The sequence below is a fragment of the Chiloscyllium plagiosum genome, chromosome 43, assembly GCF_004010195.1.
Source record: "Chiloscyllium plagiosum isolate BGI_BamShark_2017 chromosome 43, ASM401019v2, whole genome shotgun sequence".
NCBI classification, from domain to species: domain Eukaryota; kingdom Metazoa; phylum Chordata; class Chondrichthyes; order Orectolobiformes; family Hemiscylliidae; genus Chiloscyllium; species Chiloscyllium plagiosum.
The window spans coordinates 1,218,402-1,290,490 of record NC_057752.1 but is presented as its reverse complement, the minus strand read 5'-3'; the positions used below and the strand labels follow the sequence as shown (position 1 = coordinate 1,290,490).

The 72,089-nt window shown below is 44.9% G+C and overlaps 1 protein-coding gene across 2 annotated transcripts; it reads right to left on the bottom strand.

Annotated features, from left to right (window-relative positions):
• Positions 1-20,747: 20,747 nt before the first annotated feature.
• Positions 20,748-67,563, bottom strand: cd63 (CD63 molecule). Of its 2 annotated transcripts, XM_043681786.1 has the most exons (8): positions 67,249-67,563; positions 66,917-67,012; positions 32,392-32,580; positions 29,520-29,594; positions 28,102-28,194; positions 27,308-27,439; positions 24,937-25,020; positions 20,748-22,863 (listed from the first exon to the last, which is right to left on the bottom strand). In XM_043681786.1, the coding sequence occupies exons 2-8, from the start codon at positions 66,980-66,982 to the stop codon at positions 22,798-22,800; spliced, it is 705 nt and encodes a 234-aa protein (XP_043537721.1). In that variant the 5' UTR covers positions 66,983-67,012; positions 67,249-67,563; the 3' UTR covers positions 20,748-22,797. The 2 variants fall into 2 exon arrangements, with proteins under 2 accessions (XP_043537721.1, XP_043537722.1); XM_043681787.1 differs by lacking the exons at positions 66,917-67,012; positions 67,249-67,563 and adding an exon at positions 48,162-48,267.
• Positions 67,564-72,089: the final 4,526 nt, after the last annotated feature.

Here is a 72,089-nt window from a genome sequence, read left to right as displayed (position 1 = left end):
TCACGGGACTATTAATCCAGAGACCCAGTTACTACTCCCAGGATCCCAGTTCAAATCATGCCATGCCAGGTGGTGGAGTTTGAATTCATTAAAACTTCAATCATTTTGGGGAAAACCCCATCTGGTTCACTAATGCCCTTCAGGGAAGGAAACTACCATCCTTACCTGGTCTGGCCTACATGTGACTCCAGACCCACAGCAATGACTCCCATCTGCCCTCTGGGTGATTAGGGATGGGCCATAAATGCTGGGCTGGCCAGTGACACCCATGTCCTATGAATGAATTTTAAAAACATGGCTGGGCTTATATTGAGGACAAGGGGGAGATACTAGGGGTCAGGTGGACATGTGGAGGTTATATCCCAGTGGGGGAAGGGAATTACTGACATCTCTTCAGCTCTGATAACGAGTCATCTAGACTTGAAACATTAGCTCGCTCTCTTTCCATGGATGCTATCTGATCCACTGTGATCTCCAGCATTTGTTGGCTTCAGTACAGATTCCAGCATTTGCAGTAATTATTGAGTATGTTCAAGACCGAGATTTCTCGATATTAATGATATCAAGGGATACGGGATTGATATGGGGATGACACAGGATGATGATGCAGTTAGAAGATCAACAGAGCAGACTTGCGCGGCCGAAAGGCCTAGCCCCGTGCTTCTATTTCCTGCGTAATATGACACAACACCACCGTTGTAGGCTGGGTCTCAAACAACGATAAGACAGAGTACAGGAAAGAGATGGAGTGCTTGGTGGTGTGGTGTAAAGACAACAATCTCTCCCTCAACGTCAGCAAAACCAAGGAGCTGGTCATCAACTTCAGGAAGGGGAGTGGAGGGCACACCCCAGTCTGTATCAGTGGAGCTGAGATGGAGAGGGTCGACAGCATCAAGTCCCTGGGAGTGACGATCACCAACAATCTGTCCTGGTCCACCCATGTTGATGTGACGGTCAATAAAGCACAACAATGTCTCTACTCTCTCAGGAGGCTAAGCAAATTCAGCGTGTCCACAGTGATACTTACCAATTTTTGTAGATGCACCATTGAAAACATTCTATCAGGGCGCATCACAGCTTGCTACAGCAACTGCTCTGCCCAGGACCGTAAGAAACTACAGAGAGTTGTGAACACAACCCAGTCCATCACCCAAACCAACCTTCCATCCATTGGCTCCATCTACACTTCCCACTGCCTCGGGAAGGCAGCCAACATCATCAAAGACCCCTCCCCACCCCAGTTATCATCTCTTCCAACCTCGTCCATTGGGCAGAAGATACAAAAGCTTAAACAGACAGTCCACCAGATTCAAGAACAGCTTCTTCCCTGTTGTAATCAGACTTCTGACTGGACCTCTCAAATTTTACATTTAATATTGACCTCACTCTTTGTGCAGCTTCTCTGCAGCAGTAATATTGTATTCCTCGCTCTGTTCTATAACCCTAATGCACTTTGTATGGTCTGCCTGGACTGCACGCAAAACAAAACTTTTCACTGTACCTAGGTACATGAGACAATAATAAATCAAATTAAAAAACATCCCAGGATGCTTCACGTGAGTGACATGAGGTGATATCATAGGTGATCAACAACTCAGTCAAAGTGATAAGTTTGAAAGGAGGGAGATAGACAGAGTGGCGGATTGCTTTAGAGAGACAATGACAGAGCTTAAGGCTGAGACAAGCAGAAAGGATTACAGTTGGAGACATCTGGCTAGCCAGAGATTGCCTCCTTGAGTGAAGTTGCCTCTTGCTGACTAGATTAATTGAGGGAGATGTTTGTAGGTTAGCCATTTTGGACAAAGGAAGATCAAGGTACTTTCTAGATGGAGTTAAATACAGTGGATGTCCAGACAGACTTGGAAGTTCGGGCACATAGATCTTCAAAATACCTCGAACAGGTGCAGGAAATATTCAAGAAAGCAAAGAGAATGCTTGTCTCTTATATTGAGAGGACCAGAGTATAAGGATGCAGAGGTTATGCTGCAGTTAGACTAAACCCTGGTTAGAGTCAAGAGTATGGTGCTGGAAAAGCACAGCAAATCAGGCAGCATCCGAGGAGCAGGAAAATCGATGTTTCGGGCAAAAGCCCTTTATCAGGAATGCTGAAGCCCTGATGAAGGGCTTTTGCCCGAAACCCCTTCCACAAACCTGAGATAGATACATTTTTGTTCAGCAAAAGCTATTAAGGGATGTGGGTCAAAGGCTGGTATATAGAATTAGGCCACAGATAAGCCATTGAATGGCAGGACAGACTCTATGGCCTCTCCTGTTCCTAGGTTCCTCTGTAGGAGAGTGCCCAGAATGTGGTGAGCCAGTGCAATTCCTGTCACAGGAGAAAGGAGAAAGTGATGGGACTCGCTGAAGATGGAGCTGACAACTTATTTGCACCAGTCACTTCCATCTCAGTGATCTTGCACTGGATTGTCTGATGATAACACAAGGTCCCAGGACGTGGTTGGGTTTTCCCTGAACACACTGATGCCCAGTTGAGCCCAAGAGACCTATTCCTCCTGCAATGCCACGATTGAGCGGGGAACCACAATGGGTACTGCGTCTGTGACATCACTTCCTCAGCACAATCAGCCACAGGAGGGTGCTCCATGACCCAGCTTTTCCTGGATTTCCCTCTGCCTGAAGCCAATCGGAAGGCAGTGTGGAGCAGATCGGGATAGGCACACAGCCAGAGCAGACAGCCTTCCAGCTCTGCGTAGGAGTGGATATCGAGCAAGTCTGGTGGGGATGGGAGAATGGCTCGCAATCCGGAAGCCAGCCCAATGCTCCAGGGACATGGGTTCGAATCCCCACCTCGGCATCTGGTGGACTTCAAATTCAACTAAAGCCAGGCCGATCCTGGGGATGGAGGGACTGTCTTATGAGGAGAGGTTGAGTAGGTTGGGCCTGTACTCATTGAAGCTTAGAAGAATGAGCGGTGACCTGATTATTAGATTATTAGAGGGACTTGACAGGGGAGATATGGAATGGTTGTTTCCCCTTGTGGGAGAGTCTGGGACCAGAGAGTATCATCTCAGAGTAAGTGGTCGCATACTCAAGACCGAGATGAGGAATTTCTTCACCCAGAGGAGAGTGAATGTGTGGAATTCTTTACTACAGAGGGCTATCGAGGCTGGGTCATTCAGTATATTCAAGGCAGAGACAGAGATTTTTAATCAGGGAAGGGAATGAAGGGTGTGTGGGGAAAAGGCAGGAAAGTGGGGTTGAGGATGATCTCATTCAGCAGGCTTGATGGGCTGAATGGCCTATTTTGGCTCCCATTGTCTTTTGGTCTTGCTAAATGCGGAATATAAACTAGTCTCAGCAACAGTGACCATGCCAATTATCATGGATTGTTGCAGAAACCCCATCGGGTTCACCAAAGCCCTTTAGGGAAGGAAACTGCCACCCTTACCCAGGCTGGCCTCCACACGACTGCAGACCCACACAGCAATGGGGTTGAATCGTGACTGGCCCCTGAAATGGCTGAGCAAGCTGCTCAGTTCCTGGGCAGCAAGGAGACGGGCGATGAATGCTGGCAAGAATTTGAATGCGGGTTCCACGTCACCACAAGTACCAAGGTCTGAAAGAGTACTGGCAGCTGGAGAGCAATGCCAACTTGCATTGATGTAGCACCTTTTCTTCCACTGGAACTTGCTGGGACCAAAGCTTGACATCGAAGGTGATAGGAGGACAGGCGAGCAAGTCGGAACACTCGGTCAAACTGAGGCAGGTTGCCAGCAGCAGACAGGGAGCTGTAGGGAAGGAATTGAACAGCTGAGGTCGGCAGCTGAAGGTACATCCGACACACAGTGTGCAGTGAGGCTCCGGGTTATTTGGTTTGGCACTGTCTACTGAGAGGTGCAGTGTATTTGAAGACGTAATTGCCAGGACAGGCTACATGTCGATAGTTCCATTAGTGTGACTGATGGCCCACGCTGCAATGTTGTAACATGGAGCAGATCAGAGCCTGCTCAGAGATACACTCGATTGGAACTCAGTTAAAACACTGCCCTCATGTCGCATCAACTCCTCGATACAAAATGACACTTCACATTGCAGTCCCTCGTATTCTCCGGCACTCTGTTACATTAGCTCATTGCAAGAAAAAGATTCAACTTGCTGTTGGAACTGAAACCATGCTTGGACTGATGGCTCCTTTCAGTCCTAGTTTGAAACAGACAGGAGAAGAATTCCTTTTCACTCAGATGGATTCCTGATGAAGGGCTTATGCCCGAAATGTCGATCCTCCTGCTCCTTGGATGCTGCCTGACCTGCTGCGCTTTTCCAGCAACACAATTTTCAGCTCTGAACTCCAGCATCTGCAGGCCTCACTTTCTCCACTCAGATGGAGGTGAATCTTTGTGGAATTTTCTGCCCTGGAGGGAAGTGGGTGTTCAGTCATCGCCTATAGGAGAGAGCTGATTAGCTGGACAACTGCTTTGCAACGCAGAGTGATGCCAACAACTTGGGTTCATTTGCCACACCAGCTGAGAATATCATGGAGGGCTCTCCTTCTGAATCTCTCCTGAGCTGTGGTGACCCTCAGGTTAAACCCACTAAGAGTCAGCTCCCTCTCATGAGAGAGCGGGACTATGATACCTTACTTTTAAGATGGAGAATTCTAGAGATTAAAGGCAGCAAGTGAGATAGGGATAACTCAGGATGATACCTTGTGGTGGAAGATTAGCCATGATCTAGAATGAATGAGTATCCAGCCACTGCTGCCAGGTTCCAACACGCATGTATTGTACCAGCTTGCGCTGAATGGGTTAACATGCCTGCTGGTGCCATTTGATGTACCAGTTTTAATTTCATTATCCTCCAGCCTTTCCAGTTCATTACTGTCTAATTGAACACTGCTCTGGATAAACAGATTAAAAGCAAATTGTAATTGCTCGCGCACTATCTAATTATCAATTGAGAGCAACACTCCTCTCTGTATAACCACGCAAAGTGGGTCTGATTATATCATTTAAATTGTCATCAACATCTCCTTTCAAGATGAGTGCACATGAAGAGTGGTGTAGGCCTGGATGACCTGCAGCTTGTTGTTTCCATGGCAACGTGGCTCTGCTTGTGAGCGGCAACTAGCTTTGAAGATTGATGGGGCAGGCTACACACCATTTTGCTTCTTTCAGAATCAAAGCTCATTCTGTTACTTCCCGCAGCCACAGCGCGACTTGGGGTTCGAAGTCAAGTGGCCTTCGAGATCTCTGAAGAAATACAGCCATTCCCGGCAGCAGCAGTCGTCTGACCCGAGGACATAGGTTCAACTCATTTTCCATTTGTGATACAGGATGCTCATCGCCGCGCTACATTAAACATTAATCCCCGCTCTTGCAGCTGCTCATTCCTCACTGTTCGATGATAATTTATTGTGCAATTTAATCAAAAGCCCCCGACTGTTTCCTTTTCACATAGGATCTCCTGTTGGCGCGAAATCGCTTGGAAAATGTAGCCTCACATGAGTCAGTAGCGCAAAACTTGCATTCCCCTTCTCCACTGCCTGCCGCACCCCCAGTAACAGGTCTCTGTGCCCCTCCCAACCCACCCCTCCACTTACTCCAGGGCCTTCCAGAGGTTCTCGCTTCAGCCTCGCCCCTGAATCCTCCCTCCTTTCGCACTGTTATTGTGTTGCCCCTCTGAATTGAGAAATGATTTTTGGATAGAATCGAAACATGTTTGGGCGAACCATCGCTCCCTTGACGTTCAATGGCGTTACCATCACTGAACCCCCCCCCCCCCCCAACCGACTAACAACATTCTGGGGGTTACCATTGAGCAGAAACTGAACTGGACTCACCACATGAACACAGTGGCTGCAAGAGCAGGTCAGAGGCTGGGAATTTTCTGCAACAGAAAGAAGTTGAGACCAAAATATTGAATGTTTTCAAGGAGTTAAGGATTTTCTTAGGAAGAAAGGAATCAAAAGATATGGGGAGAAAGCGGGAACAGGGGACTGAGTTGAATGATCAGCCATGATCAGATTGAATGGGCGAGCAGGATTGAAGGGCTGAATGGCCTCTTCCTGCTCCTTATTTTACATTTCAATGCTTGACATACCCTTGTGTGGAACCATATTCTGACAGACAGGCTATTGAGGGCAGCAGTGGGATTCCATCTATGAAACCAGATAGCCCCTTACATCCTCAAGACGCAGACTCTGAAGAACAGTCACTGGACTCGAAACATTAACTTGGCTTTTCTCTCCACAGACCTGCTGAGCTTCTCCAGCACTTTCCATTTTCCTTTCATATCTCCAGCACCTTCAGTACTTGGCTTTTATTGGCGATTTGATCCAGATTGAGCTAACCCTGACTGGTTCAGAAGTGGCATGGCCCAGTTTGAGTTGAATGGGGTCCTGAATCCCCCACTGACTGGACTGATGTTGGGGCTCACTTGTTCCGAGTCTCACTTCACCTCAGCATCACTGTGCAGACTTACTGTTGCATCTTTCTGTCTCGATGGCAACAAGGTTGGCGCCATTGACTCCTTAACTACGTCCCTTCCAAATGTCCTGTCTCAGCTTTAGCTGCACCGTGATGTGAGCTGGGAGACTCAGAGGGAACATAGGTTTCCTTTGAGTTACTGCAACGCTCTGTTCCTCAAAACGACCCTCCGACAAACAGCAATTACAGCCAAGTGGCTCAAAGGCTTTTACACCCAGCCTAAACAGTCCCCAGACTTGGATGGGACACCTGTAGAGTTTTCACAAACAGCTTATCTAAGAATAGTGCACATCGTCGGTTCTGTTTTAAAGTTTGTGGGCGTAGAGTAGAAACATCGCACTTTTGCATTCAGCAAGGTATTATTGTTTCTCACAGTGATGTTTAAACTTCTTCCTCCTCCTAATCTTTTGTTTTGCACCTACATTTGTTTGTTCAATTGCAATATTTACCCATGCAGTCCATCTTTAAACAATCTCTATGCTCAGCACTGCGTCAACTCTGACTTTATATACAGTTCCATGTGCTGTCGAGCTGTTAGCTAGGGTCATAGAGACATGGGTCATGCAGTCATAGAAATGTACAGCACGGAAACAGACCCTTCGGTCCAACTTGTTCATGCCGACCAGATATCCTAAATTAATCTAGTCTTATTTGCAAGCACCTGGCCCATATCCCTCTAAACCCTTCCTATTCATAGACCCATCCAGATGCCTTTTGAATGTTATAATTGTACCAAACTCCACCACTTCCTCTGGCAGTTCATTCCATACATGCAACACCCTCTGCGTGAAAATGTTTCCCCTTAGGTCCCTTTTATATCTTTCCCCTCTCACCTTATGCCCTTTAGTTTTAGACACCCCAACCTAGGGAAAAGACCTTGTCTATTTATCCTATCCATGCCCCTCATGATTTTATGCACCTCTATATGGTCACCCCTCAGCCTCCAACGTTCCAGGGAAAAAAGTCCCAATCAATCCAGCCTCTCTTTATAACCTTACAACATCCTTGTAAATCTTTTCTGTACCTTTCCCAGTTTCACAACATCCTTCCTATAATTTCTCAGGCAGAGGATGGGAGCTCCTGTAATATTGCACAAGAGGAGTTTTGATTTATTTGTTAGATGTGGGCATGTTGGCTAAGCTGGCATCTACTGCCCTCGAGAAGGTCATGGCCAACTGTTGTAATTGCAGACAGACTGAGGGTTATAAAACAAATCTCTCTCCCTCTTCTCATCACCTGTCCATAAGCAGATGATTATTTAGTTCTCAACATGTTAGAAAAACACAGTGGGCCATATTTCCCGCACTCCCTCTACTTGTGGGCTCTGACTTTGCACGGACCACAACGACACAATGGTCAAGTTAAAAAGCAGAGTTGGTTTGTTTCTCTGGGGGACACCCACAAGACAAGCACAGTTCCAAACCCACAAGGAGATGTAGAGACAATTCAATAAGTAAAGACTTAAGTACAAAACAACTGTGGGATACCAGCTTATCAATGTGCTTGCTCTTAAGATGGTGTCCAAAGATGCAGTTAGCATTCCAGAATTCCTTGCTGGAGGACGGGAGGATTGGCTAACAACAAGCAGTTGAAGTGTTTTAGGTTCTCGCTTTCAAAGCATTCTGAGGAAACTTTGCTGCAATGCAACTTCTGCTTCATTGATTTGACAAAAGCAAGTTTGTTTGTGCTTGCAGAGTGCAGGTTTGTGGCTACCTTTTACGGGCCATAGGCTTTTCACTTCTCACCCAGAGTTAGTGCTGTTAATATTGTCAGTAGATGTGGTTTGGAGCAGCACTGACCCCCGAATCTGTCTGCTATTTCAAAACTGTCCAATTGAAAAAAACAGTGGGATTCCACACGCTGGGAGTCAAGTGACCAAGCTTCCTGGGTGACATCGACTTTAGAGAAGGTTCCTGAAGGTTATTGCTCAGTCCCCGTGATGATAGCTGCCATTTTGGTTGGCCTGCTTTACTGTAGCTTTAAAACAGTCACTAGATACATTTTGATATGTATCAGTTGTTTTGTAATCCATTCATGACAGGTCCATGTGGGTTGGCCCACAATGCCCTTACGGAGGGAATTCCAGGAGTTTGACCCAGTGACACTGAAGGAACTACAATATAATTCCAAGTCAGGATGGTGAGTGGCTTGGAGGGGAACTTGCAGGGGGTGGTGTTCCCTTGTATCTGCTGCCCTTGTCCTTCCAGGTGGAAGTGGTTGTGGGTTTGGAAGGTGCTGTCGGAGGATCAGTGGTGAATTTCTGCAGGGGATCTTGGAGGTGGTGCACACTGCTGCTACTGCTGCTAAGTGTTGGTGGTGGAGGGAATGGGGCTTCCGGATGTGGGGCCAGTTTTCAGGGTTTCCTACATCCTGCCCTCTTCGTCCTGGTGCTGGTCTCGGCTGTGGGGCCTAGTTGGTATTTACTTAGCTAGCCTGGTGTAGTCCAGTTATTGCCTATAATTTCAGTCTCATCCTCTGCTTTTCAGTTCAGCCACCACCCCCATTCCATGTGTCCAGAATGTAGGTTTTTAAAATGCTGATTTATTGTACAGGTTACATAAAACTTCACAGACCCGATGGTCAGTTCACACATTTAACAGCATCTTTGCACGCTATGCATGCTCATTGTCTATGAATACATTACATTGCTTCCCTCCTTTTAAATGTTTTTTTGTTTAAATGTAACTATTTTCTGTTTCACTCACTATACAGCATCAACAGGGAAAAGCAAATGTACAACACTTGGTAAATGTGCACAAATGACACTAACCCTGTTCTTTTCTGAACCACATTTACAAAGCAAGTTGGTAACTGACTTACAACGCCTTTTTAACTCCCTGCGTAATTTGGTGTACAGTCAGGTTTTGGCTTCGGTTCACAAAAGGTTTCTCAAAGATGTCAGACACTGAAATCTGACTCGGTCCACATGATGGGTGTGAGCTCATGATCAAAACATAGATTGTGTTCTTGTTTTGGTTCATCCCATGCTGGGTCCACATGATCTCCATGAATGGTTCTCAACTTACCATCAATATTCATCTTGCGTTTCCACAAAGATTGACTACATTTTCCACATGCCTCTTGTATGTCATTTACAAAATATCATGCAAGAACTGTAACAAACACTACATTGGACAAAACAGGCAGAAAACCACCCAGATACATGAACATCAACTAGCCACAAAAAGACATGACCCACTCTCACTAGTATCCTTACATAGGGATGAGGAAGGACACCACTTTGACTGGGACAACACATCCATTCTAGGACAAGCCAAACAGAGACACACACAAGAATTCCTAGAAGAATGATATTCCAACCAAACTCTATCAGCAAACACATTGACTTGGATCCCATTTACCTGAGAAAAAGAACTGGAAATGACATCACCACATGAAATGACACCACCACAGGAAATGACATCACTAACCCAAGGAAATTCAAACATGTAAATAGAAAGCGGACGACACCACCAGTGCTTCATTCGGAGGCTCACTGAAGATGTTACCTAGTAGGGTGATGAAACATCTGAAAATGAACCTTCCAGCTCAGCGAGCAAACCTACATCCATTGTAACTGTGCCCACATTCACCACTTCCTCTGGCAGTTCATTCCATACACAAACCACTGTCTGTGTAAAAAATGCCCCTCATATCCTCTCACGTTAAAAATGTGCCCCCTAGTTTTGAAATCTCTCATCCTATAAGGTAACCCTCGGCTTCCTACACTCCAGGGAAAAAAAAGTCCCAGCCCCTCCTAACTCAAACCCTCCAATCCTTATTCTATAGTTCAGCAGAAAATTAGCCACTGAATCAGAAAATCACTGAACAGAAGGAGGCCATTTAGCCCATTGTGTCTGCGTTGGTTCCATCTGCTCATGCCAATCTCCTGCCTTTTCCTTGCTCACTATTTCTATGCCAATAACCATCCAATGCCCCTCTTGAATGCCTCAATGGAACCTGCCTCCCCTACATTCCCAGGCATTACATTCCAGACCCTAACTACTCGCTGGGGGAGAAAGATTTTCCTCACATCACCCTGGCTTCATCACTTTCAATCTCTGCCCCTCTCCTTTTTACTTTAAGACTTTTAAACTGATATGCAAACACTGAATGTCCAAATGGATCTTGCAGCCTCTCTGTCTCCTGTTGGGTAGGAAGAAGAATGCTGACTCCTTTGGTGAAATGTAGAAATGAGACAAAACAAAATTGAGGTTAGATTAGATTAGATTCCTTACAGTGTGGAAACAGGCCCTTCGGCCCAACAAGTCCACACCGACCCTCCGAAGAGCAACCCACCCAGACCCATTTCCCCTCTGACTAATGCACCTAACATTATGGGCAATTTAGAATGGCCAATCTACCTGACCTGCACATCTTTGGACTGTGAGAGGAAACTAGAGCACCTGGAGGAAACCCACGCAGATAGGAGGAGAATGTGCAAACTCCACACCGACAGTCACCCGAGGCTGGAATCAAACCTAGGTCCCTCACTTCATCCCTTTCAATCTCTGTCCCTCTCGTTCCTGTCCCTTTTCCATGTGAGAACAGCTTGTCCCGATCTACTCTGTCCAGCCCCCTCCCCCCATGATGTTGAAACCCTCTCTCAGATCTCCCTCTCAGCCTCCTTCTCTCCAAGGAGAACAGTCCCAATGTCTTCAATCACTCCTCCTCACTGAAGTTTCTCAACCCTGGAACCATTCTGGTAAATCCCTTCTGCCCTCTCTCTCTCCTCATTTGCCCGAATGGGTGCAGCTCCACCAACAGGAAGCTCAACACCATCCAGGACAAAGCAGCCCACTTTGTTGGCATCCCACCCATCTGGTTAAATATTTCCTTCCTCCATCAACACATAGTGGCAGCTGGATGGATCAGCTATAAGGTGCACTACAACAGCTCAAGATGGCTCCTTCAACAGCACTTTCCAAACTCCTGACCTCCACTCCGTCGATGGACAAGGGCAGCAGATACATGGGAACACCACCCCCTGCAAGTTCCCCTCCAAGCCACTCACCATCCTGACTTGGAAATATATCTCCGTTCCTTCAGTGTCACTGGGTCAAAATCCTGGAATTCCCTCCATAAAGGGCATTGTGGGTCAACATGGACTACAGTGGTTCAAGAAGGCAACTCACCCCCACCTTCTCAAGGGGCAGCTAGAGATGGGCAATAAATGCTGGGCCCAGCCAGCGATCCTCACATCCCATGAAATAAACCTTGATTGGATGACAGCACCTTGGCTTTCTCTACCATGCAGATCAACGGGCACAAACATCAGTGGGAGTTCTGGATGGCACCATTCATTGTTACTATGCCCACCCCCGGCTCTGAGGAAGTGGCACCATCATCGCCATCTTCCGATGCCTATTCTCTTCTGTTCCGGAGCCCCATCTGGCGCAGAGTGCAGCATGCCCTTGTTATATGTGAGCTCCTGGGAGATCCATGTTGGTGGGTGCCTCAAGATCCATTGACACACTGAAATTGCCAGGGTCCTCCACAGCGGCTGTATAGACAATGGTTAGGCCACACAGCAATGGTACTGTGTGCAGTTCTGGGATCCACATTATAGGAGCGATGGGTTAGCACTGGAGAGGAGGCAGAAGAAGATTTACCGGCAAGTTGTCCAGGGGCTGGAGAGTTTCGGTGATGGAGAGAGATTGGAGAGACTGGGGTTGTTTTCCTTGAAGCAGAGGGAATTGAGAGGGGGGACATGATTGAGATAGACAAAACGATGAGGGTATAGACAGGGTAGACAGGAAGAAACCTTTCCCCTTGATGGAGGGACCAATGACCGGCGGACATAGATTTAAGATAATGGACAGGAGGTTTGGAAGAGATGTGAGGAGTTTATTTTTACCCAGAGGGATGATGGGAATCTGGAACTCACCGCCAGTCAGGATGAGAGAGGCAGAAGCCCTCATCACATTGAAAAAGGATTTAGATGTGCCTTTGCAATGCCAAGGCATTAGGGCTATGGGCCAAGTGCTGGAAATGGGGATCAGAATAGTTAGGCAGCTGTTTTTGACCAGCACAGACTTGCTGGGCCAAATAGCCTTTTTCTGTGTTGTAGACCTCCATGATACTAGTCAATGGGACAGGGTGATGTAACTGTATAACATGGAGAGGAGGTAGTCAACCATGTGTCTCACCAGCACGTTCGACAGGGAGACGCAATACAGTCTTCCCACTGCACTCATCAACCCACGTGGACAGAGAGGATGCTGGGAAGAGGGTCATTTGATTGTCCATTCTTAACCAATCACCTAGCCAGCCACCCAGCCATTTTCACATCGCCCTGCAGAAAATGCTACTTTTTCAGTTTGGATTTGAGAACGGAAAACTAAACGAACCAATTGATGCAGAAACAGCTCAGAATTACTATGCTACTTACAGAAACATAAAGATGATCAGCCCAGGCCGGGAGCACTGGCTGTGTGTACTGGAGCGTCTCATGTGTGACCATAAATGACTTGGCATGAAGTCTCACAGCTCATTTAGAAAGCCATCAATCACTCTGGGAGGCATGGCAACATGACTTTGAAGAGTTTAATTGACTGGTTGGTTTGCTTTGGGAGTAATTAGCCTTAGAGCTGTGTACACCAGAGTGGACCAGGAGCTTCCATTTTTTGCTGCTATATTCTAAGTTTGCATCTTACACATGGCAAGACTGCAAGATGCCCACTCATCCTACCCATGATAAACTCATCTCTGTACCCTATTCGTGCCTGCGTTTTAAAGTACAGAAGTTAAAAAGCCTCCTATTACTTGGAATTAAACGTATAGATTTTATGATAGACCCCCTTTAGCTTCTGATATATATTATCATTCTTTCTGCTTTGTACATAGGAGATGGGCCAGCATTTGTTCCCCACCCCTAATTGCCCCTTGAACTGAATTGCTTGTTTGGCTATTCCAAAGGGCAGTTCAGAGTCAGTTATATAACACGGAAACAGACCCTTCAGTCCAAATCGTCCATGCTGACCAGATATTCTAAATTAATCTAGCTCCATTTGCCAGCACTTGGCCCATATCCCTCCAAACCCTTCCTATTCATAGACCCATCCATATGCCTTTTAAATGCTGTAATTGTACCAGCCTCCACCACTTCCTCTGGCAGCTCATTCCGTACACGCACCACCCTCTGTGTGAAAATGTAGCCCCTTAGGTCCCTTTTAAATCTTTCTCCTCTCACCTCAAACCTATGCCCTCTCGTTCTGGACTCCCCTACCTTGGGAATAAAGACCTTGTCTATTTACCTTATCTCTGCCCCTCATGGTTATATAAGCCTCTATAAGGTCACCCCTCAGCCTCCGACGCTCCAGGGAAAACAGCCCCAGCCTGTTCAGCCTCTCCCTATAGCTCAAATCCTCCAACCCTGGCAACATCCTTGTAAATCTTTTCTGAGCCCTTTCAAGTTTCACAACATCCTTCCTATAGAAGGGAGACCAGAATTGCACACAGTATTCCAAAAGTGGTCTGGACAGCTCTCTGCAGGAAAGGACCCCACAGATTCACTCCCCTTAGAGAAGAAATTCCTCCTCATCTCTGTCTTCAATGGGCAACCCCTTATTGAGTGCTGGCATCATCCTCAAACTGAGGGGCAGCCAATGGTGACAGTGACGGTTAAAAAACAGATATTGATGTGTTTGATTTGTCTGTTTTACACATGGGTATAGTTGTGTTTTGGTTGTACTGTTGTATCGGTTGCCCTTTTTCCCTCTTTTTTTGTTGTTATATGTATATAGAATAATGTTTGCTGATGTTATAATTTATTTTCCTTTTCTCTATGGTTTTGTAAAGAAAGAAAAGTTTAATAAAATATCTCTAAAAAGGAGCAGATTTTAAATTGCCCAGCAGCCAAGGGGAGGCTTTGGATTCACATCTACACCCTTCCTCAGAAGGGACGATGCAGAGCCTTTCAATATGCTGAAGGCAGAGGGAGGTAGAGTCTTGGTGATCAACGGGATGAAAGATTATTGGGGGGATATGCAGGAATGTAGAGATGAGGTTAAAATCTGATCAGCCCCGGTGTTATTGAATGGTGGAACAGGCTAGAAGGGCCGAGTGGCCCACTCTTGTGTGGCCCACTAATACAGGCTTTGGAATTGTTGGCCCAGTAACATTACCATGACATGGGGTGGCACAGTGGCTCACTGGTTAGCACTGCTGTCTCACAGCGCCAGGGACCAGGGTTCAATTCCTGCCTCGGGTGACTGTCTGTGTGGAGTTGGCACATTCTCCCTGTGTCTGTGTGGGTTTCCTCCGGGTGCTCTGGTTTCCTCCCACAGTCCATAGATGTGCAGGTCAGGTGAATTGGCCGTGCTAAATTGCCCATGGTGTTAGGTGAATTAGTCAGGGAAAAATATAGAGTAGGGGAATGGGTCTGGATGGGTTACTCTTTGGAGGGTTGGTGTGGACTTGTTGGGCCGAAGGGCCTGTTTCCACACTGTAGGAATTCTAATCTAATCACTTCCCCAAGCCCCTGCTTTAAGCACAGTGACCACACTGCGAAGGTCACGAAAGGTGCTACATAAATGCAGGCTCTCTCAATGTGCATGTGGCTCAAGAACTGGCAAATGCTTGAAGCAAAGGCCAGTGGGTGCTGTGGGCAAACTGCCAATTGACTTTAGATGCTTCTACACATCGTTGCATTGGCAAGTCACCGTGGGAATTGAAGGGATACTGTTTGGAGAAAAACTAAATTTCAGATAGGCCAATGGAAATTCATCCTGGTATTAATCAAGACAAAAGAAAAGCACATCTTTATGAAGAAGTTTCAAATTAAGAGTAATTCGAGGTTATTTTGTCATCACGATATTGAATGCTGATTTTGAGAGCTATCTGACATATTGTAAACAGTTCCCACGCGGCTGGCCAATGTAGAATTCATTGTCATGTGTACTCAAGCACAGGGATGCACGGATACAGTGAAAGGTCGTACAATATCCCCATTTCCGACGCCATTCTAGGCTTCCTTAAGGCTGGGAGTCCGTGCTATCCCTCATCTCAAGACCAGGAGTTCATGCTGGGCCGCACCTCGAGGCCAGGAGTCTCCACCATCAATACCATCTGAGGAATGGAGGGAAGTAGAGAGAAAAAAAGCAAAGAAAAGAAAAAGCAAAAAGAGGAAAAACGAAAATAAACAGATCGAGCAGACGAGCTTCAGTTTAGGAGGCCACTCTGCTGCCATTTTGGAAGGCGTACCAATCTTAATTGCATTATTTGGCCTGAATGCAGAATGGCTTTGTGAAGAGGCAATAATGGAGAACCATTACTCAGTTCAATGGTGTCTGCCACTCACACGGACTTGAATTACCGAGACGAGTGTTCATCTTGTCAGCGCTCTTTAAAGTACGACGATAATGTAAGCAAAGTGTGAGAGAAGCTGATATCTCACTTCTTGGCTGATCAGAAAATGTGACACTGAAACCAATTTAACAAAAGCCAGGCCAAGAGGCCTTCGAGCAAAACAAAAAAAAACCCACACGAGGTTTCAGGAGCAAACTAACTGGCAGGAAGGAGGGGGTAAAAGACGAGTGTTTGTCGAGAACTCTTGGCCAAGAGACATGAGAGAAGCAGACCAGCCTTAAAAAGGTCAGGGTGAAGAAAACCATGTAAGAGGCAAGATTAAAAAAAATCTGCAGATAGCGGATAAGTTTAATTGATGAGACAAAAAGAGAGTGACACACACACACACAACTGTTAAGGAAATTCAGATGATTTGGCAATAACACCAAGATGTGCATTTATATGGCACCACAGAACACTTTTTTTTAAAAGAAAGTGCTTTGTGTTCTCAGAACATGGGCATCAGCGGCTTGGCCAACATTTATTGCCTATCCCTAATTGCCACTCAAAGAGTGTGTCTTGCTCAGCCATTTCAGGGGGAGGTTAAGAGGCAATGACATTGCTGTGGGTCTGGAGTCACATGTAGGCCAGACCAGGCAAGGACAGATCTCCTTCGGTCAGAAGGAATGTCACCATCAGTGGGACTCGAACCCATGTTCCTTGAGTATTTGCCTCGATTACTATCCAGTGACATGACCATTACTCTCCACCACCACACAGCCCCATCTCAAAAATACAACCACTATCAAAAGAGGGACGTGTGGCAAACCTGCACATAGTAAGTTCCCACAGACAGCAAGGAGGTCAATACCAGATTATCAGGGTTTTTTTTTGTTGAGTGATGTTGGAGGGATACAGATGAGCCAAAAGCAATTCTATACCCAGCTGAGGGGGAAGAGATGGCACCTCAATTTAATGCCTCATGCTGAAAGATGGCACCCGAGACAGTGCCCTTAACATGGTACTGGCACAGGCTCAAGTATCTGGGAGTGGGAGTTAAACATAGAATCTTAACTCTGGAGGAGTTAATCTTGAACCCATGGTAGTGCCTCAATTTTGAATTAGGCGATGGTACATCATTTTAGGCTATGTTTCAGGGCAATATCACCACTAAGACCACTGTGTACACATGTACAAAATTCACATTGCTAGGCTACATCACTCCAAGGTCAAATGGCTGTAGCGACCTGAACAGCCAAGATCAGGGGCGGGTTGGGGTAAGGGAGGTTGGCGTGGTGAGTATGTTACTGGAGTCATAGAGATGTACAGCACGGAAACAGACCCTTCGGTCCATCTCATCCATCAACCAGATATCCCAACCCAATCTAGTCCCACCTGCCAGGACCTGGTCCATATCCCTCCAAACCCTTCCTATTCCTATACCCATCCAGATGCCTTTTAAATGTTGTAATTGTACCAGACTCCACCACTTCCTCTGGCAGCTCATTCCATACACGTACCACCCTCTGCGTGAAAAAGTTGCCCCTTAGGTCCCTTTTATATCTTTCCCCTCTCACCCTAAACCTATGCCCTCTAGTTCTGGACACCCCACACACAAAGTCACGTTAACTACCCCTAATCAGTCCTTGCCTTTCCAAATACATGTACATCCTGTCCCTCAGGATTCCCTCCAACAACTTGCCCACCACCGAGGTCAGGCTCACTGGTCCATAGTTCCCTGGCTTGTCTTTACTGCCCTTCTTAAACAGTGGCACCACGTTAGTCACAGGTGAGGTGGAGGATGGCTATTGATGATACAAATATCTCAGCAAGGGGCCCAGCAATCACTGCCCTGGCTTCCCACAGAGTTCTAGGGTACACCTGATCAGGTCCTTGGGATTTATCCAGTTTTGTGTTTCAAGACATCAAGCACCTCCTCCTCTGTAATATAGACATTTTTCAAGATGTCACCATTTATTCCCATACATTCTATATCTTCAATGTCCTTTACCACAGTAAATACTGATGCAAAATACTTGTTTAGTAGCTCCCCCATCTCCTGTGGCTCCACATAAAGACTGCCTTGCTGAACTTCGAGGGGGTGCCGGACCTGCTGCCCTTTTCCAGCAACACATTTTCAGCTCTGATCTTCGAGGGGCCCTATTCTCTGCCTCGTTACCCATTTGGCCTTAACGTATTTGTAAAACCCTTTGGATTCTCCTTAACTCTATTTGCCAAAACTATCTCATGTCCACTTTTTGCCCTCCTGATTTCCCTCTTAAGTGAACTCCTAGTGCCTTTATACTGAGGATTCACTTGATCTTTCCTGTCTATACCTGACCTATGCTTCCTTCTTTTTCTGAACCAAACCCTCAATTTCTTAGTCATGCAGCATTCCCTATACCTACCAGCCTTCCCTTTCACCCTAACAGGAATGTACTTTCTCTGGACTCTCATTATCTCATTTCTGAAGGCTTCCCATTTTCCAGACATCCCTTTACCTGCAAACATTTGCCTCCAATCAGCTTTTGAAAGTTCTTGCCTAATACTGTCCAAATTGGCCTTTCTCCAATTTAGAACTTCAATTTTTAGATCTGGTCTATCCTTTTCCATCACTACTTTAAAACTAACAGAATTATAGTCACTGGCCCCAAAGTGCTCGCCCACTGACACCTCAGTCACCTGCCCAGCTTTATTTCCCAAGAATAGGTCAAGGTTTGCATCTTCTCTCGTAGGTACATCCACATATGGAATCAGAAAATTTTCTTGTACACTGAATAAATTCCTCTCCATCTAAACCCTTAACAGTATAGCAGTTCCAGTCTATGTTTGGAAAGTTAAAATCCCCTCCATAACCACCCTATTATTCTTACAGATAACAGATCCCCCTTACAAATTTGCTTCTCAATTTCTTGTTGACTAATCGGGGTTTAATTTTAAATTTGCTATTAGGGAGTCTATGATACAACCCCATTAAGGTGATCACCCCATTCTTATTTCTCAGTTCCACCCAAATAACTTCCCTGGATGTATTTCCAGGAATATCCATGGACTAGCAATTTAGAACCCCAGGCTTATTTTCAGGGACATGGTTCAAACTCTATTATCCTTGCATTCCAAGTAGAGGAAAGAACCCCAGAATAGTTAGGATGAAGAGTATATGCTTGAAATGTCTATTCTCCTGCTCCTCAGATGCTGCCTGACCAGCTATGCTTTTCCAGCACCACACTCTTCAACTCTGATCTCCATCATCTGCAGTCCTCACTTACTCCTGGGTGAGAGACCAAGTTTTCAATCTGGAAACAGGCTCAGAGTTTGTGACCCTGAAATCTCCCCTCAACCCTCCACTTGCAAAGCCCCATCTTAGCAGAAGAGATGGGCAAGCAAATCAGCTATTTGCCATCCAGAGAAAGGAAAATTGCAGAACAATTGGCAGCGACTTCTCCCAATAGCAGCACTGTACATTGGGCTGATTTAGTTTGTGTACGTACAGAAAAGCTTGTTAGTTAATAGTGGGACATCCATATGCTTCTCTACACCTTTCATCTGGAATTGGAAAGCAGGCACAAGACAGAGGCCATCTTTACAACAACTTGCAGCAGAACAATGAATGAGTTTCTTCACATTCAGGACTAATTTCCAGTCTAAAAGGCTCAGGAATCTATTTCCAGATTTAACTAAAACAAGGTAACTCCACAGAGCTGGGGAGAATCACATCATGGAGATGGCGGTGGGAGGATGGTTTACAAAAGGTGGTATTGTCCCTACCTCTCAGCCAGGAGGCATACATTCCTGTCTCACCTAAACTAGAGGTGCGTCATACTATCCCTGAACAGACTGATTACAGGGCATTCGAGAGATCACATCTGGAGTAGTGCAAGTACAGTGACCAGTACTGTGCAGAAAGATGTTAATGGATTAGAAGCAGTTCAGAGAAGGTTTACTGAACTAATCTTCTCAAAATTCACTGAACTAATCCCTGCAACAAGTGGATTGCCTTGTGAGCAAAGGCTGGACAGGCTAGACCTGGTGTCCTGTGGAGTTGAGGGGAGTCAGAGATTGCTTAGTTGAAGCAGATAAAATCCTGAGGGGACTTGACTGGGTGGATATGGAAAAGGATCCTTTCTCTTGCAGGAGAATCTAGATCACCGTGGGCGGCACGGTGGCAGTGGGCGGCACGGTGGCACAGTGGTTAGCACTGCTGCCTCGCAGCGCCAGAGACCCGGGTTCAATTCCCGCCTCAGGCGACTGACTGTGTGGAGTTTGCACGTTCTTCCCGTGTCTGCGTGGGTTTCCTCCGGGAGCTCCGGTTTCCTCCCACAGTCACAAAGATGTGCAGGTTAGGTGAATTGGCCATGTTAAATTGTCCGTAATGTTAGGTAAGGGGTAAATGTAGGGGTATGGGTGGGTTGTGCTTCGGCGGGTCGGTGTGGACTTGTTGGGCCGAAGGGCCTGTTTCCACACTGTAAAGTAATCTAATCTAAAAAGGGTTACTTCTAATGTAAAGTAATCTAATCTAAAAAGGGTCATCGTTTAAAATGAAGGGCACCCATTTAAAACAAAGAGGAGGAAACATTTTCTCTCAGAGTAGAGAGTCTTTACAAATTCCCTTCAGAATATGTTTAAGGCAGAAAGAGATAGATTCTTGATGGCCAAGGGGATGAAAGATTATTGGGGGATATGCAGGAATGTGGCGATGAGGTTAAAATCAGATCTTATAGAATGGCGGAACAGGCTCAAAGGGCTGAGTGGCCTACTCTTATAGATATGAAGGATCTCAATCACAAATCAGAGAAACAATGCAAGGGCTAAGTTAGAGCAGAAATGGCTTGTACACCAGTCGTGAACAAATCAGTGCTTTAGGACACAGGACTGTGTCAAATCAGAGAAATTTCCCTTTGTCCACCAGCTCCTCACCAAAACCCATCAAAATAAATGGCTGCCCCTAAAACCATTCGGCATCAAGTGGTGATAATGGTAGAAAATAAAGACAAATAAAAACAGACATTGAGATGGCGCACAACTTAGAAAATGTTTATTTTGCCACATGAGAACACCAAAAAAATCTCTCTACACTTGAATATATGAGAAGCCATATTGAAAATAGCATGCGGTCACGTTTTACATGCTAAAGAGATTGTAAAAAGGAAAAGAAAAATACAAACTTCAAAATTCTACCAAGAGGTCTCCAATTCTCCATTATTGTACAGAGTTACAAAGTTAGAGCAGCTGTTGCAGACATAATCCATGGGAGAGGTTGATAAACCTCCAAAACTGCTTCCCCCCCCCCCCACCCACTCCTCCCCTTCCACCCCAACACTTCACGCTTGGTAAGTTCCACCCTTCATTCTGTTCGAGCCAAATATTCTGAACAAGATCATCACATTTATTTGTGAGGGAGGAGGTGGCAGCAAGAGTGAGCCCTTGCATCATGTACTCCCAAGTTCTAGAATTTTCCTGAAGTATTTGGAGGAAATGCAGCCTGAAGACTTGAGACGGCAACAGACCAAAAGTCAGATTCTTATCTTAGAGACAGTGATCTCCGGAAGGAAATCAGGCAGCCCCCTTCATTCTCACAAAGCTTTCAAGTCTCTACTGACAATCGCCACTGCAGCCCCCCCCCACCCCCTCCCCCTCCAACAGAGGTACCCATCAGCTCAAGGTAGGGGGAAGGAGGAGCACAGGAAGAAATAGTTAGTTATTTTCTGTTAAGATTGAACAGGCCATGTTTTGGAAGAGGTCCTACTGTGACACCAGGACATGCAAGATTGGGCACTTTGCAGTTAACCAGATGATACATCTCAGCACAGGCAAATCTTCAAAAGAGCTTAGAGTGCTACATGCTACAGCAACAACACAAGCAATTGACCCAAAAACACAGTCCAGGAGCTTGCACAGTGGAGTCTGATTAATACACATGTGCACACACAACACTATCGGAGGAATCTTACATATCCCTTTATGGTGCACTGTCTTCCACCAATGTAGTTAACAAATCTTACCAGGGCTCACAGTACAAAGCCAGAGGGGATATTCCTATCCTTACCCCGGATACTGGAGAAGTGAATGTGTGTGTAAATGCGCTGAAAGTTTTAAAAGGTTCAAGAAGCTTGCAAGCTGCACAGAGAGAAATAAACAAGGATTCCAAGAACAAAAAGGAATCAGAATCAGGTTTAAAACATGCATTTTCACAAGCACTTGAATGAGGCACCGAACAACCCTTTTGCAAGGGCAAGAATCTTTCCAAACAAAAAGACTCAAGTTTGCACCTTCACAATATTTTCGGAAGAAACGAGAATCTTGATTGACATAAAACCCCAATAGGATGGTGAGGGCACAAGCTGGTAGTTGGCACAGGCATGGGCCAATTTGAAATGCACAAGTATGTCACAATTACCTAGCTCCTTTAATAGATGAATAAAAACCAGTCAAAATTTTGACCAAAAAAAAAAAAGAGATTGCTTGAATTCCTTTGGCTGCTACCAAAGCTGAGGCAGAGGGACATTCTTGACCCCACACCTTAAATCAGTGGCAATGTTTTAAAATCTTTCACACTTTGCGCCTACAGTTCCCGCCATATATGGAGGTGTGGCGTGTGCTCACAAAAATAACAGTCAGCACTGAAGCCACTCAAAAGGACAACGCAAGTAGCTGGTTGCCTCAATTCAAAGACAGCATTTACCCACATGCTGTCAAATTCACCAACAAGGGAATAGGCCTCATCCAAAATCATGGCCTACACCAAATGACTACCCTACAGAAGTTGTTATTTTATATAAGAGCGAGAGTGCCAAATCTTTGTCGTCCTCTGAAAGGAGGAATGAAGGTGCCTGAAAGAAACCAGCAATGAGCTGTACTTGAGCTGCATTTGGCAAGTCAATACATTTACATTTTAGTATTTATACATTTAAAAACAAAAATCAAAAGCAGGATAGAAAAAAAAAGGTAGACATTTGTTTCCTTTTAAGGAAATAATTTTTCATTGCAATTAACATTCACAGTTGTGGCAAAAATACAGACAAAAATATATAATCAGACAAGAATTGGCCTTTAAAGATGGAGACTACATTACTTCATAGCCACTTCGGATGCCTTTCATCAGCACACAGGCAAAGATGATACCCAGGAGCTGGGGAAAAAAAAAAGAACACATTTTAAAAGACTACACAACAAAGAGGTACTTTATAAACAACAAAACAATGAACAGCTCATCATTCTCATTAGTAAGAGGGGGATCTCGGTACATACAAAATGGCCACCTCCTTTGCCTACAGTTGGGTATATTTTCCAGTCTCTGCCATCTTGCAAGGGTACTCAATGTACTTGAACCAAATTTCTGCCCACACCATTTCAATATTGACATTAGCCCGAAACAATGCCATCAGGAAAGGAAAAAAAGCACCACTTCACTTTTGAAGTATTAGCTGTGAAAGCACTAAGATAGCAGATCTTTTTAAAAAACAACTGAATTCTGTTCTGGGAATGGTTGCTTTGAGAGGCAATTTTCACTGGAGACCATTATAAAATTAACATTACTATTAGTATGATTATGAAATGCAAACTTTACTGTCCATTCAAGAATGGGCATCTTGCTGGGAAGAGAGCCGCCCAAGACCCTACACTGGCATTTACAATATCAACAACAGGAACAAGAGAATGCACAGAGAACAATTTTCCGAGCATCTTATCCACACTAAATTCCCCAAGTTGTCTAAACAATGGGATTTCCTCCTGTAAAGTACCGACAATTCTCAAAATCCAAAAAGGTCTGCACAACTATTACTTCTGTTTGGTCAGAGTTTGTTCTCCCATTCTTACGTCTTCTCAAAACTTTGAGCTCAACCATGAGGTAAGACTTTTACAAAATTTTAAAAACTCTCAACCCAAACAGGGGAAATTGACAAGTGAAATGCCAGCAGGATTGGGCTGTGCAAAAATTGTGGTCGTCACCACTACGGCTGGACAATGCTAATATAGAGATGCCACATGCTCATTTAATCATTTCACATCTTAGTAACTAGAAACATTTCTGGTGCGCCATTACCCCCCCTCTGGAGTACGTGGGAATGGAACCCGGGGCTCCTAGCTCAGAGGTGGGGACACTACCACTGTGCCACCAGAGCCCCTCACTTCATAACTCTATTGACAGGTCTATGCCCTCCTGAACTGGAGGCAGAGTTCGAGCTCCAACTTGGTTGCCACTTGCCAGAAAAGTAATGGCTGGGAAAAGAGTATTGTTAAAAATAAACTACCCACTCCAAACATGTACAAGTAGCTGTTCCCAGACACCCAGGTCATTGATCAAGCCATCCTGTATGCCCTCTGGAAATCAGCCAGTGGCAATTAATTCCAGGCCAGGATTGGATACTCAACAGCCACTCAGGCCTTCAGATCACTAGGCTCCTGGAAATTATAACAAGCAGCCATTTGGCCTTTAGTTAGCAGTCTTAGATCAAATTTCATCATGCTTTTTGTTTGCTTCTCCAAGCCTCCATCTCCCTCTATTGCAGACAGCTTTCTCGCATCTCTCCTCATGACTTTTGAGTTGATGACCCCCTTGGCTCTCCCAAAGGAGGTAGTCACTCCAAGCTTGCTGTATCAAAATGCTTTGTACAGTTTTAAAGAAACGTTGCAAATTTGTTTCATCTTAAGCCTCAATACCATTTTCTCTCTGCACAGGAGGTTCCCAACCCAAGGGGAAACCAAAAGATACTTGCCGCTTTAAAAAGGAAAACGGCCTAGCCTTAGGAACAACTCCAGTAGCTTCAAAAGAAGATTGAATTCTAGAGAAGGATTGGTTTAAATTATATCACAAAATGGATTACAGCACAAGAGCAAACAGGAAACGGGGGGGGGGGGGCGAGGAGATATTTGGGGATGTAAGGTTGGAGGTTAGAATCAGATCAATCATGATCTTATTGGATGGCAGAATAAGTTTGAAGGGCTGAGTGGTCTACTCATGTACATTCATATGCACCCTTTTGGAGGCTCTCACTTGGCTCGCTGGGAACACCTGCATTTCAACAAAGACAAAATGGAGCGCGCGCGCGCGAGAGAGAGAGAGAGAGAGAGAGAGAGCGCCCGCTGGCTGGCCTCACGCAAGTCAAAATGAAGCAGCTGACTGAAAATGGCTTATGTCACCTGTTAATTTTACTTCATGCCCACAGCACAACTATATAGAATTTACTTTTTTTTTTTTTACCTGGAATAAGGCAATGCCAAGAGCCACACCTGCAACAATCACAATATTGTTTTTGAGCCACGTGTTAATGACGTTAACACAACCCTGTGGAAAACAAGATTTGGGAGGGGGGGGCGGGGGGGGGTGAGGAGAAAGGGAGGAAGAGAGAGAAGGAGAAAAAAAAACCATGAAACAACAGCTTACTTAAAAGAGAGAGCAGGGAAATTACCAAGCTCACAGCAAGACTGCAGAACAAGTAACACCACAAGCTGAACCTGAATTGACTCATGGTACAAGGGCAATTTGGAAAAACGATTTCTTTCCCATCAAGACAAAATACCCCGTTCAAAGAGTCCCAATAGTAGTACTGCCCACAGTAGGAGTGCAACTCCACATGTTGCACTGTCTCTCTCCAGACAGATATTAAAACTTAGGCCAAGGGAGAGTCACAGCTCAATCTGAAGGCTATCCCACCACTAGCTCACACCAGATCTGGCTGAGCCTGCAATGACTGAACAGGAAGTTCTGGAACACAAACAGAGGGGAGGAAGTCCACCAAAAGGGTCTTCATCCTTCTCTACTTTGAGAACTTCAGGGTGTCGGTATTGCTGGCATCTCAAATGCCCATGCCCCAGTATCTCAGATGCAGTGGAGTGGCTCAGTATCAGAGCTGCCCTTTGACGTGAGGGAGGGGAAGAAAGAGAGGAGGAAAGGAAGAAGGTTTGTCTGCAAAAGGACAGCAGTTTCCCCTTTCTGAAGGGAAGGGCATTAGGTGAGACTAATATACTGGTGGGGAGATTTGCAAGAGCTGCGCAGGAGGATTTAAACTCGTAAGGGGGGCTGGGGCCCAGAGAGATAGTGAGGAAAGATCAGTCAGAGGCTGCTGCAGTTGAGAAAAAGGCCAGTCAAAACAGACACAGTCAGTCAGGAACAAAACAGAGAACGAGGTAGGAGCAATAGATTAAACTATACTTATTTCCAATGCAAGAGGCCTAACAGGGAAGGCAAATTACCTCAGAGCATGGTTAGTAACATAGGACCAGTATATCATAGCAATCAGAGACATGGTTAAAAGATGGACAGGACTGGCAGCTTAATGTTCCAGGCTTTAGAGGAGGGTGAGAGAGGAGGGGGAGTGACATTTGAGGGGGGATAACATTACAGCTGTACTTAGGGAGGATATTCCTGGAAGTACGCCCAGGGAAGTCATTTGGATGGAACTGAGAAATAAGAAAGGGATGATTACCTTATTGGGATTGTATTATTAAACCCCCGATAGTAACAAGAAATTGAGAAAAATTTGTAAGGAAATCTCAGTTATCTATAAGAATAATAGGGTGGTAATGGTAGGAGATTTTAAACTTTCCAAACACAGACTGGGACTGCCATTGTGTTAAGAGCTTGGATGGAGAGGAATTTGTTAAGTGTGTACAAGAAAATGTTCTGATTCAATACGTGGATGTACCTACTAGAGAAGGTGCAAAACTTGACCTACTCTTAGGAAATAAGGCAGAGCAGGTGACTGAGGTGTCAGTGGGGGAGCACTTTGGGGCCAGTAACCATAATTCTATTAGTTTTAAAATAGTGATGGAATAGGATACATTGGATCTACAAGTTAAAGTTCTAAATTGGAGGAAGGCCAATTTTGATGGTATTAGGCAAGAACTTTCAAAAAGCTGATTGGGGGCAGATAATCACAGGTGAAGGGATGCCTGAAAGTGGGAAGCTTTAAAAAAAAAAATGACAGAATGAGTTCAGAGACCATATGTTCCTGTTAGGATGAAGGGCAAGGCTAGTTAGTGTTGGGAATGCTGGATGACGAGAGAAATTGAGGTTCTGGTCAAGAAAAAGAAGGCATAAGTATAGAAAGCAGGGATCAAGTGAATCTGTAGAGGGGTATAAAGGCAATAAGAGTATATTTAAGTGCGAAATCAGGATTGCAAAAAGTGGACATGAGATAGCTTCAACACACAGGATTAAGGAGAATCCATAGGTTCCAGATACACCTCAATGCCCAAGTATTCACTCTGATCGGTCACCCAATTGGTTTCTTATTGTGACCGAAACTGAAGGGGGATCTTTGCCATTTTACAGCATGCATGTAGACATGCATATGAAAAAAATAAATGACCAGGTGGAAGCAAGGCATGTTCTGATGAAGATCCTCTTGCTGCCAAATTTGGTGCCATCAACTGTCAAGCTGCCGCATGGCAGCGATGGCAACAAACCAAGAGAGCAAGTTAGCCAGGTTTGTCCCAAAAGGCTGCCAAGCTGTGGCCAATCTCTGTCGAATAAGAAATTCAGAGCTGGGGCACTTGCATCCTCCTCCATATGCCTCCCACTCCCAGCAGGCACTGACTTGAAAGATTAAGAGTCACAAACTAGTACTCACCTCTTCATAAACCTTGTTCGGAGTAGGAGTTTTCCCACAGTTTTGAGTCTCATTTTTACAACAGGAATCTGGGACGGTGTTGTTCAATATTGTAAGCCAATCTCTGTAGGAGGTACTTCCACAGCAACGAAACTGAAAAAGAACAAAATTTCAAGTGAGGAGCTGGGCATTGGGCTACAGAGGTATAACCATGGATGTGTACAAATTCAAATGCACCAATCTGGGGCAAGCAGAGTTTCTGGAGGGCTGCCAAGTGGTCAGTGCAATTTGAAGTAATGTCGCTGAGCTCACTGCATCGCATCGCAAAGTCCCAGTCCAGTAATAAAGTGCAGGTTTGATTTCCCTTGCAGTCCCCTTCAAAATCATTCAAAAATGAGTGAACTCCTACTTTTCGGCATCACAAGAGTTGCCGTTTCTGCAGGAAATCAGCAAAGAAAGGGACTGCTGAAAAGCAAACTTTGCTAAACATGGAGAAAACGAGATAGCAGTTTCACTGGAGTCCCAATAGGGAATATCCCCACTGGATTTGCTCACTCAATTGCTTCTTTGCTCAATTCAAAGAACAGTGCAAGAAAACCTCTGGAATGGCTGTTGAGTTTATAAATTGAGGAATAATTTAAAAAAAAGGTGGCTGGTTTGGGGGTGGGGAGAGAACATGAAGAAATCTGCCCAAAAAGTACATTCATGGTACACTTGCTTTTCATTTCCCCAACCCCCAAAAAAAGCTTCACTATTGGCTCCTCCATTTTTAATGGAATTTAAACTCAAAAAAGGATCAAGAGTTTCAAGCTCACCTGCTTCTGCAACTCGTCAATGTTAACAGCATTTCCTGTTTTGTTGTAATTTGCCATAGTATCGTTAAACGATTTCTCAAAGACCTCACGGATCTGTTGGTGAAGGAAAATAAGTTGCTAATAAAATCAAAAGCCTTAAAATTACAGAAGAGGCGCACACACAGAACTTCAGAATGTGAAAAAAGCGACACCAGCCAACCACTGCAACAAATTACAAAACTCAGCTGAAAATCTTTCACAAGGCAGCTTGTGTTCACAACATTCAAAAGTAGAAGCTACTTTGACTAGGAGGTTACGCAGACAAATCAAAACCCATGACTGTTTAGATTCTCTTAACTTGCATTATCCAGTTGGAGGGAGGGAGGCAAGTTTGAACGAAAACTCACTCAAGTAGGAACACGTACAAGGCAGTTCCAACCCAGAGTCTTGATCTATGTAGGTAGGGCAAGGAGGAAGTTCCCAAATCCATTCCATCTGGAATGGGGATTGAACACTACTATTTGATCTAGATTGCCCATCTAGCTAACTGAACTTCACCACACAAAAAAAAGGAGTCCAAGTTACTGTGACAACACACATTTATCTGCATGTTGTATTCCAGAACTATGGATGGTGACAATAAAAGGCACCAATTTTTTTTTTCAATTACATAGCTAAATAAGAATTTCTCTCACTGCTACTGCCTGTCATAGCAGTGTGTCAGAAGGATTTACAACTGATTTGGCCATCACATCCTGGAATGAGATTTGAACTCTTAAGCTTTAGACTCCATGACAGGGATGCTACCCAATACTGCAAGTGGTAACAAGGAGTAGAAAAATGGAAGAGGTCAATTATATCAGCTCCCGTTTGTTTTCAATCTCACCCCCTCCTCCAACCCAAAACTACAAACAAACAATTAATAAGTTCAACATTAACTTTTTAGCGTAAGTGGGCTTGTTAGTGTCCAGATCGCAAGAGGAATTTCAAACATTGCTGTCTTCATCAAAAAAAGGAGGCAACAAGATGGAATTCAAGCTAACTGGACACAGTAATACACAAACATGCATTTCTCATGCAGTCAGTTTTAATAAAAAAAGCAATTGTGAAACCGGACAATAGAAGAATGGCCCTCTGAGGAAAGGCTGATCAGTCTTGGTCATTCCGTCAAAACCTTGAGTTGGCCAATGCACCCTCGTGATAATTTGGCAATGTCTGATTAAGTCGTGCTCAATTACTTCAAAAAAAGTCAAAAGTGTCTTTGGAGCAGAATCATCTTGGGGAAGCACTTACAAAACTTGAAGAAAATCCATTCACCCGCACAGAGCATCAAGGGAGATGGATGGCACACAATCTGGCTTCGCACTCAAAAAGAACAGCTCCACTTCAAAAAGAACCATCCATGCACTTTGGAAGGGATGGGCCAACGCTTTACTCACCTGATCCTTGAAGATGTAACCAGCAATGGCAGCAGCAATTTCTACAATGAAAATCAGGATCAGCAGAACTGCAAACTAAAACAGAAAAGAGTGAGCTAGCTTCACCAGCAAAACACTTTTGAAATTGGCTCCTTAAATTAAATGCTAAATTTCTAAAATTGTGGGGAGACAAAGGATTGCCATTACATTAGATAGACTGCACAGAAGGAACATTGTAGTCAGAGACAACTAAGTCAGTTGTGATTCACTATTGGTCTATGCCCTCTTCCTCACCTCCAACCCAACTAATAATTACACCAAAAAGAAAAAATTCTTTTATCACATCCAAGAAACAATACTTTTCATTCTAGAAAGTTGGTCAAAAACACAATTGGGTCAAAAGTCAAAATTGAAAGCCTCTTCAAATGCTCAGAATCCCGGATGGCAGAGGGCCAGAAGGATAGCACTTCCAGACCACTAAAGCTGGTCACCAAGTTACCGCTCACCACTGGACAGTCTCCTGACTAGTCACTAGCCTTTGCATTTCATGCCTGCTCTACTCAACCATCCTTCCTTATTCTTCTCAGTTTGGGTGGGGGCAGGCAGGGAAGGCAGGGGGTTGGAATATAGGGTTTAAAATGATACCGTATCATATTGCGAGTCATAATGAGACCACCATTTATGACATCACATCTGTACAGGTCTTGCAACAAAAAAAAAAAAGGAAAAAAAGAAAGCCCTACATGTTCACATATCAGGCTTTGGTTGAAGTGTTGCATTAGTGTTGCTAGTTTCTCATGTTTGTGATGGTCATTGCCTGAGTCAAGAGAAAATCTAACCACCGTGCCTGGGACATTCATGGTCATTACCCATTGCCAAATCCTACCACTATTGGCCAGAAACTCAACAGGACTTGCCACAAACAGTGGCAACTAGAGCAGGTCAGAGGTTAGAAATACCACAGGGAGTGACTCATCTCGACTCCCTAAAGCCTGCCCATCATTGACAAGGCACAAGTCAGGAGTGTGATGGAATACTCCCCACTTGCCGGACACCAAATCCACAAGATAAAACTACAGCAGCTAGCCAAATTTCCTCAGACAGCACCTGCCAAACCTGTTGACATCTACACTCTCGAAGGGCAAGGGCAGCAGATAGACGGGAACACCACTGCCTGAAAAAGGAAGGCCCCTCCAAGCCACTCACCATCCAGACTTAAAAGCTTGTTGCAGTTTCAGGACTTTTAACCTTGTGAAAGTGAAGGAACTCCTTCCCCGACAGCACAGAGTGCTGTCTGCAGCAAACAGACTATAGCAGTTCAAAGCAACAACTTGCCACACCTTCCCAAAAAATTAAATGGGTAATAAATTTTGGCCTTATTAGTGACATTTGCAGTCCACATGCAAATGTTTAAAAACAAAAACACACGAACCAGAACTTAATGAAATCCTCTTCCACTCGTAGATTAACATTGCAAAATGCTCAAATCGGATATCAGGACAGTAACTGGTTACCAGGATAAATTGCTCACATGTACAGGAATGCATTCCTTCCACTTCTAACACTCCTCTTAAGAGCTAGATACAAACCTAAAGAGAAGTGAAGAATACAGGGGTCCTAAAGAAGGGTTACACCAAAAATGTTGACCTCTCCACCTCCTGATGCTGCCTGGCTTGCTGTGTTCTTCCAGCCTCCTGCCTGACTACTTTGGATTCCAGCATCTGCAGTTTTTTGTCGTCTTTAATCTGCATGGGGTGGCAGTGCTAACATGGAAGCTCACAAACCAGTCTTTCCAAATGCTGGCAGAGAAATGTGGAAACTTCCAAGTGAGTTTAATTTAGATAAATGCAAGGCGTTCCATTTTGGTAGGGCAAATCAGGGCAGGACTTATACACATAGGTAAGGTCTTGGGAAGTGTTGCTGAACAAAGAGACCTTGGAGTGCAGGTTCATAGCTCCTTGAAAGCAGAGTCACAGACAGATAGGATTGTGAAGGCAGCACTTGGTATGCTTTCCTTTATTGGTCAGAGCATTGAGCACAGGCGTTGGGAAGTCATATTGCAGCTGTACAGGAAATTGGTTAGGTCATTTTTGGAATACTGCACACAATTCTAGTCTCCTTCCTATCGGAAAGATGTTGTGAAACTTGAAAGGGTTCAGAAAAGATTTATAAGGATATTGCCAGGGTTGGAGGATTGGAGCTATAGGGGGAGGCTGAACAGGCTGGGGCTGTTTTCTCTGGAGCGTAGGCAGTAGGGTAAATGGACAAGGTAGTTTTGGGGCGGCAGGGCATTGGAACACTAGATGGCATAGACTTATAGCAAGAGTGAAAAAAATTTTAAAAAAGGCATCTAAGGGGCAACTTTTTCAAGCAAAGGTATGGACTGAGCTGCCAGAGGAGGCTGATTCAATGACAACATTTAAAAAGCATCTGGATGGGTATATGAATAGGAAGGGTTGAGAGAGATATGGGCCAAATGGGACTAGATTTATTTAGGACATCCAGTCGCCATGGACGAGTTGAACCAAAGGCTCTGTTTCTGTGCTGTACAACTCTAATGATCACAATCCAACTAACCAGTGTCTAGCAGTTACTGCAAATCCCATACATTAAAAACATCAAATATGTTAAAAACAGAAAGCTGCAAACGTACTAATCTGCACCATATTGTGGCTTTTGGATCGTTAGGACCAAAAAAAAGTAATGCAAAAACAGAAACTGCTAGAAAAGCTCAGCAGGTCTGGTAGCATCCGTGGAAAGAAATCAGTGTTGAGTGACCGTTCCTCAGAAGGGATGTTCTTGATTAGAAAGCCCTCCAGGTCAGCGAATAGCCGACTACATTTGGAATTTCAGTTGATGGGGATGGTTTAAGCAGTGCAGAAGAACCACTTACCGTAGTCACCATGCAGTAGTTCTCCTTCCAGGCACCACAGCAGCCGAAGAAGGCAACAAAGTTGATAACCACCCCAACGATGATGATGACAATAGGAGCTCCGGAAGCAGTGACACTGGTGATGTGCAGGGTGCCATTCAATTTGGTCTGCACCAGAATACCAATCACAATAAGTGCAATGCCAGAGACCTGGAACAAAGGAGAGAAAAACCAAGAGGAACAATTAATACCTGGGTGGAGGAACACAAAAAAAGGATTGTAACACATCTGAACTCTTGCTCCTTCAAGAATTCAAAGCAATCAAAATGCTTCTTATCTCTCTTGCAGCAGTGCGCAGACTGAAGGAGAACTACCATGCTATGCAATACATAAAAGGAAGTCATTTTCACCTTCCTTCTCTCCCCAGCCCCAAAACCAGGCAGCAGTTTGACCTCGACTTGACTCATGGTCCCCACTTCTGCCACCCTTGGAAACAAAGATACCAGTCACTGCCACTCTTTCTCACCTACGTCTCGCTGACCAAACCTTTAAACTGCTGGCAGCGCTTAGTCCTTGAAGAGTTTAACGCAGAGGCGAATAAATTCATCTTTGGGCCACCATTGCATGTCAGGCAGCATCCAAGGAGCAGGAGGGTTCACACTCAGGCATAAGCCCTTCATCCAGAAGGTGGAGGGGGAAGGGAGCCAGAAAACAGCCCCCACTTCAAGCAACAAAATAAAAAAAAACCCACCAGACTCTTTGAAATCAAGAGCTCAAAACAGTAGAAAGAGCAAGGAAATTCCCCCACTACCAGTGACACAAGTAGTCAAAAAAAAAAGCCACACAAAAAAGGCAGGGCTTTCCAATTCTCTCTCTCAGAAAGCAATGAATCACAAAATATCGCTTCACACATGAGTCTGAGTCACTGCTACATGTCTATTGCACCACGAATTGGCACATGCAGTATAACAGATAAATGTGAGCTTAGGCACTTTGGGAGCAAAAACAGGAAGACTGATCATTGTCTGAAAGGTGATAGATTGGGAAAGGAGGAGGTGCAATGAGACCTGGGTGTCCTTAGACAATCTCTGAAAGTAAGCATTCAGATACAGCAGGCAGTGAAGGTAAATGGTGTTGGCCTTCATAGTGGGAGGATTCATGAACAGGAGCAGGGACGTCTTGTGGAATTATACAGGGTCTTGGTCAGACTCCACCTGGAGTATTGAGCATTTTTGGTCTCCTTTCCTGGGAAGGTGTTATTCTGGATATGGAGAGAGTGCAGTGAAAGCTTAAATCAGACCGAGTCCTGGGTTAAAAATCTTATCAAGGGTTCGATCCAAGGGTCTGGGGACAAAGCAGGAACAGGGGACTGAATTGGATGATCAGCCATGATCAAATTGAATGGTGAAGCAACTTAAAAGGGCTGAAAGGCCTACTCCTACGTTCTAAACATATCTCTTGATTCTTTAGTTGTTTTACAAAGAAGAGGAGAAAGGATAGCAACCGAACCAGGTCTAACTCCATCAGCTCCTCATGCCTGCATATACAGGCAGGCATTACTAGGTGATGGGAGATCAGGCATTATGTGTTGCTGCTCTCCCCACCTCCCAACCTCAAAAATCTACAAGTCCAACTACTGCTCTGGTTTGAATTGGCCAACAACAGGCAAAGCAACCAGAGAGCTGCTAACAACACACTGACTGATTGGAGACTCTCTTTTGCTCAATGTGGCCCTTACTGCTGATAGTTCATGGGGGAGGTACAACTGCTCAGCAGTTTCAGTACAACTCAGTCCAAATGATAACACATGCTAACAGAATTTCTTTAAAATTGGAAGAGGTAAAAAGCAACTTGGGCAGGGAGCAGAATATGCCACTGGCTTTCAATGTAAACCGATCAGAGGTATCATAGTGGATTCAACTCCTCAGAGTTGTTACAGGGCAGAATGACGCCACTCAGCCCATCATGCAGTCACCTAGTGCTAACCTCCTGCCTTTTCCCCCATATCCCTGCACTCAATTACAATCCAATTCACCATTCAAAGCTCCTCTTGAATGCCTCCATCCCATTTCCAGACAGTGCAATGCATTCTAGACCTGAACTACTTGATGTTCTGCACATAAAAACACCAATGGGTGGCTCAGTAGTTAGCACTGCTGCCGCATAGCGCCAGGGACCTGGGGTCGATTTTGCTCTCTGGCAACTGTCTGTGTGTAGTTTGCACATTCTCAGAGTGGGTTTCCTCTGGGTGCCCCAGTTTCCTCCTAGAGTCCAAAGATGTGCAGGTTAAGTGGATTGACTGTGGGAAATGCAGCGTAACAGGGATAAGGTAAGGGAATGGGTCTGGGTGGGATGCTCTTCAGAGGGTCACAGTGTGGACCTGATGGGCCAAATGGGCTGCTTCCACACTATGAGCAAAAAAAAAAGCTCTTCTCATATCACCCTTACTTCATTACCACCCACCCTTCTCCCCTCCCCACCGCCCCGCCCCACCACTGAAATTAGAGCAGACGCAATCTTGGCTGGTATGCCCTTCATCCCCATTTTCCTACCTTCTCTCCACATCCCTTTAACCCATTACCAATTAAACATCTGTTTAATTCCTCAAAATTTACTCACTGTCCCAGCATCCACCACACTTTGGGGTAGCGAATTCCACAGATTCACAACCCCTTGCGAGTAGTAGTTTCTCCTCAACTGTCTTAAATTTACTATTCCTTATCCTAAGACTAATAACCTCTCATCCTAGAACGCCCCACAAGAGGAAGCATCTACTGCACATCCATTTTATCCATAATCAGCTTGAATCCCTCCATTTGATCTCCCCTCATTCTTTTAAATTCCAGAGAGTATAGGCCTAAACTGTTCAATCTCTCTTCATTTGACCCCCCACAATCGCTGGGTTTGGGTGGGTGGGTGGAAGAAATGAGAAAAGGAGAATTGAAGAAACTTCCTTCTACCTAGTTTACTGCAGAGGCCTTGGATCCAGTTTCTGTATTTGCAGACCACATTAGGACAGTTACAAAAGGCAGGGGGAAAGAGAAAACATTCTGCAGCATCTAACAGCTGTGCTTGGGATCCAGGGGGAACACAGCATCTCATCTCTGGCATCTGATAGAAAGAACATGTCCCTGTCAGCACAGGAGACAGCCACTTGGCTAGTGACAGGGCAGCCTTTTGACAGTTTAGGATACTTAACCGTGACGTGTGCATTCATTCATTCAGCAGGGAGGCACTACATCTGAAAGAAACTGACTCAATAAACATTGCTACTCATGCACAGCAGAACGAAAAATGGTTGAGACACCACACTTTGCAGCACAGTGGTAGTATCAACGACTCTGTGCCAGGAGTCCCAGATCCATGTACCATACCTCTGCACAGACTGAAGAAGCATTTTGTTAGCAAACCACATTAACAGGGTCAGGAGAAAAAGGATTAAAATGCACAACGCTTCAGATCAGAGCGCACGTGCACACAGAAAGCCATGTCCAAAATTCTTTAATGTGCAGGCGCTGGTGTTGGACTGAAGTGGACAAAAATCAGAAGTCACACGACAACAAGTTATTAGTCCAACAGGTTTATTTGAAATCGCAAGCTTTTGGAGTGCTGCTCCTTCATCAGCTTCACCTGACAAGGGAAGTTTCAACAACAGTCCTAAGCACAATGGAAGCGTGTCAATGCTGTGAACAGAACTAAAGATGCAAAGACAGGAGGTGACTTCATTTAAAAACAGGGACAGGAAGGCAGTTTTCTTAAAAAGGGAAAAAAAAAATCACTGTATTCCTTTTCAGACCGCCACACTGGGGGATGAGAGTTTTCCCCAGAGTGCAGTAGAGCTCTCACCTGAGAGAAAGACTTAAGAATGTCGCAGCAGAGGAGGCTGTTCAGCCCATTGGGCCCATACCAGGTGACAAGTCACCCCCCAGTCTAGTCACTTAACTCAGACTTTGATATTTGGAGTGTGCATCTTAAAGGGTTCCTTCCTACATGGCCCTTTTAGGGCAGGGACATGTAGATCCCAATAGACCAGTGTGAAAACTGTCCCCCACTGGGGGGGGGGGGGAAAGAGTGGGGGTTGGTGGTGTCCAGAACTAGAGGACATAGGTTTTATGTGAGAGGGGAAAGATTTAAAAAAACAAGGTCCAAAGGGGCAATCTTTTCACACAGAGGGTGGTACGTGTGTGGAATGAGCTGCCAGAGGAAGTGGTGGAGGCTGGTACAATTACAGCATTTAAAAGGCATCTGGATAGGTATGTGAATAGGAAGGGTTTAGAGGGATATGGGCCCAGTGCTGGCAGGTGTGACTAGATTGGGTTAGGATATCTGGTTGACATGGACAAGTTGGGCTAAAGGGTCTGTTTCTATGCTGTACAACTGACTAATAGGCAATTAAGAGTTCTCTCAATACTATGGGGCAAAATATTATTCTTCCTGCAAAACGTGAGCCAATGAAGATCAACATTGAAATTATGTTCTGGTAAAGATCTATTGAGTATTAACAGTTTAATGGCTCTCCTATATCAGTGCCCTTCCCCCAGGTCCTTATGTATGTCTAGCTCCCATTGGTCTCCTAACATCTTGCAGTATTCCAGAGAGTGTGGAAGTGCCAGTGAATGGGCAACCACACAGTGTTACAGGTGGAAGAGGGAGAGCATACTTATCTGGTGGATAGTAAATAATTCATTACAAGAAAGCAAAAAAAAAAGCAACAAGTCTCAGTCATTCCTCCCACCACATGACACTTGCAGGAGGGGAAGGATCAAAATCAAATGAAGGCAAAACCGAAATGGTGGGTATGAGGCAATCCTGCTGGCAGCTTACTAAATCCTCATGGGCAGAGTGAAAGGAGGTTCGAGAGAGGTTAAATAGCAAAGTCGGAATTTTAATAGAGCCTGAAAGTCAGCTGCTCCCCTCCTGTCCGAACACAGCCACATGAATTGCTGGAATGTTTACATTCTGTTGAGAAAGTTTCTACTGTGATATTTGCGAGAAGGATGCTTTCAACAATCCTGTTCTTATGTGGAAGCAAAGGACAATTTGGCTGACACAGAACAACTGATGAATCTCAAAAATGGCTTATGATATGGTTGATTGCATGGTCGACTTAGTAGCAATATCTAATGTGACTTAGCAATTAAGTGGGCGGCACGGTGGCACAGTGGTTAGCACTGCTGCCTCACAGCTCCGGTTTCCTCCCACAGTCCAAAGATGTGCAGGTCAGGTGAATTGGCCATGCTAAATTGTCCGTAGTGTTAGGCAAGGGGTAAATGTAGGGGTATGGGTGGGTTGCGCTTCGGCGGGGCGGTGTGGACTTGTTGGGCCGAAGGGCCTGTTTCCACACTGTAAGTAATCTAATCTAATCCAAGTCTACGAGGCATGACTTGTCTGTCCCCTTCAAGTCAAAGCTAATTCTCCCAAATTTCCCCACCCATTGACCAGATTAGTGGCGCTTAACCCTGGTCTTAAAATAGGCAACATTGCATGGTTAATTTAATCTTAAAAAGAATCAGTAAAAATCTTCTGAATCAGACAATCTGAAGGCATTACTAACACACAAGTCCCAACAGTTACTTGGGTTTCTGATGACCAGAACAAAGCCCACACTCATCCCAGTTCAATGATTCAACACCACATGGCAGTACCTGGCAGTTCCAACAAACAGGCTTGGAGTACAATGTTTTTGAATGGATTCATGGGAAGAGGCTTTTATTCAAAATAGATTGGGAGGGTTTAACCAAATTAACCCTCAGGAAAAAGGAACAGACAGAAGAATTTCAGTTGTTTCTAGGGAGTGTACAAGAAAGGTCATGCATTACAAGTCACTATTGAAGTAAGGTCAATGACAACATTTGAAGAGATGTAAAATAATGAGCCATCAGCAGAATGATGGATGAGCTCAGTGTCATATGATTACAGAGAGAGACAAAATAAATTCTCTAGCAAGGGAAAGATTTGTTGAGCACGGGGGCCTGAGAAGAGCACTCATTCCTACTCTCAAACAAAAAATGCACAGTACAGACAGTGTAATGCCAATCCATACTTGTGCACTTCAGCAATGCAAGAATCAATAGGTAATCGACTGATGGAGATTGGAGAAAAACTCTTAAGGAGTACAGTCAACAGGTCTCATCTCAGTATTCATCTGCCTTGCTTCCGTAGACTTTAACCAACCACCCCTCTTCTCTCCCCCCCCCAACAAACCAAACGGGCAAACATCATTTGTATATTGGTATCCATTTGGATACAGAACTGGCTCAAAGGTAGTAGACAGAGGGTGGTGGTGGAGGGTTGTTTTTCAGACTGGAGGCCTGTGACCAGTGGTGTGCCACAAGGATCAGTGCTGGGTCCACTACTCCATCATTTATATAAATGATTTAGATGTGAGCATAAGAGGTACAGTTAGTAAGTTTGCAGATGACACCAAAATTGGAGGTGTAGTGGACAGTGAAGAAGGTTACCTCAGATTACAACGGGATCTTGACCAGATGGGCCAATGGGCTGAGGAGTGGCAGATGGAGTTTAATTTAGATAAGTGCGAGGGGCTGCATTTTGGGAAAGCAAATCTTGGCAGGACTTACACACCTTAATCAGAAAGATGTTGCGAAACTTGAAAGGGTTCAGAAAAGATCTACAAGGATGTTGGCCAGGGTTGGAGGATGAGCTATAGGGAGAGGTTGAATAGGCTGGGGCTGTTTTCCCTGGAGCATCAGAGGCTGAGGGGGTGACCTTATAGAGGTTTACAAAATCATGAGGGGCATGGATAGGATAAATAGACTTTTCCCTGGGGTGGGCGAGTTCAGAACTAGAAGGTATAGGTTTAGGGTGAGAGGGGAAAATATAAAAGAGACTTAAGGGGCAACTTCTTCATACAGAGGGTGGTGCGTGTATGGAATGAGCTGCCAGAGGATATGGTGGAGGCTGGTACAATTATAACATTTAAGAGGCATCTGGATGGGTATATGGTTTGGAGGGATATGGGCTAGGTGCTGACAAATGGGGTGAGATTGGGCTGAGATATCTGGTTGGCATGGACGAGTTGGACCAAAGGGTCTGTTTCTGTGCTGTACATCTCTATGATTCTATCAGCCCCCCCTGCCTTAATGGGAACAAATTTGAGCTCCCTTAATACGGTGGGAGAAAACGTTAGTCTGCCTGCTAAAAAGTCCCAATGAAGTAGCATGGTGGCTAGCACTGCTGCCTCCCAGCAGTAGGGACCTGGGTTGGATTCCATCCTTGACTAACCATGTGGAGTTTGCACATACTACCTGTGTCTGCACAGGTTTCCTCCAGATACTCTGGTTTCCTCCCACAGTCCAAAAGACATGCATGTTAGGGTGGATTGGCCGTGCTCAATTGCCCATAGTGTGTTAGCCATGGTAAATGCAGGGTTCTAGGAATAGGGTAGGGGTTGCGTCAGGGTGGGATGCTCTTCAGAGGGTCAGTGGGTCAAATGGCCTGCTTCCATACTGTAGGGACTCTATGAAGAATGGTTTGGGGGTAGGGACGGAGTTCCAGATTTAATAATAGCAAAAAAAATAGACCAGACCAACATAGAAATTATATTCTGATGAAGATTTATGTTAACAGTTTAATGACTCTCCTAAATTGGTGCCCTTCCCCCAGGTCCTTGTTATGTCTATCTTCCATTGGTCTCCTAACATCCTACAGTATCCCACAAAGTGGAAACGCCACTGAATGGGCAGCTACAAGTGGAAATGAGAGAGCGTACTTATCTGACAGATTAAATAATTCATTACAAGAAAGCAAAAAGCACATCAAGTCTCATTAATTCCTTCACCACCCCAGCCCCAAACGATACTTGGGGTTGGTCTGGTTTTGAATGTCTGTTAAAACTCAGGCTGGAGGCAGCAACAATGGAAAAAGCACATGCTGTTTACAAAAAGTAATTCTAACCTTGACAAGACATACGGCTGGTAATAGGCACACAGCTTTTAAACTGGTAATCAACAGCAGCATGCAGGATTGAAATTAATCACCGTACCCCCATTTCATGGCTTGCAGGGCAGACTAAGATGGTGATAGGATTGGTTTCTGACCCACATTTTTGGATTGGGAAGACCAATGCTGCCCTCAGGATTCAGTGATATGCTAAGAAGCCATTCAGCCCCCGCCTGCCCAGTCTGTCCCATTTCCCCCAAACTCTATTGATTGCAGGGAGAGATTTGAATTCCATCGTCTGTTCGGGTAGCAGATTCCAGGCCTTGACTCACTGACACCCTCATCTTGCCTCTCACTGGGTTACTAACTCCCTTCAATCTGTGAACTCTCACCTTGTTTGGGTGACAGCTTTACCATAAAAAGGAAGGCAGCTTCCAATGTAAAAGAAAATGTGACAGTATGGGTGCTCAGGTAAACTAGTGGGGAGGGATTAACTGCCTCTAGTGTAGTTTTCTTTCAAATGGGACAGAATTAAAACAAATAGGCCTGTAAAGAGTAGACTGATACAAACCAGCAGTTGCAAATCCAGTGAAAAGGGACATCCATTGGTCTGAGTGAGGAATGCACTGCAATGAATTTCCATGGGTACTCTCCCCATTACCTGGACAATGCCCAGTTTCCACATGGATCAAGGAGTGGCAGATGGAATTTAATTTAGATCAATGTGAGGTGCTGCATTTTGGAAAGGCAAATCAGAGCAGGACTTCCACGATTGGTGTTAAGGTCCTGGGAGGTGCTGCTGAACAGAGACCTGAGTGCAGGTTCATAGTTCCTTGAAAGTAGAGCTGCAGGTAGATAGGATCGTGAAGAAAGCACACTGGCCTTTATTGTTCAGTCCACAAGTATAGCAAATCAGTAGGTCATGTTGTGGCTGTACAGGACATTGGTTAGGCTGCTTTTGAAATGCTGCATTCATTTCTGGTCTCGCTGCTATAGGAAAGACATTATGAAACTTGAAAGGGTTCAGAAAAGACTTACAAGGATGTTGCCAGGGTTGGAGGATCTGAGCTACAGGGAGAGGCTGAACAGGCTGGGGCTGTTTTCCCTGGAGCGTCGGAGGCTGAGGGGTGACCTTATAGAGGATTACAAAATTATGAGGGTCACAAAATTGAGGGTCATAGATGGGGTGACTAGACAAAGTCTTTTCTCAGAGGTAGGGGAGTCCAGAACTAGAGGGGCATTTGTTTACAAGGTGAGGAGATTATATTTAAAAAGGGACCAAAGGGACAACTTTTTCAAACAGAGGGCATTAGGTGTATGGAATGAGTTACCAGGGGAAGTGGAGAAGGCTGGTATAATTACAGCATTTAAAAGACATCTGGATGGGTACATGAATAGGAAGGGTTGAGGGGGGATATGGGCCAAATGGGACAAGATTAGGTTAGGATATATGGTCAGCATTGACGAGTTGGGCCAAGGGTCTTTTTCTGTGCTGTACAACTAGAGTCTGGTTGTTCTACAGGGTGGGTGCAGTTCAGAAATACTAGAAAGTATGGTGATCCACAACTTTAGAGAAGTTACAAATTTTGAGGGGGGGGGAAATTGGGTGGACATTGGCAGGGATTGGTCAAATGAACCTTGCCTATGATCAGAGGGAAAGGTGAGCTGTATCCATTGGAGTGAAGTATAAGAGGTGGTCTGAAACTCAAAGATCCTGAAGAGATGGGAAAGAGAATGCTGAAAAGCTGCTTCTCCAGGGAGAGCGCTGAACTAGGGGACAGTTTAAAACAAGAGGTCTCCCAGTTTATTACAAAGAGGAGGAGAAATTTATTTCTCAATGTATTTCAAAATACTTCCCAGAGAGAGTATGTGATGGAGGCTGTTTTATTCAGTACTTTCATGACAGGCGTATAGATTTTTGACCAACAAGGTTTAAAAAGCGAGACAGGGAAGAATGTGGAGTTAGGATTCGCATTCCAAGTCAGCCATGATCTTCTCAAGTGGCAGTACAGAGAAAGAGCACATTTTAGACTTTCTAATCAAAAAAGAAAGGAGGTGGTGAAGTCAGGAAGGCTATAAAGCAGGCTCGTTCAGGTTCGGAGGGATTGGTACAGATATGTAGTGCTTTAAAAGCTTGTAAATTAAAGGCAAACAAACAAACCACAACAGTGTAGCAACAGCAGTTATCAGCTTGGTCATTCCCTCCCTTCCTCACGGGATGGGAAAGCAATTGTATTGTCACAGAAGTTACGATTAACTTGCTCAGCGGAGATTGCCGATCGACACCACAGGGAGCTTTGGTAAAATGCTCAATTCAATATCTAGTTTTAGGAGGAGAGGTAGAGGGTTCATTATAATGGCTGAAACAGATTTCTTGACTCTCCAAAGAGTCTGGCAACAGAACCGGTCTCCACAGTCAATAGATGGGAGGCTGGAAACGCACAGGTCAGACAGCCATTAAGCAGGCCCTGACAAAGGGTTTTGGCCCTAAATGTTGACTTTCCAGCTCCTCGAAGGCTGTTTGACTTGCTATTGACTACAACTTCCAGCATCTGCAGTCCTTACTGGTCTCCCAGTCTCCACACAGCCAGGTGTGGAGCCACAAGAACCACTGGCCCAATGGTGGTCAGAGCAGGCCGCTTTGCTGCCTAGCCCACCCCCACTTCACTGCTTTCCCCCCCCCTCCCCCCAACACTTTGGTCAAGGATGGGCATGCTGCTGGGGCAAAGTGGGTGAATAGGTGAAAGGAAGAACACCTAGTCTGCAAGCAAGGCACCAGGGTTATTAAAATAAAACACTGTACACAGCACCTGCCACAGTGTTACAGCGAGATCAGGAGTAAATGGCTGAAGCCAAAGCTGTGGATATATATCCTGTAAAACCCCGAATTCACCGAGTGGGTTACCACCAAATTCAACTGGAGGGAGAGAAAAGTGTTTGGTGTGTAAAAAAAAAAACAAAAACCCATTGCTCAAGAGTGGCCCCGTGATTTCTTTTCTTCCACATATCACAAATCGATGCATCCTCCACATGCAAACAGATGGGAAATTGGAATTAGATTAGATTCCCCACAGTATGGAAACATGCCACTCAGCCCAACAAGTCCACACTAATCCTCTGAAGAGTAACCCACCCAGACCCTTTTCACCCACCCTATACTTACCTCCAACTAACACACCTAACACTACAGGCAATTTAGTATGGATAACTCACCTGACCTGCACATCTTTAGATTGTGGGAGGAAACCAGAGCACCTGGAGGAAACCCACGCAGACACGGAGAACATGCTCCACACAGACAGTTGCCCAAGGGTATAATCAAACCAAGGTCCCTAGTGCTGAGGCAGCAGTGCTAACCACTGAGCCACCGTGCCGTCCTATTAACTGGATCTCAGAGCTGCCCACAAGAGTGAGACAGAGCAAGCAAAGTCTCTTTCGTTCATGATTATGGCTGATCAGATTAACTCTTTCCAAACCTATCCTCAATAGCCTTTCAACCCTTTGCTCAAGGTGCAAGCCACTTATAACTTAGAACAATGGCTACGCTTCTGGGACAAGAGTTCCACAGACTCATGACCCAGAAAAACTTTCATTGGTCACTTGTTTAAAACCATTGCTCAAGGAGTAAACAGCCTCTGCACATCCTGCCCTATCAAGGCCCAGCAGCTACAAACCCAGCCTGTCCAACTTTTCCTCACAGCAACCTGCGCATTCATCTAGTCAGCAAACCTCATAACAGTTTCCAATGCATTTGCACCTTTGCTTAAACAGGAAGCCATACGCCAGATATCTCACCAATTCACCCTTCATTACCAACGAAAGCAGCCAGAATTCTGCTCACTCAAGATAGAATTTAAGAGCTTTGGGTTCTATCAAAAGGAAGATCAACTGGACATTACAGACAGGTTCACTCAGCTGATCCAGTGTATGGAGGGACTGTCTTATGAGGAGACAGTGAGTAGATTGGGCCTGTACTCAGAGCCATACAGCATGGTCTTTGGTCCAACTAGTCCATGCTGATCAGGTTCCCAAACTAAACTAATCCAATCTGCCAGTGTTTGGCTCATATCCCTCTAAACCTTTCCTATTGATGTACTTACCCACGTCTTTTAAATGTTGTAACTGTACCTGCAACAACCACTGCCTCCGGCAGTTCAGTCCACACACCAACCACTGAAAAAAGGTTACCCCTTAGGTCCTTAAAACCTTCTCTTACCTTAAAAGTCCTAGTTTTGAACTCCACCAGCCTAGGGAGGAACAAAAAAAAAAAAGACCCTTGCTATCCACCTTATTCATGCCCATCATGATTTTATAAAAGCTCAAAAATAAAAATAAGTCACCCCTCAACGTCTACGCTCCAGTGAGAAAAGTCCCAGCCTATTTTTATAATTCAAACCTTCCATTTTCAGCAACATCCTGGTAAATCTTTTCTGAACCCTCCCCAACTTGATATCCTTCCTACAGCAGGGCATCTAGACCTGGACACAGTATTCCAGAAGAGGCCTCACCAATGTCCTGTACAACCTCAACAACACGTCCCAACTCCTATACTCAAAGGACTGAGCAATAAAGGCAAGAGAGTGTTAAACACTTTGTTCACCACCCTATTTACTTGTGACACAGCTTTCAAAGAATTATCTACCCAAACTCCTCAATCTTTGTTCTACAGGGCCCTACTACAAGTCCTGCCCTTGTTTGTTTCACTTCATATTTATCCAAATTAAACTCCACCTGCCACTCCCCAGCCCACTGACCCAATTGTTCAAGATCTCTTTGTAATCTTAGATTACCTTCTTCACTGACCACTATACCAATTATGGCGTCATCTGCAAACTTACTAACCATGTCTCCTCTACTCTCAGCCAAATTATTTAGTAAATTGGACCGGAACTCAAGTTAAGAGTGAAAAAGGGATCTTGGTTCAATCTGAAATTCTGAAAAGGGCTAGACAAGTGAGAGAGACATTTCCACAGGCAGCACAATCTCAGCATAAGCAGCAAGCCATCGAGGACCCAGATATGCAATCATTATTTCACACAAAAAAAAAGTCACAAATCTTTGGAATTCTCTCTCCCAGATGCTTATGGATGTCCCCTCATTTAATACATTCAAGACCAGGATAGAAAGTGGTTTCAGGAGGGAGGAAGGCATGGGCAGGAAAGTGGAGCTGAAGTCAAAAATACATTGGTCCCAATTATTTCACTAATTCAGATATCTAAGCAGTTAAATACTAGAAAGTATGGTGATCCACAACTTTAGAGAAGTTACAAATTTTGAGGGGGGGGGAAATTGGGTGGACATTGGCAGGCATTGGTCCCAATTATTTCACTAATTCAGATATCTAAGCAGTTCAGGACATGGATTTGAAACAACGGTTGTGTGCCTGTGTGCAGAATTTGCCTTCTGGACAGCCATATTGCCCTTATATTATAAAATGTTGCAAACACAGGAGAGAGACTGGTCAAATTATGGTGAAAGAGAAAGTTATGCCACCATTTTATACATCAACTCTGATCCAACTGCACAGAAGTATTCAACAAAACAGATCATACCTCATAGCACTGAATTGCAATCAAACTGCTTCAGTGAAAAACGTCAGGAGTCTAACATCCTCAAATCGGTTACTCAACTGGCACTTAAATAACAAAAACAAGTTACATCCTGGTTTACATACCTTCATTTGGCAGTGAACAAGAACACAAATATGCACAAAGTACGTAAGCTACCTAATACCCTGCCATTATAGATTAAACAAGAGAAAACAAGAGAAGGGCCCAGAATATTTTGAAGAACAATGGCAGCAGCTCCCAGAGACGAATAGTTAATCTGCAAACATCAAAGATGATCACATTCCTGTTTATGAGCTTACTGTGCACCCTGCATTAGTGACTTTTATTGCTTGCCAGGCAAACAAAGGGCACTGTGGTAGTAGTGACACTACCTGTGGGCCAGAAGATCTGGGTTCAAGTCCCACCTACCCTGGAGTCAGATCATAACGTCCAGACTGGTTGATTAAAATAGCTGCAAATACCATATATTTCCCATGAGTAAAGATAACATCAGAAACCATCACAGGACACTTTAAAAACAAAACAAAAAGGTTACATTTGTTGAAAAGCAGCTTATATTATTTTTAGGGCAGCCTACGGTTTTGAGTAGGCTGGAACGATCGGTGATTGCTCCCACCATCCTAGAGATTTTGTAGTATGTAAAACAAGATTACTAGAGAGCTGAGATTCAGACAGACAGTCATTCTACTTGCACAACGTAAAACTTTTGATTTTTTTCTGAAAAAAAAATCAAGAGACAGTAACCAACTGGTCCTTCCCCAAGTGCAGTTAGTTTTCTGATGCACCTCAGGTGTGGCTCAGGCTATTGACCAATAAGAGTAACACATTGGGTTCAACCTCAAGTCAGGAGTAGCTGTTTGAAAAATTTATAAATGGCAGCGTGTAACCCAAATGACTCACATTTTAGCAACACAGACTTAAAGTGACAAGGAGCCATCTGTTCAACTTTCTCTGGAAGATTGTTTGCCATTTACTGCTTGCCAACACCCATTGTTTCCCACCATTCTGCATTTAACAACAACCAGGATGTGGACAGACTTCCCTAGGTGAGGTGAGAGCGCCAGAGGACAGGATCAAGTCCTGCTGGATTCAGAAACCCTGGCAATAAGAGCAGGTTAGTGGGAGGGAACTGCTGCATCAAGTAATGCACCTCTCACCGTCTGCAAGATGCAAGCTAGGACTGCAATAAAATATCAGCCATTTGCATGAACGGAGTGTAGCCCCAGTGGCACCAGAGAAGCAGCTCAACACCATCCAGATTACCCACCAGTCCAACTGTAACCACTGCTCCTTCAATGTCACAGGGTCAAAATTCTGGAACTCAGCCACTGCTAGGACTGCAGTGGCTCAAGGCAGCAGCTCATCCATCATCTTCAAGAGATGATAAATTCTAGCTTTGCCAACAATGCCCAAACCCCACAAATAAAAGTCCTTGTGGTAGATATAAATTCAAGCAAAGCAGTGACAAACAAATCCTTTTCCTCAATTGTACAGGGCCTTGGCGAGACCATACCTTAAGTATAGTGTGCAGTTTTGGTCTCCTTATCTGTGGAAGGATGTTCTAGCAATGGAGGGAGCGCAGCAAAGGTTTGCCAGACTGATTCCTGGGATGTCAGGACTGACACACTAACAGAGACCAGATCAGTTAGGACTATATTCACTGGAGCTTAGAAGAATGAAGGGGCATCTCAGAACCCTATAAATTTCCATCATGACTAGACATAGATGCAGGAAGGATGTTCATGGTGACCAGGGAGTACAGAACCAGGGGTCACAGTCTAAGGATACAAAGAAGGCAATTTAGGACTGGGATGAGGAGAAATGTCTTCACCCAGAGACTGGGGAGCCTGTGGAATTCTCTGTCACAAAAAGCCATTGAGGTAAAAACATTGAATGTTTTCAAGAAGGAGTTCAATAATAGTTCTTATGGCCAAAGGGTCAAAGAGTTTGGGGAGAAAGTGGGAAAAGGGTGCTGAATTGGACGATCAGCCATGATCATCTTTAATGGGGGAGCTTGAAGGGCCAAATGGCCTACGCCTGCTCCTATTTTCTACATTTTACAGGCAACCTACATACAGGTACACAAGCCAAGTGAAATGCTGCGAATCCTCAGCAGATGGGCATTTGAAGCTCCCACAGTCCAGCAAGCATTTCCCAAAACAACAACAGCTGATCCATTTCACATAAATGGAATGTTTTCTCCAAAATTACAACAAACAAAAAGAAAAAAAAAAAAAAGGTGCAGGGAAATTATTGGCAATCATGGCACCAACGGGGCATCACATTCTTCCTTCTTCGCAGCCATGCAGTGAGACTCACCCAGTGCTCCCTCCTCAAGCTCACCATCTGGATCCTCCTGGCAATGTGTAGCTGAACTGGTGCTTACAGACGGTGCTGAGGGGGACACAAGGGCCTGTCCTGTTCTTGGCCATGAATAGCCTGTTCTTCCAGGCCTACGATGACAGAGAAAGGAAGTCACGTTAGAACGCTGCTTCCCGAAATACACGTTAAAAAGTAAAGCTTACAATTGAAAAAGAAAGACACACCTTTAGCAAAGTCTGCATTAAGTCACACCTCAAAAAAAAAATCCCCAGTAATTTCATTAGGACATTCCTTAAAATAAAGTTTGCATTGCAACAGACTGGTGTTCAAATGCATGCTTCCGTGAGCACAGAAGTCAACAAGAAAGCAAAAATGAAATAAGGACAGTACTAGCCCAGAGGTGGGGGAGAGGTCTCCAGCCCCACTACCATGCAAGGCACTCATAATAGCATCCTCGAAAAAAAAAAAGGGTCAAGGACTGATCGAGTGCTTGTTTGATTCGGGGCTTATGGATTTTCTGTCATATTGAATTGCAAACAGTTCAGCTGGGATTGAATACTGGCTGGAGGACAGGAACACATCTTGCTGGTAGGAGCGACTGACCACAGCTGGGCAGAGTTACTTGGCTTGTGTGTGAAGCCTTTCAAAAAGGTGGGCAGGTGCTGGGGCTTTCAATTATCAGTTTGAATGCGCGCCTTGCTGGAATTTGGGGTTGCATGATAAAAGTAATGTTCAGTCACATTGGAAAAGAGAGCAAGTGTGTCTGCTAACCAGGCACACACCAGCAAACAAAGACAAGACAAAAAAAATTTGCTACATGCAGAGATGGGCCAACGACCCAGCGTATGGTACGATAGCGCAGCCCGTACCTTGGCAGTTTCCTCAAGATGGCCTCTCTTCGTCCACACGGTTCCAAGTTTCTGTAGATAGCGCACACATCCGAGTGGCTGGAAATCTTGCGTCAGCCATGTTGTGTTGCTGTCCTCTGGGAAGGTTGCCGTGAAGTGCTAAACAGGCAACCCTCCCACCTTCTAACCTCAAGCCTCTCTTCCCCTAAAAGGCCTCCATTTTGTCATCTGCTCAATATAAGATGTAGGAGCAAAGGTAGGCCACTCAGCCCATCGAGGCTGCTCTGCCATTCAATGAGTTCACAGCTGATCTGATAAACCTCAACTCCACTCTCCTGCCTTTTCCCCATAGCAGGTTTCCAACTCCAGTGCCACACCAGAAACAGAGACAGAGACAGACTGCCTTTTCCGGGCTCCTCTCTAAGATTGAGCACCCAAGAGTATTAATTTGTCATCACTGCCACTTTCTTGCTGTTAAGTTGCTTAAAACAAAAATATGGCAGTGTTCAGGAGCTGTAACTGCAGGCCCCATTCTCTTTGCTGTGCAAGCTGGAAATCGTGGGGAGATTGCAGAAATGCAGCGATCAGGCAACTCCTGAAAGATTTGGTGCAGACTATTCCGCAGGCAGGAGAGAAGGCTCAGGAGTCTTTCAACCACGTGACCAGGATAGAGTCAGCAGTTTCCAGGGAAGCTGCTTTCCCTCGCTCCAAATCACTCAAAGACTCATTTTGTCAGGAACCCTGGAGGTCTGAGGCTGGCTCTTCACTTGAGATTTCCCAGTCTGCTTTCTTGCCATCACTGTCCAGATTGGGAGTGGAAAGCCCAGCAATTTCCTTCTCCAGTTGCAGTTTTCCCTCCCTCAATGGAGGAGGCCTGACAGCATAAATTTCCCTATCAATCCGGGTGACCAGCAGCAGGATTGGTGGTGTGAAGCCCATTGGGAGTTTGCTGCATGCTGGTTTTTCACAACAGAGAGGTCTTTACCTCATAGAAGGCAAAATGTGCATTTTATATAGCGCCTTGCACAGCTACAGGACGTCACAAGCAGCCAAATTGCAAACAGCAAGCTCCCACATAGAAGAGACGTGGGAAACCGGGCTCCCAGAAGGTTCAAGCCTTGCTTATAGGCTCCATCCACTTCCTAAAGGCCTGCTCAGAAAGGCAGGCCTGTCATCAGGAGATCAGGAGCCACTGTAGGAGGACAGTGGGCCCTCATCAGCTGAGTTGGAAACACAAGCAACCGGAACCTCCACGGCACAGGGGAGAAGCAGCCCATCAAAAAGACCAGCCCTAGAGATGTGCCCAGAGCCAGATTTGCCTACTCTCAACCAGTAGCCGCAGGCGTCAAGCTTCTAACAGCAACACGGCACTGGGTGGGAAAGACATTGCGCATGGAGCTTCTGTTGGAGTGCTGTCTTCACTAGCCCCCCCACCCCCCCACCACCACAGGTAGAAAGAACCAAGCAGGGTGTGTCACAGAACAGACAAAACTTGATCCATCTGCATCCGCAACAGCTCGAGGTTCAGCCTGCAGGTACATGAAGGGGAAAGAGAAGGATGATTAAGCTGCAAAATCAAAAATGTTTATATTTTTAAAAATAGTTAAATTATTAGAAATCAAAAGAATATCCTGGAGTCATTTCAATCTTGTTCAATAAAAACAGGAGTTGGGAGGCACATGCAAGTAATCGTGTACAAACCCCTGGCAGATGTTCAGGAGGTTCAAACTGCAGCTACATGTACATTGCTTTCACTGGATTAGTGGTGCTTTGCAAAACATATACTACACAGGAGGACCAGTTAAACAGAATTTGACACTGACCCAGGTGGGGAGGGGGAAAAAAAAAAATGACCAAAAGAGATAAAATAATGTTCAGAGCTTCTCTGGGGAGAGGGAGAATTTTAGAGGAACTTCCACAACTTCATAGCCATAGTTTCAGCTTCTCATGGTTCAGAGAAACTAAACATCAGGAGTAAGTGACCACAACCGCACATTTGGAGGACCAGAGAGGGTACAGAGATAGGAAGGTTTAGACCAAAGGAGCTTTAAAAAAAATTAAGTGTTTAAAAAAAAAAACAACAAGGTGGTGCAGAAAGGAGAGCTGATACAGCGCAATGAAACCAGGTTAAAGTATGGCCTACAAGACCACCAATATAATGTACAAAGCCCTATTCTACTTAGCTTTCAGTTTTGCTGCTTGATCCCATTATAATGCAGAGAGCTTGCAAACAAAGAAGGGCCTCGCCTTAGTGCAGTTGCCTCAATACTAAATTAATACACCAAGAATTATTGAAGGCCACAGCAATGGAAACATTTTGTTTGCAGTATTTGGGAGAGTGGGGTGGGGGTCAGGATTTGATCCACGTGGATTCCCAGTAAAATACTGGAGAAAAGAGGAGAAGAGAAATTAAAAAAAAAATCACCTCCGCAAGTTTCTTGCCACAGTACTTCAGTATGACAGGACAGCAGACAGCGCAGGAATAGAGTTTACCCATTAGGCACACTGGGAGGCAATACAACTTGCACCACAATAGAGGTCAGTTTTCCTCTTTCGAGGTCAGTTTTCCTCTTTCGATCAGCCTTTAAAGGCAATTGGAGGTACGCCAAATCCTTACTATCCACAAGCATGTAAGCATGGAGATCCTGTGGATAACACTAAGTGCAAAGGTTTGCCAGACTGATTCTTGGGAATGCCAGGACTGATGTATGAAGAGAGACTGGATCAGTTAGGACTATATTCACTGGAGTTTAGAAGAATAAAAGGGGTTGGGGATCTCCAATCTATAAAAATTTAACAGGACTAGACAGGGTAAACGTAGAAAGGATGTTCAGGATGATAAGTTTAAAGGATATGGGGTAGGCCATTGTGGATGGAGATGAGGAAAAATGTCTTCATCCAGAGAGTGGGGAGCCTGTGGAATTCTGTCACAGGAAGTGGCTGAAGCCAAAACATTGAAGGCTTCAAGAAGGAGTTAGATATCGTTCTTACGGCTAAGGCATCAAAAGGGTATGGGAAGAAAGCAGGAGCAGTTGGATGATCAGCAATCAGATTGAATGGTGGAGCAGGCTGGAAGGGCCTACTCCAGCTCAGATTTTCTATGATGTGGTGGTTCAAAATCGTAGATAGCGTGACCTCCTATTTAGCACAAAGTGCTACATGATCTATCAGGAGCTTTCAAATTTGGGAAAAAGGAGAGCCTGGAGCCAAACTGAAATTCACAGAGCTGCGTGTAGCAAATTTGCATACAAAAAGGAGAGAGTGTAACACTTCCTTTCAGGTTTGCTTTACCCACAAATATTTCAAAAAATAATGGATGATTTGCAATTAAAATTGGTAGACAATAGGGTAGGGTCCAAGGAGCGTCAATGAGTTTTTGTTTGATGTAAATCCAGATTGAACTTTGTAAGAAATGAAAAGTACTCAGGTATATTAGGGTTGAATGGGGGAGAAAGGAAGTCCTTCAAGAATCTGGTCGGATTTTTATTTTGAGAAATGGAGGCTTGCCTCAGTTGCTGGGAGGGGTTTGTTGCAACTTGTCAAATAGGAGCAGAGTTTTCAGGGCAGGTTGCTAAGAGGTGGATTGACCCGAAGCCTCATCGTAGTAGAAGATATTGAAGATTTTGCTTTCAGCTTCATAGCAACAGGGTGTTAACTAGGCAAGGAAAAAATAATGCAGAATTGCAGTAACATGGAGTTAAAACAGCTTGGCAGAGTGCTTAGTACTTAGGTAATTAGACTTTTTGGCTTGGCTGAAGATAAGAGGGTGGTGACAGGGCAGGAGAGAAGGCAAGGAAGGAATGATTTAAAAATGCTGACAAGTGGGTAATCTCCCCACAAATCTACATCATACTCACAAACTAAAAATCAACAACCTGGCAGGCCATGACCTGCTTCCATGATTGCAATCATTAACCCTCAAATGAAATAGGGGGCTTTTGGACTCCTACATCGTGTGGTTTTCACCTACTAGAACCAAGGATATGACTGAGCAACAGCTTCAAATGTAGCAAAGTTGGAGCCATACTCTGCTTACAGGGAGAGATGTTTTTATATAAAAACACATTCGGTCACAGGATATGGTCAGTGCCGAGTAGACCAGCATTTATTGCCATCCCCAGTTGCCCACAGAAAAACTGCATTGCTGTGGGTCTGGAGTCAAACATGTAGATGAGACCAGGAGAAAGTGCAGATTGCAGATGCTGGAAATCAGTTGAGAGTCTGGTGCTGGAAAAGCACAACAGGTCGGGGGGGGGGGGAAAAAAGAGGTAGGACAACATTTCGGGCAAGAGCTCTTCATCAGGAATGAGGCTTGTGGGTCGGGGGCTGTGAGATAAATGGAAGGGGCTTGGGAAGACAGCTGAGTGCGCGATGGGTAGATGGAGGTGGGTGTAATGGTGATAGGTTGGAGAAGAGGGTGGAGCAAATAGGTGGGAAGGAGAATGGACAGTTAGGACAGGTCATGAGGGCAGTGCTGAGTTGGATGAGGAAACTGGTGAAATCCACATTGATCCAGTGTGGTTGGGAGGGTCCCAAGGCAGACGATGATGCATTCTTCTTCCAGGTGTCAGGTGGTTAAGGTGTGGTGATGGAGGCAGCCCAGGGCCTGCACATCCTTGGCAGAGTGGGAGGGGGAGTTGATGTGTTCAGCCATGGGGGTTAGTTGGTGCGGATGTCCCAGAGATTTTCACTGAAGCGTTCTGCAAGTAGGCATCCTGTCTCCCCAATGTAGAGGAGACTGCATCAGGAGCAATAGATACAGTAAATGATGCGTGTGGGAGAACAGGTAAAACTCTGATAGATGTGGAAAGCTCCTTTGGGGCCTTGGACAGAGGTGAGGCAGTGTGGGCACAGATTTAGCAATTCCTGTGGTAGGAGGGTTGAGTGAGGGGGCAGAAATCGATCTGACAAAAGAGTCGGAGAGGGAATGAAAAGCAGATGGGGTGGGGACGGAAATCTCTCTCTGGGTGGTGGGGTCAGTTTGTAGGTTGGGGAAATGATGCGATGTATATGGAGGTTGGTGGGGTGGAAGGTGAGGACCAGGGGGACTGAGACCAGGTGAGGATAGCACCTCCATTCCCTAAAAAGGGGCATTAGTGAACCAGATGGGTTTCTGCAACAGTTTCATGGTCATCATTGGACTCTGGATTCCAGATTTGTATGGAATTCCAATTCTACCATTTGCTGTGTTAGGATTCGAACCCAGGTCCCTGGAGTAATAGTCTAGTGATAATACCACTGGGCCCTCAACCACGGCCTTGAAACCTGCACTCACTCAGAGATGGGAAAAGCACCACTGAACTAAAAAGCTGCACAGCGAAAATATTTTCATTAATTGGTCTTTGGATGGGGGTTGGTTTCCTGAAGCCCATTCCTTTTAAAGGGGAAGAATGTCCATTTAAAAACAAAAAAAGGTTTGATATTGTAGAATTTTAGTAATAAAAAGTGAATTCTTTCAATATCTGTTTGGAGAAAATCAGAGGTGATATACCCTCATTCTGGCAGTCAAGAGAACAGAATTCCTGTTTTGCAAGGCAAAAATACATTTTGTGTTTACAGTACCAGCAGCATCACTGCTACCTAAACAGAGGTCAACTCGAGAGGGAACTGGCTTTTACCAGATTTATAAGCAGACACAAACACACAAAGCAAGTGTGTACAAATCTGAAAAGCGACTGGTACCAAACTGACATGAGGGAATAGAACCAGTACAGACACGATGGACTCAATTGTTTCCTTCTCGGCTGTAAGTTTTTTTTTTGGAACAGCAGCTTCTCCACTCCCAGCTGTATAATTCAGGGAAAAGGCACCTCTTGGACCACTGTTCAACATCCTCTGGAATGGGAGCAATTAAAAGATTTCTCTAACCAGCAAGTGCTGCTGCGTTTGCTATTGCACATTTAATGCTTAGCTGCTTTTCTGCGCAGAGTTTCGATGCTGTTTTGCGCAGGCAGCCCGGTTTCTGTTCTGCAGAGTCGGACTAATGTACTACAGCACTAGGCCAGAGTAAACAAACACTATTTGGCAATCCCAATGGAGCTTTTTGTTAAAAAAAAAAGGGGGGAGGGGGGGTCTAACACGAGCCAGCGTTAGCAAAGCTGGCCTCCACCAGAGACAGTAGATTCTGGCACGAGGTGATGTAGACATTTCTAACAGCCCCTGGCCAAACTTTGGCCTCTGGATGCCACTTGGAAAATTTCAAAATAAACCAAGCAAAGCCTAAATCATGGCTTAAAGCATTAAAAAAGAGATAATTTTGCTGCTGCATTTGATATATGTTATAAGAAACATTCACCCCCCCCCCCGCCGAAATGAACTAGAGGATTAAACCCAGGAGGGGTCAAGGGTCAAAAGCACCCATGACAACAAGCCATGAAGCAGTGACTAGACAGCGTGAGTGTGTCAGAAACCTCCCACTAGTTTGATGATTCATTTAACCTTTCCTCATGACGTGCCAATCGGACATTCCCACCTCCTCCTAAGACATAAACCACACAGTAATTTAAAGGCCTGGTTGCTTCCTCAAAAAAAAAATGAGGCTATCATGGGTTTAAAAAGCCTGCCCAGAATTTTTTAAAGAGAAAAAAAAAGGTTTTGGTGGTTCAGCCCCCAGATCTCAAACACACTTACAAAAGACAACATACAGAGGATACATGAACAGAGGCTATTCTTCACACTCCCAATCTCAGCCCCACCCAAACCTAACAACTGCAGAGTCAATACAGTGTACTAATACACAGAGGCACAAATATTGCTCACTAATGACAAGATAACAGACATTGGCAAGAAAGCACTCAGGAAGAGCAGCCCTGGGCTACAAGCAATAACTACAAGTTGAGGGGTGATAGATTTAAGGCAGATGTCAGAGGCAGGTTCTTTATGCAGAGTGGTAAGGGCATGGAATGCATTACCTGCTAATGTAGTCAACTCAGCCATATTAGGAAGATTTAAACAATCCTTGGATAAGCACATAGATGATTTTGGGATAGTGTAGGGGAACGAACTGAGAAGTTCACAGGTTGGCGCAACATCAAGGGCCGAAGGGCCTGTTCTGCACTGTATGTTCTATATCTCACTTGTGCTACAGCAGCTAAAAAAGAGAGGCAAGCACAAAACTCCCAACCCAAACCAAACCAAACCAAAAAACTGCACAAAGATAGGTTTTAATGTCTGCTTTGAGCCTTTAGGTATTTTCTAACCAACCCATTTAAGAGATATTATTACACATCTCTGAACAGGTGGGACTTAAACCCCAGTCTTCTGGTTCGGAGGTAGCGATGCTACCACTGTGCCGCAAAAACCTTGGCACTGGAGATTTGTCAAGAAGGCTGTGCAGTCCCTCAAACGGTCAAAATGATTTGAAGATTCAACAGAGGCTGTAGTTCAGGGAAAAAAAAAACACTTCCACAAAGTTGCCCCAATCTTCTGCTAAAACAGTTCCCACCAGCTCACACTACCAATTTTTGCATGTGGTTTCCATACCACAGAAACAGACCCACACTGCTAAAGTCTTCAACATGCCTGTCGCATGAAAAAAATTGGACCTACTTTCCAAAAAGAAATCTTTCTGCCTGAAAATTCTTCCCATACCTCACTTGTCCCTCTCACCTTGCTCTACAGTACAAAATCCATCACATACACACCTAAGGGAAGTTGCTGGAATCCAACATAGACAAACAAGCAGCTGGAAAAATACAGCAAGCCAGGTCGCATCAAGTGGCGGAGCAGTGAATATTCGGGACACCTACAGATTTATCTGTAGCTTCCCCAACCCCCACATCTAGTCCTGAAGGGTTAACACCAGAAACGTTGACTTCTCCACCAGCCAATGCTGCCTATCTTGCTGTGTTCCTCCAGACTCCTGTTTGCCTACTTACACATTTCTCTTCAGATCTGAACAGGCACATTCAACTAGAAGTGCCAAGCTCTCCACAGATGCTACAATTCTCCAGCACTTTGTTTTTATTGCATCTATATAGCACCTTCCATTACTTCAAAGCACTTCAATAAGCAATTAAGTTTATAAAATAAAACAGTCAACTTGTAAAGGTCCCACATGCAGTGTGCAGATAATCTAAGAGCAGTACATCTATTACATAGAGACAAATCATTCAGCTCTGCGACTGGCTGTTGGGCACTTGATGTTACAGCATCATTCAGGAAGTGGCATTGTCAACTGCTTACCAGTCCCATTGTGGGCATTATCGTGCCAGTCACGTCATCCAGAGGCAAGGGAGAGCCTCAATATCAAGAGGCGGCTGGCAATGATTTAAAGAAAATCATAAATCAGGCAGACTCCACGCTTTTTATCTATAGTGCTTTAGCTAGTGGGGAATTATAAATCAGTTTAAAAAGAGGAAATGGTGTTAAAAACGTTGTTCCCTCTCCCCTCCCAGAACATCGCTGCAAAAAATGGGAAAGAAAAAAAAAGGGATGAGTAATGGACAAGGCCACAAATTGCAGTAGTCCTGACACACCCATGTGACTTACAGTAAACAGCACAATTACATAATCCCACTAAACTGTGGGAGGCAAGGTAATGCAAAGGCATTTCCAGACCCAGTTCCCCTCCCTGAGAGCACAGATTCTCTGGGGCAATAGTAATCCCAACTCTGGTCTCATAAGGGCAAGAGCCTTCTCCCACTTACCCCAGAAAATAGGTATCTTCTGACATGACTGATTGGACCATGAGATAATAGCAGCGTTGAAGCAGTCTTCTTTCAGGTAAGATATTATGGCAGAAAGTCCCCTCAGTCTTCCAATCAAATTTACTCCATAACTGGCCATTTAGTCACTATCAAATTCCTGTTTGTGGGAGTGCGTACGCACGTGTGTAAAATGACAGCCATTTCTTAGTGAAAAGACTTTAAAAAAAAAGCACTTTTAGCAGTTGCAAGACATCCAGAGTCCAGGAAAGGTGCTGCATAAACACAAGCCTGTTCCTCATTGTGAAGTCAGAGTCATAGATGTACAGCATGGAAACAGACCTTCCGGTCCAACCCGTCCACACCAACTACATATCCCAACCCAATCTAGTCCCACATCCCTCCAAACCCCTCCTACTCATATACCCATCCAAATGCCTCTTAAATGTAGCAATTGTACCAGCCTCCACCACATCCTCTGGCAGCTCATTCCATACACGCACCACCCTCTGCGTGTCCTTGTAAATCTTTTCTGAACCCTTTCAAGTTTCACAACATCTTTCCGATAGGAAGGAGACCAGAATTGCACACAATATTCCAACAGTGGCCTGACCAATGTCCTGTACAGCCACAACATGACGTCCCAACTCCTGTACCCAATACTCTGGCCAATAAAAGAAAGGATAGTGAAGGCGGCGTTTGGTATGCTATCTAGCTGCGACTCCACTTTCAAGGAGCTGTGAACCTGCACTCCAAGGTCTCTTTGTTCAGCAACACTCCCTAGGACCTTACCATTAAGTGTACAAGTCCTGCTAAGATTTGCTTTCTCAAAATGCAGCACCTCGCATTTATCTGAATTAAACTCCATCTGCCACTTCTCAGCCCACTGGCCCATCTGGTCCAGATCCTGTTGTAATCGGAGGTAACCCTTGTTGGAAGAAACACTAATGCATCAGTTTTGAGCAAGTTAAGTCTCCCTTAAAGTGGCAGCAGCTAGTGGAAACGGGAATGTTGCAGTACAATGTTTAAAATCATAGCCAATTTTTCTCCCACTCTGGAAGGCAACTGGTGCCAAGTCTCAACTAAGAGCAGGAATCTAACTTAGAATCTTCATGTCAGATTAGATCAATGCCTTTCCAAATATGCCACAGGAAGCAGATCATGTCCAGAAAGAAAGACAGGCCTGTCTTTACCATTAAAAAAATTAGTAAATCATCATGTGGCACCCATTTTTACTAAACTTGAATTAATTAATTGATTAAATTGTCATCCTTAACACCTCCCTGACAATTAATGCTTCAAGTGCAGAGGTGGAACGTAAAGCCAAATTTATGAAACAACGATCTTCTGGCAAACGACTCGTACTCCCGACATGGTCATCGTAATATGAAGACGACCTCAAGTCATGAAAATTAGTTTACACAAGGGCTTTTCCCTCAGTAGACACTGGCTACCGCAAAAAAAAGTAAAGGAGTAATTGTTAGCTCCAGATAGGAAATATTGAAGGTTACATTTATTGCCCAGAGTGTGACACTTCATGCAATACCAATGATTCATTCACGCCCAAATAAATCACAAATCAATTTGGCGGCGTTCTATGCACATGCAAAGTTGTCAGAGCCAAGAGTGATTTAGAAATTCCAGTCAGTGTTGTTATACAAGGCAGGGCTTTGCTGAGAACAGACTAGCTACACCAAATGGCAACGCAGCACAGGAATGACATTGTTAAGGATTCTAAAAATATATTCCCAATGAGCAAGACAGATATTTCTTGATCTTCTTGTTCAGAGAAGCCATGTCAAGTTGGATTTATAGAGAGCGCGAGAGACAAGAACAGTACCTACCAAGCTGACCACGTGGTGAACTCAGCTTCCTGTGTTCTGTACAACGTATAGATTCATGAAACACTCAAAATCGGTGAGGACTATATTCACAGAGTTTAGAAAAAAGTGAGGATGTGGATTTCACAGAATCTATAAAATTCTGCAGGACTAGATAGGGTAAATGCAGGATGCATGTTCCTGATGACCAGGGAGTCCAGAACCAAGGGGTCACACAGTCTGAGGAAACCAGGTAGGCCATTTTGGACTGAGATGAGGAGAAAACGTCTTCACCCAGAGAGTGGGGAGCCTGTGGAATTTGGTCACAGAAAGTGGTTGAAACCAAAACAACGTTTTCAAGGAATATTGAATGGTGGTGTAGCTCAAAATAAAAAAAAAGGCCAAATGGCCCAGTCATAGTTTATTATCCTCCCACTCCACCCTGGCCAGTTTTCAACTCTCCCTCCAAAACCCACCAGACAAACAAAAAAGCACCCCACCACCCAGTCACACTTAAAAAGGATGCTAAGCCAAATCAAAAAGTCTGTCACAGGAGTAGGCTATCGAGACTTTTCAAAAAGGTAGAGGGGACGTGGAGGTACTAGTGTTGGACTCGGGTGAACAAGTTCACAATTGAGAGTGTGGTGCTGGTAAAGCACAGGTCAGGCAGCATCTGAGGAACAGGGAAAAAAAAAATGACGTTTCAGGCATAAACCCTTCATCAGGAATGAGGCTTGTAGGCCAGGGGTTGAGAGATAAATGGGAAATTGGGGGGGGTGAAAAAGGAGGAGGAAGAGATGAGGAAACTTGTGAAATCCACATTGACCCAGTGTGGTTGCAGGGGTCCCAAGGCAGAAGATGAGGCGCACTCTTCCTCCAGGCGTCAGGTGGTAAGGGTTTGGCAATGGAGACGGCCCAGGACCTGCATGTCCTTGGCAGAGTGGGAGGGGGAGTTGAAGTGTTCAGCCACGGGCTGATGGGGTTGGTTGGTGTGGGTGTCAGAGATGTTCTCTGAAATGATCTGTAAGTTGGCATCCTGTCTCCCCAGTGGTAGAGGAGACCACATCGGGTGCAACAGATATGGTAGATGACATTGGTGGAGGTACAGGTAAATTTCTGTCAGGTGTGGAAGGATCCTTTGGGGCCTTGGACGAAGTTTGCGGGGGGTGGGAAGAAGGGCCAGAAACAAAATTCAAAAACAAAAAAAAGAGTATAGTCATCAACTCTGGCACATCTTATCCCTCACAGGTTTCATCTCACAGCCTTCTACATCTTCTCTCAATTTCCAAATCTAGATGACTAACACTATCCAAACAAGATTAGAAACTTCAAAATGCCTTGAAAGATTTTGCTCAAGTTGCTCCCAACACAAGGCTAGGAGATGCCGTCTCTTCACTTGGAAAACAGTTGGTGCCTCAAAGTGTCAATCAAACAACGAAAAGCTAAACATCAGTCTGGGGGAGGACAACAGAGCTAACCATTTCTTTAATCAGCTAGACAAAAACAAATGGAGCACATGGTGACTGTTTACTCTCAGAAACAGTCTCTGTAGTATTTGGAAAAGCAGGAAGACTGAATTTTTTTTTTTAAAAAGACAAGCAGCAATTCCTTTCTAAACCATTCCTCTTTCACACTGTTGGTGTAATGTGCACACAGATCCATAGTTTCCCTGGAGCAGAATGGTATAAATTAGGGCTGCATTTCTCAACTCACTAGCCGACCTGATCTGTCAGTTAGACTGACAATCTAATTCTGTAGCTTGCATAAACAGACTGCACACAACCCGGATTGCCTTAAAAGCTGACTTGTAGCCTTTGAACCCCACTCCCCTTTTACACCTATATTCGGTTTACTCCACACACCACTTCCTGATTCGCCTACTTTCCTCGTGCCTAATGCTCTCCCTGCCCATGGTCCAGTTTATCGATAGATGAGCTGAACCCTGCTCTCGGAGTACTCCTTGGTTTCTCATCAGGCCCTTATTCCATTATGGGATGCGGGCATCAGTGGCAAGGCCAGCATTTGTTGCACATTCCTAAACTGCATCTTGCTTGGCCATTTCGGAGGGCAGTTAAGAGTCACATTACTGTGGGACTGCCAGCCAGATTGGGCAAGGACACATTTCCTTCCTTTAAAAAGCACATTAGTAAACCAGGCAGGTTTTAACTATTGACGGTAGCCATCATGGTCAGCATTGCAGAGACAAGCTTTCAATTCCAGATTTATTCATGACCAGCTGTGCCAGGATTTGACCCGACACCCCCAGAGAACAACTCCAGGCCTCTGGATTATGTACCAAAGAACATTACCACTATGCCATTGTCTCTCCACCTCAGGCTTCTGCTACTCTCGCTTATCTCTTCCAACCCACCTGCTCGGCCTCCATCCCCATCTTTCTGTACCACCCTTCTGCTGCCTATGACCTTTCCCTCAGCCCCTCCTTTTCCTCAAATTTCATCTCCCCAAAAATAGGATGGTGCAGCAGTTTCAGAGGGCACAACGGACTATGGTGCAACCTGGATTTACACGAGTAGCAAATAGCCAGGATTCTCACTTAGTTGCCATCCACTTACCCCTGTCAGACATCAGCTTGCAACAAGAGAAAACTTGAAAGCAATGAACACCAACCAGCACAACACAGCTGAGGAGGCAGCTCATGCGAACAGCCCCCGCTTAGCTAGACACTATTGGTCACTTGCAAAGCCACAGTTTGACAGCCACGCTGATTTGGTTAGGAGCTGCATTCTGTTGCAACATTTCTGGCGATGACTCTGCTGCACTTCCTAGATGCGGACGCTACTTGAATATCCGCAGAGACAAAAGGAAACACAAGAGATAAGGATGAAATAAATATGTGACAATTCAACTTGGTTAGCTTGGGCAGGGTGGGATAAAATATTGTTTGAAAGGCAGTCACAACATTGGCCTACCATTCAGAAAAATGTGGCCGGGGCGGGAGGAATAAAGAAAAAGGAGCTTGAAGCAAGAGAGAAAAAAAAATCATTGGCTGGCCCAGCCCCATGAGGGTACTAAACAAAAATGACTTCATCTCTACAGAGAAAACTGAAAGGAAGCATTCTGCAAACAAATGACAACTATAATATACAGTCTAAGAAAGCTGATGCAAGGGGGGGGGGGGAAAACAGCCAGACAATTAAAAACCTCCCTTTAACAATCCAGGCTAGCTATCCTGCAAATCTTCAGGAGATTATGGAGAACAACCCAGGTGAAATATTAGAGGGGCCTTTTAAATTTAAAAAGGTTGCTCTCATCTCCAAATGCTTTTTCGGGGAAGGGGAAGGGGAGAAAGACAATTGCACAGGGTGGGGCAGTTGCAAGTCACGTGATGAAACCTTAAAGTTGGCAAGCTTAGCATTATTGCTCAGGGGCCAGGAGGAGAAATTGTTTTTTAAAAAAACAATAAGTTCAGAAAGCTTTAATTAGAGCTACCAATTTGAAGAACTTGTGCTTAGGCCCTTAGGAAAAAATATGCCTGCCCATTTCCTATCATGCACTCAGGGTGCTGGGCATCATGGGGCTGCCATGCCTGTTGAGGAAAAAAAACCCGTCAACCGACACCTGAAAGAGAAGCCTCAGCATCCTTAGAGCACGTCCAGCTACAAACAACCATCCAAGGTAAAACACCTGGGACAAGGCTGGAATTGGTCTTACAGTTGAGTGAACGGGGAGCAGACAATCAAAATTTGTGCCTACACTAAAGTGCAACCAAGGGGTGAAGGAGAAGCAAAACAGAGCGCACCACATGGTTAGCTGAACTATAACCTGCAACTATCTGGCTTCAAATCTACACCTAAAGCAAAAAAAAAGCCTAACGCTCTCTGCTTGCCGACTGGCAAGCAACGTCTGAAGCAATAGTCTCAGCAAGCTATTTGCTTTCTCAGTAGCTAATCAACCTTCTTCCCCAAAAGAGCAATGTACACTTCAGAGAACCTTTAATGAGGCAGGTCATTAACTGAACAGTTCATATACCCACCTTTTGTCCCATTTGAATTTTTTTTTAAAACTCACGGGATGTAGGTGGCTCTGGCTAAGCCAACATTTATTGCCCATTCCCCAGAGACAACCACATTGCTGCAAGTCTGGAGTCACATGTAGGCCAGACTAGATGAGGCTGACAGGTTTCTCCCCCAATGGGATTAGTGAACCATGGGTTTCTCCCCCCACCCCCAACAAATTAATGGATTAATCATAAAACGCTTAATTCCAGATTCTTTAGGGTCTGCCATGGCAGGATTTGAACCCCAGAACATTAGCTGAGTTTCTGGATTAATAGTCAAGCGATAATACCACTAGGCTATTGCCTCCTTCAATACTTACGACCTAAGATTTAAATGCTACACCCAATATTGCTTACCATTTGCTTATCAGAGCTCCAAATCTATTCCCTCTACAAAGTATGTTCGCAGATGCATTAGAAAAGTTCAGTTCATGCTCAAGTACTTGTGGCGAGACCAAACCATACCAGCTATTTCAGTGGAGGAACTGACTCAAAGAGCAGACTTTCTGATTCAAAACTGAAAAAAAAAGTTAACCTCACACTAATTAAGCTTGATGTCACACCTATGACTGGTCAGTCTACACCAAGGCAAAACACTTGTGTTTCTGCAAAAAGGTGAGGAACTGCTTTGAACATTTGCAACAAACACTAGTCACATGCAATACTGAGCTTGACACAACACTGTTCTTATTTGAGTGAGCAGAGTTCAATGGAACTTTTATAGTTTTGTCATAAAAAAAGGTCATCTTCAAGCATTAGGACGGAGAGATCCAAGAATGGCAAAATAAAGATCCATTCAGACTTAGTCTCAGACACGTGCTCATTCAAAACTCTAGCGGCCTTAAAAATCCCAACGACACATTATCCTGTGCTTAATGTTAGTCAAAAAGCACATATCTCAGTTTAAATGCCTGTGTTTTCAAATCACTCCATAGCCTTACCCTCCCGGATGCTAAACTTCTCCAGCTTCCTACGTCCCAAGTTTCACCATTGGTTGAAAGTTATAACAGCCAAACCAAGGAAAACCCCTCAAGCTTCTCTTGCCTTCCAGAAGAAAAACCCATCATCGCTTCAGTCAACTGTCCCAATATCTCCTTATGTTATCAACTAGTGCACCACTGGGCAATGCTCTGGTGAAACATCTCAAAATACCTTTGTATCGGTGCCTAGAATGTGAAACAAGCTATCTTTAAAATCTCAGTCAGGGTTTGGTAAGGCAATGGGTACATGACTGTTTCCTGGGATTATAAAGGGTTATCTACGGAGACAGCTCAAGCCTGTATTCATTGGCATTTAGAGGAGAGGTGAGCTTATTGAAACACTGGTCCCTGAAGGAATTTGACAGTGAGGAGGTTAAAAGTTTGCCCCTTATGAGAAAAGTTTAAAAATGCCAGATGAGAAGAGGAAATGAGGGTCATTTGGAATTATCATTCTCAAGAGAGAGCAGTGGAGGCTGGGTCATTATGGAGTCAGAGAGAGAATGAAGAAAGGAGAGAGAGAGTCAGGAGAGTGAAATGGAGGCCATTATCAAGCCAATCACTATCAGAGGGCATACCAGGCTCAAGGGGCCGAACGGCATGATTCTGCTCCAAATTTACATTTGAATCCTTTGACAGGTAGAGGTCAGGTGTCTTGTTGGTATCGAGTGTTTAAGATGTGCGTATACAGGATTTTAAATGGTAATAAAATCGACTGGCCAAGATGAAGCCTCACCTGCGGTCACAACAGCAGCAGCCAGTTCGGAGTCCTCACCTCATCAGGGAGGGACAGGGTGGCAAGGTCCTGTCACACATTGGGGTACTGGCCCACAATACATATCAAAAGATCAGTAAGGGGCTAGTGAGGCTAGACAGCGTGTCAAGTTCCAAAGCAGAGCTATGTTGGACTCAAAAAGGTTAACTGTGTTGAGTCTCAACAGATGCTACCTGCCTTCCCCAGCATCGTGCTTTCAGTGCAACACTGCTACTGGGCCATCGTCCACTTGCTGTTTCACCACAGGCAAAGCTCCATTGAAAAGCTCTGGGTCCCAGTCGAACTGGGAGAAAGACAGGACATCCTCTTATTCAAAGCCAGAAACTGATTCAGGCACTCCCAACGCTAGCGGTTTAACCCTCTCCTCGAACAATTCTAGAAGTATCTATTTCTAATCCAGAAATAAAACAGCCCCGGGGAAAAAGGCAGGCTCGCAGTATTTCACCAGCACAAGACATTAAATGGCAACATTAAAATCAGTAGGAAACTGCTGAAAGCAACAATCAAATGATATAGTCCAGGATTCCAGTGATACTTTTGGGATGCACGTTCATATAAAAGGGGCTAACTGCAAATAATTTGATCCAACAAAAAAAAACGTTGTCGAAGTTTGTCTCCACAGAAACGGCCCGACCTGCTGTGTTTTTCCAACACGGTTTGTTTCTAACTCGTTAAACAAACGTTTCCTCCCCGCCCAAACAACCTTTGCATTTACCTGCAGAGAATTTTCAGCTGAAAACCTGAAAGTCCTGTCTGGAAACAAATTGGAGAGAAACGAGAGCGGGGAGGCAGCGTGGGGAAAAACCACCACCGCACCCGGGGGGGGGGGGTGAAATCAAAACTATTCTCGCAGGCAATACAGGTCACGACTTGTTCAAATTTTCTTTTAAAAAAAAAATCACAATTCAGCAAAGCTTTTACCACAACCCCGCTGACTGCCAAAGAAAAAAAAAACCCTTTCTAATTTTTCTCTCAGGTAGGAAGCCGAATTTTTCCCATGGAAGAATTCCCTCCCTCTCAACACAAAGTGCTATCCCACCCAAAACAATCCTATCTCCTCTCCCCCATTCTGGTTCAGAAAAACAAATCTCATGTACATTTTATTTTAAAATCCACACAATTTCCTTCCTTTCTGGGTTAGGTAACCTAACATGAAGCCCTCTGCACAGATCTTGTATTTCTCAAGTCTCTCTCACACATGGGTGATTTCTTAATAGAAATCTCTGTCCACGTAGCTACTCCCTCGGATAATAAACAGGGAGCCTCCACTTTGTTTTGGCAGAGAAACAAGGTTTCATCCTCAGAACATTTGTGTATCGAGTTGAGCATAGAAAACAATGGGTTTTTTTTTAAGGGGCAGCACGGAAACTTTAATTAAAAAACCCTATAATCATAGACTTAAAAAACAATAAAATGATGTAAGGATTTTAAAAAATACTCATTTGTAACAAAATGCAGTCACCATATAAGAATATAATCAAGTTTCTTTCAACACTTACTAAACATTTGCTAAACCTACTTTTCACTGAATAACTAAACTATAATTCAGTTACATCAAAAAACAAATTAGGATACAGACACTGACCCCCTCATGACCGCGCCGCTCTTGTTCTTTCCATCCCAGACATACACAAAAAGGTTTGAAAACTGACATGAAGCTAACACTCACCCAGAACAAGAAGTTAAATATGAACATCAAGTACTTGACGCACTTCATCGCTCCTTCCACAGCCATTTTCTTTTTTGTAATCTGAAATTGATTCCTCTACAAAACAAAGGAATAAAATGGTTGTTTAAAAAACATTTTGACGATTTAAAAGAGGAAGTCGAGGGAGGGGACAGGGACCAAGCACCACGACTTGAAGACGTGGATGAAGGGTTTTTTAAAAAAAAATCCCAAACACAACCATATTTCTCCACAGTCGGAGATACTGAAAAGATTTAGCGTTGAGACACTATTAAAGAAAACACCAAACGCTATAAACATCATTAATCCCCTACCTGAAACCCTAGCACTGTCAACACTCTTGATCCAACAAGGACTACCACACTGGAGCACAGGCGAGTGTTTGACACTTTTTTTTAATCCACTGATTTGACGTCAAATTTCGACGTAAAGGGGGCAGAGTCTACATATTTATTTAAAAAAACTCAAACCACGCCAAAGGTCCAGCCCCTGGAGGAGAGGCGGGGGTAAAAACTGGAAAGCCACAGGAGTAGCCTTCTAGCTGAATGGGAAAGCACCTCATACGTTTAAATCTGCAAACACTAAATGCTGCAAAAACGGTTGCTCTCCCGCAGCTTCGATCATTGTCAGCAGTCACAGGAAAGGGACGCAGGTCACTGCCACAAACTGGGGGAAAGGCAATGATCAAGACACGGACTGGATCGCCAGACACAGCCGGGGAGGAACACAAGCCGTAGGAGGTAGTTGGTTGCAAGGTTGAGGGTCAAACTAGATTTTACTTTGAGGTATAAAGTCAGAGTCATACAGCACGGAAACAGACCCTCCGATCCAACTAGTCCATGCCGACCATGACTCCAACCTGAACTAGTTTGCGTTTGCCCAAAGAGGAGTTGAATGATTTACCGATTTATGAAATGTATCTTACTTCATTAGACAAGTGCCATCAATGTCATTTTCTTTGCTCATTTCCTGAGAGTCACTGCATTTGTTGCGCATTTCAAAGTGAAACGGAGTGGCTATTTCATCAGAACTTCATTTTTTTCTCTCTAGGACAGCCCGTCCCCTTGCTTGCGGTTTATTTTTTTTTTCTTTTAATCCCCACACTACCACCTAAATGCGGTAGTGCTTATTTTATCCCCAGCACCCATGGTGTGTGTGTGCAGGGGTGAGACACAGTGAAAGACACAAAGTGCACGAATCTTTATTCAATTTCCACCACCAGGAAGATAGGAAAACACCCGGGTGGCCAGTGACAAACACTGCCCTTCACAGCAAGGGACAGTGCTGTGTGATCAAAACAGTGAAGGGGAGGGTAGGGACTAAATCAAAATAGAGTTTGAGGGAGAAATAATGCACTCCACTCCCTGCGGCGCCCACCTCTCCCTGAACAACTCCAGGGTGTTGGTGGACACCGCGTGCTCCTTCTCCAAGGACACCCGGGCTCTAACGTAACCGCGGAAGAGGGGCAGGCAGTCGGCCCTAACGACCCCCTCCACGGCCCGCTGCCTGGACCTGTTGATGGCCAGTTTGGCCAGGCCCAGGAGCAGACCCACGAGGAGGTCTTTCATCAGAACTTCATTCGGAGATTGTAAGAGAGGGCAGTTAAGGGTCAACCACAGGGCTGTGAGTCCGAGTCACATGTAGGTCAGACCGGGGTGTGGACAGTAGATTATTTTTCCTAAAGGACATTAGTGAACCATGATTAGATAGTCAGAAGTCATACAACACCAGGTTATAGTCCAACACCATTGCTTGAAGGAGCAGTGCTCCAAAAGATTGTGATTTCAAATAAACCCGTTGAACTATAACCTGGTGTCATATGACTTCTGACTTTGTCCATCCCAGTCCAATACTGGCACCTCCACATCATGGTTAGATAGGCTTTTAATTCCAGGTTTACTTTAATGAATTCAAAATTCACTGTCTGCTGTGGTGGGATTTGAAATCACGTTCCCAGAACATTAGCCTGGGGGTTCTGGCTTACAAGTCTATGTACATTACCATGACTTCACCTATCCTTCCTTCATGCCAATCTTTGATCCAGTGTAGGATTCCTATTCCAGCCTGCCAAAGGTCAGATACCTCTGAGCAGGACCTTTCATTAAGGGCCTCACTATGATGCTGAACCCTTGGGTATGTGAAAATGAGACTCTTATCACAAGCCTCAGGAAATAGCTCTCATTTGCCATCTGGGATTGGTAAGTATCATTTTGCTGAACGAAGACAGGAATTGAGCAACAAATCCTGGATTTTAGAAAATGGTGTTTTTTTTAAAGGCACTCTTTCCATTATCTAGAGCGGACAGCTGCAAAATAAGAGTTTTCAATTACAATTCAACAAACCTGATCAACAGGAAACACAAAACGTGGTCCCTGGGCTGAAGAATACAAACAGCCAGGCCCTCATTGATCATTTTGCATCTGTTTCAGCCTGAAGGTGGTAATATATCTCACCAGTTCTCATAAAAGTACTTCTTTAGGACATTGAAGCACTTCAGCTGCCCCAATCTGGGTGTGTGTTAGAGATCACAGTGGAGGAGGTCACTCCAACCAGATCTCATCTCCTGTTATTTCTCATTTCCTTCTCTTTTTTTCCCCTATTTCTCTTTTTCTTCTTCCTTTCTGGTGTTCTCCCCCTCTTAGTGTTCACCTCCCCCTTGAAGGGTCCCGGCCTGGTCGCTCAGCAGGTCCAAGCTTGGTCTCCCGGCCAGGTCGCTCGGCAGGTCCAAGCTTGGTCTCCCGGCCTGGTCGCTCGGCAGGTCCAAGCTTGGTCTCTAGGCGGGTCCTGGCCTGGTCGCTCAGCAGGTCCAAGCTTGGTCTCTCAGTGGGTCTCAGCCTGGTCTCTCTGCACGTCCCATCCTGGTCTCTCAGTGAGTCCTGGCCTGGCCTCTAGGCGGGTCCCAATCTGGTCTCTTGGTTCTCAGCCTGGTCTCTCAGCAGGTCCTGGCCTGGTCTCTCGGTGGTTCCCAGCCTGGTCTCTCAGCAGGTCCCGGCCTGGTCTCTCGGCGGGTCCCGGCCTGGTCTCTCGGTGGTTCCCAGCCTGGTCTCTCAGCGGGTCCTGGCCTGGTCTCTCGGTGGTTCCCAGCCTGGTCTCTCAGCGGGTCCCAGCCTGGTCACGTGGCGGGTCCCGGCCTGGTCTCTCAGCGGGTCCCGGCCTGGTCTCTCGGTGGTTCCCGGCCTGGTCTCTCGGCGGGTCCCAGCCTGGTCTCTCGCCGGGTCCCGGCCTGGTCTCTCGGCGGGTCCCGGCCTGGTCTCTCGGCGGGTCCCAGCCTGGTCTCTCGGCGGGTCCCGGCCTGGTCTCTCGGCGGGTCCTGGCCTGGTCTCTCGGCGGGTCCCGGCCTGGTCTCTCGGCGGGTCCCGGCCTGGTCTCTCGGCGGGTCCCGGCCTGGTCTCATGGCGGGTCCCGGCCTGATCTCTTAGCAGTTCCCGGCCTGATCTCTCAGCGGTTCCCGGCCTGGTCTCTCGGTGGGTCCCGGCCTGGTCTCTCGGTGGGTCCCGGCCTGGTCTCTTGGTGGCTCTCAGCCTGGTGTCGCGGCAGTGTGCCAGCTGGTCTCGGCTCAGCATGTGAGTGGATCCTGCCTGGGCATGTTACTGAGGCACTGGGAAAGATCATAGAGGCAGCAGCAGCGACAGTATCGGTGGCGGTGTCGAGAACAGATAGCTGAGATCTCCCTGGAAAGCGAGTAAGTGGTGGACTCAAGGCTGTTGAACTTTAATGTAAACTGTTACCTTTTTCTTTATTTTTCTACTATTCTATGTAGTAATGCTTAACTTTATAACTCTCATTTCTCTTACTGTATACCTAGGGTTTTTTTGTACCTAGGTACCATGTGTAGCAACATTATACATTTTTCACTGTACTCCTTTACTTCTGTCTTTGAGTACACGTGACAATAAAATCTAAATCTGAGGCAGTGAGAGGGGCTCTGTAAATGGGTGTCAACAATGTGCTCATGTGGCACAGTGGTAATGTCCTACTTCTGAGCTAGGTGACCCAGGTTCAAATCCTACGTCTTCCACAGGCGTGCAATAACAGGTTGATTATAAATCTTGATCAGCATTTTCATCTGTAAGAGGTAGGTGTCACTGGCAAGACTCCCATTGGTTGCCCATCTCTAATTGCCTTGGAACTGAGTGGCTCACTTGGCCATTTCAGAGGGCAGTGAAGAATCCATGATATTGGTTGTGGATCTGGAGTTGCACGTAGGCCAGACCAGATAAGAATTATTAAATTCCTTCCCTAAAGGATGCTAGTGAACCAGAAGAGTTTTCCTGATAATTGTTATGGTTACTATCACTGTAAGCAGTTTTCAATTGAATTAAACTTCCATCAGCTGCTGATGGGATTTGAACTGATAACTTTAGAAAATGGGCTTCCGGATTGCTTGTCCAGTGACAGTACCAATAGGGCCTTCATTGTCCTGGTTTTAATTACTTGACCACCCAGTGTCTGCCACGTGAATGGGGATAAAATTAACTGTGATCACTGCACAAGCTTTGAACCTAATTCAAAGCCAGATGAATATAAAGCAAGGCAGTAACATATCAAGAGTTTTGGTCTCCTGATTCTTGAGATGATGTGGTTTGTTGTAAAAGAGAACGTTCAGTGGACTTGTCCCATACTCTTTGGAGTTTAGAAGAATGAGAGGTGGTTTTATTGAAACATAAACAATTCTGAGGAGGCTCTTGACCCGGTGGATGCTGGGAAAATGCTTCCTCCCATTTAAGACAAAGGTGAAGAGACATTCCTATCTCAGAGGGCTGTCAGTCTTTGGGACTAGGGAGAAGGTGGGAATTATGACAAAGCACAGCCTTAGTTCTTCTGGACTTTTACTGGATCTGGAAGGAAAACGAAAAGGGAACATGCTCCCACTGGTTCATTTTGACATTTGCTGACAGGAAACCTGACCTCGTAGGCAAAAAGCTTCAGAATCACAAGAAGGTCATGAAGACTCTGTCATAACGATTTATATTGTACATTTAGCAAGACCCTGGGGATATTTTATCAGTTCTATTAATAATCTGTTTGGATTAGCTTTTGATCTGAAATTTACAAGCTTTTAGTTTGCGACTTGGGGAGGAAAGTGGAAAGGTGTCTGGCTGTATAATAAAACAATTTCTCTCATTGTTATGGTTCAATTGGTGTGGTCTGCTTA

Bases quoted from the DNA above. Each gene is read 5' to 3' on its own strand.
- cd63 (XM_043681786.1), bottom strand. From the start codon at position 66,982: ATGGCTGTGGAAGGAGCGATGAAGTGCGTCAAGTACTTGATGTTCATA. The intron at 32,581-66,916 runs GTGAGTGTTAGC...CCTTTGTTCCAG, and splicing joins TATTTAACTTCTTGTTCTGG to GTCTCTGGCATTGCACTTAT. The intron at 29,595-32,391 runs GTAAGTGGTTCT...TTTCTGTTTTAG, and splicing joins ACTACTGCATGGTGACTACG to TTTGCAGTTCTGCTGATCCT.